Source organism: Acomys russatus, chromosome 19 (assembly GCF_903995435.1).
Source record: "Acomys russatus chromosome 19, mAcoRus1.1, whole genome shotgun sequence".
In the NCBI taxonomy this organism is placed as follows: domain Eukaryota; kingdom Metazoa; phylum Chordata; class Mammalia; order Rodentia; family Muridae; genus Acomys; species Acomys russatus.
Window position 1 is genome coordinate 36,182,624 of NC_067155.1, and position 69,730 is coordinate 36,252,353.

Below are 69,730 nucleotides of genomic sequence, written 5' to 3' on the forward strand. Positions count from 1 at the left end.
GGTGGAAGTAGAGAACGCTGAATGGCCATGTACAAAAAGAACACAAATGGGACTTTGTTAAACCATATACAGAATTAACTTGAAGGCTACTATCTGTTCTGAGCAGGAAACAAACCACTTCTTTAATAACACATGAAAAGTAGGACTTTGAGGGGCCTGGGGATATGGTTCAGTGGGTAAAGTGCTTGTCATGCAAGCATGAGGACCTGAGTTCAAATCCCAGCACCCATGTAAAAATCCAGACATGGTAATTGCTGCATTATAATCCCAGTGCTGGGGAGGAGATGACAAGATCCCGAGAGCCCACCACTGGCAAGCCTTGTCAGTGAGTACCAATCCTAGTGAGGTACTTTTTCTCAAGAAATAAGGTGGACAGCACTGACCCTGGAAGCTGACCTCTGCATTTGCACACAAAAGGCAGAGGTTTTTTCTCTTTTCTTTCGTTTTGGATTTTCAAGACAGAAATTCTCTGCATAGCCGTGCCTGTCCTACAACTCACTCTGTAGACCAGGCTGGCCTTGAACTCACAGAGATCCACCTGCCTCTCTCTCCCTCCCCAGTGCTGGGATTACAGGTGGGCACCACGGCCACCACCACCCGGCTCCTAAGTTTTTGTTTGATTTGATTTAAAACAAAACAAAACAAAACAAAAAACAGGGCTGCTATCTAGTAGACTGGCCAGGAACGCTCCACTCTCCTCCCTTGGTGTGTTGCCATACTCGGCTTACAATGTGGGAACTCGGAGCCACTCCCTGGAGGATCAATCTGGAGCAGCTGGCTTGGGCTGGGGTCTCCTGCTGCATGGGACGGATGGCAGGAAGACGGCCTCAGTAGCAGTCAATCTCTTCTAATACACCCACCGTGGCCAGCATGTCCTGCAGCAGGGACTGGGGGCTCTTCTCCACATGGTCGCTGCTCTTGGCCAGCTTGCCCTGCAGGCCTTCCAGGTCCAAGGACCGCAAGATCGCTAGCATGGCCTCAGGCTCCAGGTCCCCTAGGGGCTGGCCCTGCTCCCCTTCCTGCCATCTCTGCAGGGCAGCCTCCACTGAGACTGAGCTGGGGTTGTCCCCGGCCTCCTGGTGGCTACTGCAGGGAGCCATCTTGTCCCTCAAAAAGAGGAGCAGCTCACAGGCCTTTTGAGCCACCGGTCGGTCACAGTCAAGCAAAGCACAAAAGGCAAACTCAAAAAGTGGTAGACGGCAGAGAGTCTGCAAGAATTCCAGGTGTGGGACAGGAGAGGTGGCCCCGGGCAGGCCTACTGCATAGGGACAGTGGAGGCTGGGCTGCCCCATCGCCTGGGTGAGAAACACCCACGCCAGCTCCAAGCCCTGCACTCGCACCTCCCAGTCCAGATCCCGGCTCACTGCCTGGAGCACAGTGGCCACAAACCACTCTGTGTCTCGAACCACGTCGGCGTGGCCATCCCTCAGCCACTCAGTAAAGACCCGTAAGACAGCCCTCCGAGGGAAGCCCTCTGAGTCCGTGGACAGGATATGCATGAGCTCCATAAGTAGGCCCTGCAGGTTGGAGAGTTCCAGAGAAGTCAGCCATGTTACTGTCAACTTGACAGGACTCCAGAGTCATCTATGAGACAGACCTCTGGGAGAGACTCTGATGGGGTGTCTAGCTAAGGCTAAAGGAGGGAAGGGCCTAGGGTCCCAGACTGTGAGCTGAGGGGGGGTGGGCTGGGGGATGGGGGGAGTGGGGTGGGGCGGTGGAACCCTCCACCTCTCTGCTTCCTGACGACAGATGCAAACTAACCAGTTGCCTCAAGCTCTTACCACGATGGAACACACCCTCAACTATGAGCCCCAACACACACCCCCTCCTTTACCCTTCTTTCTTCAAGGATTCTTTGTTTTTTGAGACAGGGTTTCTCTGTGTAGCCTTGGCTGTACTGGACTCACTTGTAGACCAGGCTGGCCTCGAACTAACAGAGATCCGCCTGCCTCTGCCTCCTGTGTGTTAGGATTAAAGGCGTGCGCCACCACGCCTGGCCTATCTTCAGGTGTTTTGATACAGCCCAAGAAATGCAACTAATACAGTGGTGAGGCAGGAAGGCTAGGACCCAGGAGACGTAGGCCCATGGCCACCTGGGCTTGGGTCATGTGCTGCTCCGGCCTCTTCCCCAACACGTTCTGTACACACGGTCCTTCAGGGCTCACAGTGTCTAATATGGGGTGTCAGGAAGAGCACAGGCACCGTGCCCTGCTGTCCCCAACTCCTTAGTGGGCCCCTCTGGCCAGCACCATTCTCAGGAGCAGTTGTTACAGATCTGAACAGTTGCTTACTGGGCGGACAACAAAGGGCTCCTACCTGTTGGCCCTGCGGGTTCTCGGGGCTGGCGGAGGTGGCCTGCAGACCCCGGCTGGAGAGCTGCCCAGCAGCACTCACCGCGCTTGCTCGGACGTAACTCTCAGGGTCTTGGAGAAGCTGGCAGGCAAGTGCGGGCACTTCTGAGGAATGCAGTACCTCTCTGAAGTCAGCCTGCCCTGGGGTGGGGGTGGGGGGGAGAGCGGTCAAATGTCACAGGGCTGTGATCAAAGGCCACTTAGATAGTCTGAGAGCCCCAGAACCAGCAGGACACATAGACATAACATACACAGCCCTGTTCCCAAGGCACTCACCTCCCCAGTGTCGGATCAGGTGTGTCAGGAACTCCAAGGCCGAGTCCCTCACCTCCCAACAGGGGCTGCACAGGCGCTTCTGTAGTATGGGGAACAGCTCTGTACCAGGAAGGGGGAGTCAGTGGCCTCTGGGGTCACACTCTGCCTCAGCACCACCTTGCCCAGTCCCCAACTGCCTCCAGTCCACCCCTCCAGTTCTGCAAGGAGCTAGTGTTACCTCCGAGGAACAGCAGGGCATCGGGGCTGAGATCAGAGCAGCCGGGGGTCTTGTGTGGGTTCTGGAGCCATCTGAGTGTGGCCTGGAAGGCCTTCTTTAGGACCTGCAATGGGATAGCTAGAGGGTAGGAGTGGCAGGGACCCATGTCCCTGGTCCCTGCACCTGTGCCACCCCTGCGGGGAGTCAGAAGCGCAGGTGAGTGCAGACTAGAATCGCAGCCTGTGGGGCTGTAGAGGTGCCCTCCTCGGGAGCTTTGTGATGGGATTTCACATGGCCAGGGCAACAAAAACCTCCCAAACCTCACCAGTTTTGCTTCTTTTGTCAAGGGTCTCCGCCCCCTCACAGTCTTCCTATGTAGCACTTTGGCTGTCCTGGAACTCACTTTGTAGACCAAGATGGCCACAAACTCATAGAGATCTGCCTGCCTCTGCCCCTCAAGTGCTGGAACTGGGTGTGTGCAACCACGCCCAGCTTGTCATGTCTCTTTGTAGCCCAGATTGGCCTCGAACTCAGTACCCTCTGGTCTCTATCACATATGGGGGGATTACAGGTGCGTACCACTACACCTGGCTGAAAAGGTCACTGCAGGCAGTGGCTCTGCAGGCCCTACTAAAAACTCTTTTTTTTTTTTTGGAATTTTTGAGACAGGGTTTCTCTGTGTAGCCTCGGCTGTCCTGAACTCACTTTGTAGACCTGGCTAGCCTCGAACTCACAGAGATCCACCTGCCTCTGCCTCCCAAGTGCTGGGATTACAGGCATGTGCCACCATGCCTGGCCTGAAAACATTCTTTTTTTCTTTTTAACTTTTTATTTTATGTGTATTGGTGTCAGATCCCCTGTGAGTTGTGAGCTGCCATGTGGTTGCTGGGAATTGAACCCGGTTCCTTTGGAAGAGCAAACAGTGCTCTTAACCCCTGAGCTATCTCTCCAGCCCTGTGAAAACATTCCTAAGTGAGAAGGTCCCCAGCTGTGCAAGGATCCCAGAACCCATCTGTGGTACCGTAGGGCTGGACTCCGGGCTCTCAAGGGTCTTGAGGAGGACAGCGAATACCTCCAGCACCAACTCCAGGGGGCCTGAAACAAACATGAATGGAGACAGCACCCCAACTCCTACCCATAGCTTCCCGCCTGGCAGGGAGCATGGATTCCAAACCTTGGAAGCCGGGGTAAGATGCCTGAGGATGGGGCTACATGAGGGCCCAACAAAAACCCCCAGAAGAAAAGAGAAGAGAAAACAGCACTTACTTGTCCCCTGAGACAGTGTCCCCAAGAAGTCAAGGGCTGCTCGCTGGACACGAACACAGCTGCCCAGAGTCCCACACAGCCGGCCTCCCACACTGGAGCTTGGGTCTACCGAGCCATCACAGAGCCGCAATATGGTCACTGTAGCTTGCAGCAGGGGCACCTGTGGCCAGGGTGAGGGGCACTGGGGCTGCAGAAAGGTAAAAGGTCAGTAGAGGCCTTGGGGTCGTGTGCCTCGATGGACACAGGCAAAGGTTGCACTTACCAGCACCTGTAGCTCCTCCAGGTGAGCCAGAGTCTGGCAAAGGAGCCCCACACAGGCCGACTTAGAAGACAAGAGTGCATCCACAGTCAGTGAGCTACCCGCAGTCTCGTCTAGCCAGCCTGAGACCAAAGACAACAGCAGCCCTGTAGTGACCACCATCCAAAGCAGGAGCCAGGTCTCAAGCTCAGGGGCCAGGGCTGGTCTGGGATGCAGGGGTGGGGGATCGGGGGTGGGGTGGGTAGGTGGGGACCTGGGTAGCTCAATCTTCTTTGCCTAAGGATGGGGGTTCCACCCTCCCTGCATACCTGGAGGTCCAGGGGCCTGAGTGGTGGCTTTCAGGATACAGGCCAGGGGCTGGAGGAGAACTCCAAAGGCCTGGGTCCTCAGTTCCTGGGGACTGGGGGGACACAGCGCATGGTGAGGACAATACTCTGGCTGCAATCTAAGTGTCCCCAGTGAGTCTATGGTGACTCAGCACAAGCAAAGGGGCAGGCTCCCCTGAAACAGGTCCTCTGCAAGCTACTAGTTAGGAACCAGGATAGGAGGAGACACCTAACCAAGGCCTGTAGGCTTGGCCCTAACGTCCTCAGGAGCAGTCGCTGGGCTTCAGGGGCCTCAGAAAGGCTGGTTACTCTCCTTGATCAGAGGGACTGGGATTTCCCAGGTTCCTAGGAACCTGTGTGCACATGTCCCAAGTGTGCACATGTTGTGTTCAATAACCTGAGATGCCCTTTTGTACACTCTGTGATGGACCACCATGATCAACTGAGCCTGCTCAGACCCTCAGTGTCCTTCTTCCTGGCATCCTACATGCGGCAGCCCACACCTCTGCACCCATGGAGTATGCAGTGGGGCTTCAGGAGCCTGACTCAGTCATACTGGCGGTCAGAGGACAGCTACAGATGGCCTAGAAGTCAGCTGTAGCTCTGGGGGAACCACAAAAACTTCTGTTTGAAATAGTTCTGTATCTTGCTCACGTGATGTGGCACATGCTGTTTAGGAGGCTGAGGTGGAGGTATACAGTTGAAGGTCAGCTTGATCTATAGTGAGTTCAAAGACAGCCTGGGAAATTCAGTGACAACTGTCTCAAAATAAGAAGAAAAAGAGGGTTGGGGATGTGGCTCAGTGGTAGAGCACCTGCCTAGAATCCCCCAGTGAGGGTTGGGGATGTGGCTCAGTGGTAGAGCACCTGCCTAGAATTCCCCAGTGAGGGGCTGGGGTGTGGCTCAGTGGCAGAGCACCTGCCTAGAATCCCCCAGTGAGGGGCTGGGGCGTGGCTCAGTGGGTAGAGCACCTGCCTAGAATCCCCCAGTGAGGGGCTGGAGGTATGACTCAGTGGTAGAGCATCTGACTAGCATGTGTTGAGGAAGGGAAAGCAAGAGAAAGGTAAAGAAAAGAGAAGGGAGGAAGAGAGGGACAGAAGGAAGCAGCCAGTGTTTTAATACCTGCCCATCCTACCTGGCTTCCCAGTTCCCAAAGTTCCCCCAACCAAAGTTTAACACTCTCAGCACCCCCCAATCATACCAGTGCTGAAGTTTCAGGGTCCCCAGGGCTAGAGGCCCAGCTTGTGTGGGGCTCAGGCGGCTCAGAGTCTGGCCCAACATCTCCCACAGGCCACAGGCTGCAAAATTCACAACAGGAGACCTGAAAGAGGAAAATAAATAAATAAACCATTCTCCATCAGTGCCTAACTGGATAGCTGCAAATGTGCCCAGCCCTGCAGATGCCCTGTCCCCTGAGGGGACAATGCCAGGGTCCTCCCTGCACAACATCAGCTGCTCTGAGATGTCACCCCCAGGCCCCTGCAGCCACCTGACCTGGCTACACTGAGGAGGAGGTCCATGAGCGAGTGCACAGCTGGAATGGGGTTCCTCTCAAACAGGCAGGCGACAGGGGGACTTAGCCGTCCCCAGAGGACCCCTGTCCAGGGGCTATGGCAGCGCCCAAAGGTGCTAGTCAGGACATTCAAGGCCTGTGTGACCTGCGGGGTGGCTTTGGAATGCAAGGACTCTTCAACATGGTTCACAATCTTCTGGGCGCAGACGGGCCAGGCAACAGCTTCTGGGATGGGGGACCTTGACTCTCCGCCTTGCATGGACAGAGCCAGGATGTGTACCAGGAGCTGGCTGGCTGCAGAGGCCACAAACAGGCTGGGGTCTCCCTGCAGGGAGAAGAGAGTGTCCACAGCACCTAGAGGGGACAGCAAAAGGTCAGCCTGAACGTGGACGCACGCAGAAAACGCCTGCTATCTATATCATACCCTTCCAGGCCTCCAGGAAAGCACCTAGACTCCCCTCTGCTCTGAAGGAAACGAAGTTGGAACGCAACATGAGCTTCAAGCATGTCAGCTTTAAAAGCAATGCTTCTTTTTTTTTTTTTTTTTGGTGGCGAGGCGGCTTTCCGAGACAGGGTTTTCACTGTGTAGCCATGGCTGTCCTAGAACTCACTCTCTAGACCAGGCTGACTTTGAACTCACAGAGCCCTGCCTGCCTCTGTCTCCCTGGTGCTGGAATTAAAGGCGTGCGCTGCCACCACCTGGCGCCAATGCAGTGTCTAACCAGTTCTGATTTGTCTCAGGACAAACTCCTAAGGGCCTGACAACGCACCTAACCACAAAACCCACCCCAGACTACAGAGGAATCAAAGGCAACAATGTCCTTACAGGTACTGTGTACTTAACCTGACAACCCCGACCACCAACCACCACTTCCCCAGCTGAGAAGACGGGATTTAGAGAGGTTCCCACAGCACAGGCAGAGGCAGGAAGCCCTGTAGGTGAACTGGGGCAGGGCGTGGGCTACACTCACCACCGTCAGCCAGGAAGCGCAGAGCACTGGGGTGTTGTGCCAGGGAGCAGAGGCCCTGGATCCAGCCGCTGCGCACACTGGGCACGCTCCAGGCTGCCCAGCTAAGGGCACCTGTCTCCCCAAAAAGCCCCAGCAACAACTCCCCCTGCTAAGAAGCAGAGAAAACATCAGGGATGCAGAGGGAGAAGGGATGTTTTTGTTTGTTTTTCAGGACCGGTGGAGCCAGGCGTGGTGGTGCACGGCTTTAATCCCAGCACTCAGAGGCAGAAGCAGGTGGGTGCCTGAATTCTAGGTCAGCCTGGGATACATGGTGAGGCCTTATCTCCAAAGTGAAAACAAGGGGCTGGAGAGATGGCAACTCTGGCAGAGGAACCCAACTCAGTCCCAGCACCTACACGGTGGCCCATCAACTGTATGAATCCCAGTTCCTACAGATCTGATGCCCCCTTCTGACCTCCACAGGTACTGCATGCATGTGGTCCACAGACACACACGTAGGCAAACCGCCCACAGTTAAAAAACAAAAGCAAACACCAGGTTTGGTGGTGCATGCCTTTAATGTCAGTACCAGGGAGGGAGAGGTGAATTCAAGGCCAGCCTGGTCTACAAAGTGAGTTTCAGGACAGCCAAGGCTACACAGAGAGACAATCTCAGAGAATATAAACAAAATGTCTTTTTTCTCCTTTCTTTATAAGATTTTTTTTTTAAAGACAGGGTTTCTCTGTGTAGCCTTGGCTGTCCCGGGACTCACTCTGTAGCCCAGGCTGGCCTTGAACTCACAGAGATCTGCCTGCCTCTGCCTCCCAAATGCACCTACCACCGCTGGGCTTATTTTTAAATTCTTTAATCATGTGTCTGTGTACATAAGTGTAAGTGTCTGTGGGAGCCAGAAGATGGCTTCAGGCACCCTGGAGCTGGGTGTCCTGCGTAGGGCAGGGAGTCACTTCACGCAGCCCACTCTGTTCTTCCCCCTCCATGGGATCCTGCGTGATCCAAGACTGGAATAGAGACAAAGCATCTGGGGCGTCCGAGGGTCCTCACTGCCCCTTCAGAAACATAGGCTCAGAACGGGGAAGGGTCGCACAGCAGGTGGGAGAGGGAAGCGGCCAGCAATGTGGGGTGACCCTGGGGTTAAGAATGCTGGTGCACTGGAATGGAGAGACAGCTCAGAGGTCCTGAGTTCAATTCCCAAAAACCGCATGGTGGCTCACAACCATCTACAGTGTTATCTGGTGCCCTCTTCTGGCCTGCAGGTGTATATGCAGGCAGAGCATTGTATACATAATAATAAATTAATTTTTAAAAAAGAAAGAAGAAGAAGAAAAAAAAAAGGAATCCCAGTGCACAGGCCAGACTCAGGAACAGGGCCAGCCATTGAGACCCAGGCACTGAAATGCTCTTTAATCCTCAGGGGACATGCCCGTGGGACACAAAAGCTCACCTGGAAGTACTGGAAGCAGTCCTCCTGGGCCGCAAAGATCCCAACAAGGCGCAGAGCAAAGGAGAAGACCCTGGGGCTCACGTCCTGTGGCTTCAGCACATGGGACAGTAACTCCATTAAGCAGGGGTGGTCCTGTAGCAGCCGGAGGCTGGACTCTGTGGAGAAAGGACATCCCAAGAGAGCAGTGACCAGGGAAAGCCTCTCCAGAAGTGGCTCCCAAAGCCCCTTCATTCGGGATTGAGTAGTCCGAAGAGGGAGGGGGGACGCACAACAAATAGCTCCTAACTTGAATTCATTAAGGAGCCTCTGCAAGAGTGACTCGATTGTCGATAAAAGAGACAGGCAAGAACAATAAAAGATAAGAACCAGTAAAGAGCTGGGGCTAGCCAGAGAAGTGGTGATGCAACATCTTCAATCCCTGCGCTCCTGAGGCAGAGGCAGGCAGATCGATCGATCGATGTGCATTCAAGGCCAGCCTGGTCTACAAAGTAAGTCAAGGACAGCCAAGGTTACACAGAGAAACCCTGCCTCGAAAAACCATAATATAAATAAATAAATAATTAAATTTTTAAAAAAAGAGCTAGGGCTATAACTCCACACAAAGCCCCTGCCTAGAATCCCCCAGTGAAGGGCTAGGGTGTGGCTCAGTGGTAGAGCCCCTGCTTAGAATCCCCCAGTGAGGGGCTGGGGTGTGGCTCAGTGGTAGAGCACCTGCCTAGAATCCCCCAGTGAGGGGCTGGGGTGTGGCTCAGTGGTAGAGCCCCTGCTTAGAATCCTCCAGTGAGGGGCTGGGGTGTGGCTCAGCAGTAGAGCCCCTGCCTAGGATTCCACAGTGAGGGGCTGGGGTGTGGCTCAGTGGTAGAGCACCTGCCTAGAATGCCCCAGTGAGAGCCTGGGTGTGGCTCAGTGGTAGAGCACCTGCCTAGACTCCTCCAGTGAGGGGCTGGGGCATGGCTCAGTGGTAGAGCCCCTGCCTAGAATCCCTCAGTGAGGGGCTGGGGTGTGGCTCAGTGGTACAGCACCTGCCTAGAATCCCCCAATGAGGGGCTGGGGTGTAGCTCAGTGGTAGAGCACCTGTCTAGAATCGCCCAGTGAGGTGCAGACAGCCTGGCTCAGCAATAAAATATTTGTCTAACTCTAATACCATTGAAGGAAAGGAGGGAAGAAAGGAGAGGGAGGCAGGAAGAGAAAAGACAGACAGAAAAGAAATGAAGTAAACAAGGAGCCATTAAAGACAACAGTGCAAAAAAAAAAAAAAAAAAATCTCAGGGCAAGATTTTTACATACCTGAGAAACAATTACACGGACAGATTGCCCAAGAACACAGCACATGTGAATGGTGAAAGTCAATCTAATGAACAAGTGTGAAAACTGTTCCTTCCACCATGTGGAATGTTTTTGTTTTTTTGAGGCAGGGTCTCCTATAACCTGTTATCCTTGAATTTATGTAGCTGAGGATAGCCTTGAACTCCCAAACCTGTCTCTACCTTCTAAATGCTGGGATTATAGGCATGTTGTACCACATCTGGCTTTCTTTCTTTCTTTCTTCTTCTTTTTTTTTTTTTTAAGATTTATTTTTAAAAAGATTTATTTTTGTTTATTTATTGATACGAGTGCTCTATCTGCAGAAAAGGGCATCACATCACATTATAGATGGTTGCGATTGCTGGGAATTGAACTCAGGACCTCTGGAAGAGCAGGTGGTGCTCTTAACCACTGAGCCATCTCTCCAGCCCCATGTCTGGCTTTTTTCTTTTCCCTTTTTTTCTTTTCGTTTGTTTTTGTCTGTCAGGGTTTCTCCATGTAGCCTTGACCGTTGAGAACTCGCTCTGTACTTCAGGGTGGCCTTGAATTCACAGAGATCCACCTGACTCTGCCTCCTAAGTGCTGGGATTAAAGGTATGTAGCACTACTGTTTGGCCTTGCCTTTTTTCATTTTAAATATTTATTTCTTTATTTTATATATATAGTGTTCTGCCGGCAGGCCAGATCTCATAGATGGTTTGAGCCACCATGTGGTTGCTGGGATTTGAACTCTGGACCTTTGAAAGAGCAGCCAGTGCTCTTAATCTCTGAGCCATCTCTCCAGCCTGCCTTTTTTTTCTTTTGGTGTGGGAAGCAGGGCCTGTTGTGCTAAGGCTTCATGCATGGTAGGCAAGTACTCTCCAACTCAGACACAGCCCAGCCCTTCTTTTTGGTTGCTGTTTTTGTTTTTTGAAACAAGGTCCAGGTTAGCCTTGAATTTGTCACGTGGCCGAGGCTGACCACAAAGTCCTGATCGTCCTGCCTTTGCCTCCCAAGTGCTCTGCCACATCTGGCTGCCACCCCAATTTTCTAATAGGCTCTTACTAAGTTGCCTTGAACTCACTGTGTGGCTGGGACCATACACTCACAATCCTCCTGCCTCAGCCCTGAGTAGCTGGGCTAACAGGCTTGTACCAACAGTCACAGCTCCATTACATCATGTAGGACATTTTAAAAATGGCTTGAGGGACTAGAGAGATGGCTCAGTGGTTAAAAGCACTGACTATTTTTCCAGAGGACCCGGGGTTCAACTGCTAGCACCCACATGGCAGCTCACAACTGTCTATAACTCCAAGATCTGACATCCTCACACAGATATAGATATAAGCTAAACACCAATACACATACAATTAAAATAAATAAATAAACATTTTTTTGGTTTTTCGAGACAGAGTTTCTCTGTGTTGCCTTGGCTGTCCTGGACTCACTTTGTAAACCAGGCTGGCCTCGAACTCACAGCGATCTGCCTGCCTCTGCCTCCCAAGTGCTGAGATTAAAGGCGTGCGCCACCACACCCAGTGTTAAAATGAATAAAAATTTAAAGCTAGCTTAAAAATGGCTTGAAACTGGGAGAGAGGTAGAAGAAGTACCTACCCAAACCACCTAGCTATGGGGGGTGGGCAAAAGTTACAAGGAGAGACTGCATGCCCGCCCCCCAAATCAACTAGAACCCACTGAATTGGCACACATTCATTTATTTTATTCTATATACATTTTCAAGATAGGGTATCCTTCTGTAACCCCAGCTGGCCCTCAACTCACTATGTAGCCCAGGCTGGCCTCAAGTTTGCAGCAGCCTTCCTGCCTCGGCCTCCCAAATGCTGGAATTACAGATGTGAGTCACCATGCCCAGCTGAACTGGTAAGACTTTAAAAGGAAGGACTCTGTGGCATGTAATCATATCTCAATACAGCTGTTTTAAAATACCTGCACGTCAGGCATAGTGGCACACACATTTAAACACGGCACTTGCGAGACAGAGGCAGGCAGATCTGTTCGAGTTCAAAGCCAGCCTGGTCTGCATAAGGAGGCCAGGCCAGCCAGGGCTACAGGGACAATAATAAACCAAATTGGTGAACCAGGCTGGGGGAGATGGTTCAGTGGGTAAGGGTGCCTGTTCAGCAAGCATGAGGACCTGAGTTCAAATCCCTAGCACTCACATAAGAGACCGGGCGTGGTTGCGCAGGCCTCTAATCCGAGAGTTGGGGAGAGGTGGGGAACAGCTGACCCCAAGAGCTTTCTGGACAGCCCTTTCTCCTCTAAGGTCAGGTTCAGGAATAACAAGGAGACTGATGGAAGAAGATGGCTAATATCCTGCTCTAATCTTTATGTGTAGATGCCTGGCAGACAGACAGACAGACAGACAGACACACACACACACACACACAATGCTGTAAAGCTACTTGCAAACACTTGACTGGCTGGGGAACGGCTTGAAGGGTAAAGCTTTCTCTGCAGGACTAGAATTCAGCTCCCTAGAAGCAACATGAATGCTGGGCAGGCAGCACCCCAGAGGCACAGATGAAGGGCCCATAGCTGTCCTGTTGGATAGCCAAGTTGGCAAGCTCTGAGTTCAACTGAAAGAGAGACCCCTGCTTCAATATGTAAGGTAGAAAATGATTGAAAAGACACCCAGTGAGGCAGGTGTGGTGGTGCACATCCATAATCCCAGCACTCGGGAGGCAGAGGCGGACGGATTTCTGTGAGTTCGAGGCCAGCCTGGTCTACAAAGCCAGGGCAGCCAGGGTTCTTGTTACAGAGAAACCCTGTTGGGGGTGGGGGGAGGGGGAGGGAAGAAGAAAAGACACCCAGTGTCAACCTCTGACTTCCACACTCCTGAGCAATTTTGTGTACATACAAACATACATGTATATCAGCCATATACAAAGAACTAGGCCAGGCATACTTACGCATGACTTTTTACTCATAGCACTCAAGAGGCAGAGGCAAGATCTCTTGAGTTTGAGGTTCTGAGGCCAGTCAGGTCTACAGAGAGAGAGAGAGAGCCTGAACAGCCAGGGCTAAACAGAGAAATACTGTGTTAGAACCAAACCAAACCAAACCAAACAAAAAAACCCTAAATTACAAACGTGCCATGCGGAAAAACTCGTGGGATTCAACTAACGCGTTGCTTTCACAGCTCCATTCACCCTGAGCATCCAACAAGAACAGGGTGTGAGAGTACACACCTATGATCTCGGGGCTCAGACGTACAGACAGGAGGACCAGAGGCTCAAGGTCAGCCTTGCCTCAAAGGGAAAGAAGAACAGAGAAAAACAAGGAAGAAATGAAGGTAAGTATTTATAGCTGGTCTTTGCTACCTTGTGGGTTTTCCTACCCTTTATCTCCCTCTCCCCCATTTTCACCCTCTAACACTAGATAGAAGAGAAACAAAGAGAGGAAAGAGGAGTTAGGAAAAAAACCCTGAATCTAATTTATTTCCTTTTGCTGCTGCTGCTTTCTCCTCTTCCTCCTCTTCCTCCTCCTCCCCCTCCTCCTCCTCCTCCTCTTCCTCCTCCTTCTTCTTCTGGAGTTTTTCGAGACAGGGTTTCTCTGTGTAGCCTTGGTCATCCTGGACTCACTTGGTAGACCAGGCTGGCCTTGAACTCACAGCGGATCCACCTGCCTCTGCCTCCCGAGTGCTGGGATTAAAGGCCTGCGCCACCAGCGCCTGGCCTCTTGTTTCTTCTTTGACCATGGCTACTAACAAATCACAATCAACCTCCCTAAGTGACCAACAATGCCACACCCCGCTCAGGGTCCTCACACTTATGTATCCTCTGAAAAATTCCCAGAATGCCAAGCGTCACACAACCGCAGAAACTATCTGCAGCTGGCAAAAACCACGCTTCTGCTAGAGCACGAGGCAAATCATAGCCGGCTGCTGCCGACAGTCCGAAGCAGCCCCGTGTCCCCACACCTGGGATTAAAATGAAAGTACATTCTTATAAGACTTTTGTTTTTCCTTTGGTTTTTTGTTTGTTTGTTTTTCTGAGACAGGGTATCTCTGTGTATCCTTGGCTGTCCCGGACTTGCTTTGTTGCCCAAGTTAGCCTCAAACTCACAGCAATCCGCCTGACTCTGACTCCCGGCAATATTTCTGTTATTTAATGAAACCAAAATTCTCACAAATGTGTGTCAGATATATTGGGCCAGAAGGCTGAAGATGATGCTCCAACGTTATAGAGAGCTATGGGTGACTGTTCACGTAGCAAACTGTCTCTGTCTTTTTTTTTTTTTTCAATTTGGAAGCTGCTAACCTGCACTTCCTGTTTTTACTCAAGTAATTAATTTTATTCCTTCTCAAGTCTCTGATGGGGTTGAAGACCAAATAGGTTAGTTTCACAATTAAGCTTAAGTTGTTTAAGGGTTAAGATGTTTTTAGGTCTAAATAGATGTTTTAAATTTATAGAGATGAAATACGATAGATATTGACTTACATTCAGAATTTTAGAATGTTTTCTTCAAGGCTGCCAAATACAAAGCCAAAACACTATGAATGTAACATTAATATAATTGCTGACTGTTGCGTGGTTCTTTTTGCTCTATGTAGCTTATTATATATATAAAGAAACCAAACTCCAGATTTCTCAAAAATGTCACTACAGGTATTAATGACAAAAACAGGGTCATGAAACCTGTTAGAAGACAATGAGAGGTTGCCAGGGAATTTATACTCAAGGAATACAGCACTATTTATAGTGATCATAAATAATCCTTTAATCCCAGTACTCAGGAGGCAGAGGCAAGCAGATCTCTGAGATCAAGGCCAGATGGAGTTCCAGGGCTTCACGGAGAAACCCTGCCTCCCGGAAACAACTAGAAACACAAACAAGGCCAAGTGATTAAATGAAGGTCTCCCACACGGTAAGGGATGCCACTCAGGCTGACCTTGAACTCAATACGCGATAGTGCTTGCTGGCTGCCCAGGAAGTTAAGATCCTCTTGTCCCAGCGCCTAGATGGCATGTCCCACCGTATCCACCCAAAGATCTAACTTCAAGACCAGCCAAGTACCACGACAACAGCAAAACAGCGTAGGCATGCGCCCTGCAAACAGCGGACGGAAGTCCTCCATGTTGACTCTCCCAGATCAGCCACACAAGCCTCAAGGAGGTGGAGACACCAGATGGGTGGGCAATTCTATAAAAGCCATGACCCTCACCTGCCTCTGTCACTGTTTTAAACCAGTCCAGCAGTTTCTCCAAGCAGGTGTCATCTGCCACCAGCTGTCTGGGATCTGCCAGGACAGCACAGAGAGCCGGGAGGAGCCTGGAGCACTCTGGGTCCATGATCAGGCCAGCAGTTCCTACGGAGGAAGCAAGAGGTCGGACCTTAGTGCCTGCTAGGGTGGAGGAAGGGCCCGGGAAACTTCATGTGGACCAGAACTCTGAGCCCACAAAGATGCTAACTAAGCTCAGTCCAGGGGAACCTGGGCGATCGAGGGTCGAATCCTGGTAGCTGTACTGTGAGTGCGGCCAGGTTACAGAACCACAAGGCCTTTGGTGTCAAAAGTCTATCAGTTTGGGTGTTTGGTGGAGTGGAGTGGAGGGTGCAGCTGCCTACTGACCTAGCTGCGGAGAACACAGAGTCAAGGGATCAGACGGGAGTGCAGGCCCACCTGTCCATCCAGGCACCGGCTCCCAAAGTCTGTTCCCAATGGCCAAGAGAAACTTACATGAGACAATCCTCAGCCCACCCAGGAGTGCAGAGGAAGGTGTGTGTCACAGGCCAGGTCGGTAAAGGCTTGCAAGCGACAAACCACCCCGCGGCCTGCACGGCTAAGTGTTTCCCCATCAGGACGGAAATGTGCATCTTGGAGGGCAATGATGCCGGCCCTGCAAGACTCTGTCTGAATACTGACATCCATAGCCCTTACCTCCCGAATCCGGGTAAGAGGTGCGCTCTCCGCGATTGCGAGTTAGCCTGGGGTTCTAATCCTGCTCAGCGTCTCTCCGCTACGGGAATTAGGCCCGGGTGGTGCAGAATGCACCACCAGGCCCTAAGTGCCGGGCCGGAGCTCAAACTCCGACTTCCCGGGATATAGACTACCGTCAGCGTGCGTCTCTCCCGCGGCGGTTCCGGTGTCTGAGGCAAGCCCCGCCCGCGCCTCCGCAAATTCCTCCTCAAGGCGGCCCAGCCCCAACTTCAGAGTTCCCTCTACGCAACCGCAAGCCCCGCCTATACATCACAAGCCCCGCCCCTCATCGGGACTTGGCTCCGCCCTGCCTTCGTCAAGCCCCATCAGAGTTCGCATCTGGCAGCCGAGGCCCCGCCCCCTGTGTCCCGATCCTCAACGCAAGTTCCTTTCCACTAGGGTTCTACGACTTCACCAGGGCCCCGCCCTAAGTCAGTACCACGTGACGGACACGGGGGAGAAAGAGTGGGGTCGACACGCTTGGAGAGCGGTGATGAGCCTGACTGCCGCTCCTCGGATCACTTCTAAGGCTCAAAATGCTGTAAATGCACTCCATCTGGGTGCATCTTGGGACTTTTCACACTATACCAAAGCTCTCTGAACTATCAATCCCCCACAGGGCGCTCGATGGTACATGCCCACGCAAGCAGTGGGCGGAGCGTAGTCGTGGTTATTCACTGGAAGGCGGGTCCTCGCTCACTTCAGGCCACCTGTCTAGGCTTTTACCATCCTAGGCTTCCAGCTTCTGGGAAAGGTGTAGGGAGCCGTGTAGGGAGCAGTTGGCCGTTCTGAATACGATCTCCCGTGCTGAAAGCCTCCGCTCCTACAGCGGGTAGCGCTAAATTCCGGAGTCTAGAATGTCAGGACACCCCGGTCACCAAAGCTTGCATTTCATTTAAAACTTAAACTTTATTATAATTTGCTCAGATTACATCCCCATCTTTATCCCCTCGCTTGTATCTCAGAGCTTGCGTTTCTATGGCTCTTCACTGCTTCAGCCCACTCTGCTGATGATAAAGATAGGCAAGCGGGGCGGGGGTGGTGGGGTTTAAAGAGATGGTTCAATGGTGAGGAGTAACTCTTACTCTTGCGTGCCTGTCTCTGAAGAAAAAAATTAATTTTCAAGTAGGTAAGGAAAAAAAAGTTGGACATAGCGGAGCACGCTTTTAATCCCAGAGGCAGAGGCAGGCAGATCTCTGTGAGTTCGAGGCCAGCCTGCTCTACAAAGCGAGTCCTGGACAGCCAAGGCTACACAGAAGAAACCCTGTCTTGAAAACCCGAAAGAAAAAAGACCACTCTAGTGAAGCCATGTAGTGAGCTGAATGTCTGCAGAGGGCTGTTTACTTAAAAACTGATCGCGGGCTGGGAACAGTTACTAAGCTACTTAAGCGCTTTCTTTGCAAACGTTAGGACCTCAATTCGGTCGCCAGAATCTATGCAGAAGATGGGGCGGAGCAGAAAAATGAAAAAAGAACTAACTGGGGCCGCTGGTATACTCTTGTAATCCCAGCACTAAGGAGACAGAAACCGGATGGATGATCCTGAGGTAGAGGAGACACTGTATATGCACCTATTGCCTGCTGAGGCACAAGTGTTCCCCATCTGGTCCAGGCGGGGGAAGCCACACTGGTCCTGGAGAGTTCATGGAGGCTTGTGATAGCAAACAGTCAGCTGAGGGCATATAGCAGTTGGTGCTGCTCCATGGACGGTCCCGTCGTGGACTGTCTTTTCCTCAGGGCGCCAGACCCCAGGTCTAACAAATAGGAACTCACCTTGGCCCCCAACATCTCATCATATTTAGAGGAAAATTAAACATTTAAATGGGTGCCTATCGTGAACGACGGTGCCTTACGCTCTGTCCCCTGTGTCCACTCAGCATAGCGACCCTCGGCATCACGAGAAACCAACCCCCCCCACCCCCACCCTAGGAGATCAGGTGCTGTTGCGCAGTGCAATCCCGGGAGAGTGCATTGGTTGGCCCCCATGCCCGCGCTCACACCGTGCGCGTGCACAGGATTCGTTGGGCTCCGGAGGCAGGACCACATCCGGGGCCTTGTGGCCGCGGCACGGTTGCCATGGTAGCACAGCGGTTGGCGGACCTCCCACGCTGAAGGCCAAACTCGCAGCGCCGGGGAGGCCGCGCAACTCGGCCACTATGAGCCAGAGCACAGTGGATGCGGTCTCGGAAACGGTAAGGAGGCTTGGGGCAGAGGGCGGACGAACGCATGGAGGCAGCCAGGCCGATTGTTACCGCACAAGAGCCAACCCCGGGCGTCGGCCCGCCACCGTGCCCGCGCCCAGCAGCCTGTAGCTCCCGCCAGCGCTCCCGAGGTCACTGCTTCCAGGAAGCCTCCGGGACTGTGCCCACCCGCACACGGTGCTGCGGGTCTGAGGCCGTGGCCGGCTGCTAACGAGTTCACCTTGTAAGTGCTGCTACAGATTGCCCTCCGGTGACGTTCCGGAGGGATCCCGAGCAAGGAAGAAGGCCTCCCTTCTTCCTTGGCCACCCCCAATCCCACCCTCACGGCTAGCCTTGCACGGGTCCCTGAGGCATCTCTGGAAGAGGCGCCCCCGTTCTAGTTCTCTGGGTACGGGGTAGACCCTGTGGCCCTCAGTATGTGCCGGTACCCAGTCAGCTTTGTGCATTCTAGTGGGGGCAGTAGGACAGGGCGATAGGCTGATGTCCCCAATCTCAAAGACGAGTAGGGTCAGCGGGAACAGCAAATGCAAAGGTCTCCAGGTGGGAAAGTAGCGTCCCAGGGACCAAAAGCAAGCCCTCTGGGATCAGATTGAGAAGGGGACTGATGGGACATAGTCAGGGACCTGGCCAGGGTGGAAATGACTATCAAGGATCCAAGGGACACCAGTGGGAGGTTCCACGTAGACTGAGGGACCGTGGTTTTGGTCAACTGAGAGCAACTGGGATTGCATACTTGTCCATGCAGTGGAGGTAGGCCGAGACCTGACTCGTTTCTCAACACTGCCTTTAGTAGTAACTGTCCCATCATCTCCTCCCTTGGTTTTGGGTGTGTTACTGGGTAGTGAAACTCTCATGCCAGGTCAGAGCGCTACAGATCAGCGTCCCTGACTCGGGTCACTGGGGGATTCCAGGCAAGCCCTTCACTGCTGAGTCAGATCCCTAGCCTGGCCAAGTGCTCTACCACTGAGCCATGCCCACAGCCCCTCACTGGGCCCTCCCACCGAACTCTTTTAATGCCAACATTTGGAGGCAGAGCAGGTGCATCTCTGTGAGTTTGAGGCCAGTCTGCTCTGCAAAGTGAGTTCCAGGACAGCCAGAACACAGAGAAACCCTGTCTCAAAAAAAAAAAAAAAAAAGTTAAAGCCTTCTTGTATTGTGATTACAAAGACAACCCATTACTTTCTCAGTACATTTGGCTAATTATTCATATCCTGGCCATCTACAGGAACCCAGTTAATGTTTCTCATATGCATCCTTTCCGCATGCGTTTTAAAAACAGATCATTGCTTTTACTGTTTAGTAACTTTTACCATGAACTTTGTTGCTAGCACTTTCTGTAGCTTTAAAGAATGGTCTGGTTTTGTATGTAGGCCAGGCTGGCCTCAAATTCAGCATCCTTCTGCCTCAGCTTGCCAGGTCCTAGGATTACAGGCCTACCCTACCAGGAGGTTTATGGTTTTCAAAATGTAACCAAGGACTGGGGAGAAGGCTCAGTGGGTGAACCGTTTGCCTACACTAGGATTAGGAGTTAGGACCTGGGGAACCCACCTAAAAGCCACGTGGGTATTGACCACAGAGGCTCCCCCTGGGCAAGCTGGCTAGCTAGACTAGCCACAGTTGACGAGCTCTGGGGTCAGCAAGAGAGCGTGTGTCAAAGTGAAAAGGGGGTGTCTGTGTCAGTCCTCCACAAGCATGCATACACAAACACATGAACAGCCATGCACAAGTGAACATGCCAGATGTGTATACACATAAATAAAAATAAAGCATTTGGGGGGGTGGGGGCTGGAGAGATAACTTAGTGGCTAAGCGCAGTTGTTACTCTTACAGAGTACTAGAGTTTAGTTCCCAGCACCCGGGTCAGGCAGTTCACAATTGCCTGTCACCTCCAGGGGATCTGGCACCCTCTTCTGCCATCCACAGCACCTACATGTATGTATGCATGCATACACACAAATAAGTTCAAATATCTTTTTTTGGGGGGGGGTTGGTTTTTCAAGACAGGGTCTCTCTGTGTAGCCTTGGCTATCCAGGACTTGCTTTGTAGATCAGGCTGGCCTCGAAGTTCAAATATCTTTAAACAATGAAAAATGAACTTAAAATGTATGTTTGCAAAACTGCTCTGCTCTGCCAGGAGATGAGCAGAGAAAGTCATCCTCTTTGGGTGAAGGTAAGTCAGAATGCTGAAACAGTGAACAGTGCAATGCTTCTCTTGAGTTGAGAACTGTGTCAGAGGTGCACACTAAACCTGATGACCCACCATACCTCTGTGCATATGGAGTCACTTGGCCAGGCAAAACCTTTCATTCACGCCCCCACCCCACCACTCTCCCCTCTTCCTGCATGTCCTTAGGAATGGAGGCAGAGGAATGTCACAGGCATCATCCACACACACCCCTTTTTTTGAGGGAGGGGCTCACACCGGCCTAGAATGCATTAGGTAGACTAGGCTGGTTGGCTAGTGACCCCAGAGATTTACCTGTCCCTAACCGCCCCCCAGCACTTGACACTTCATCAGCAAGCATTTTTCCAACTGAGGCAATCCCTTGCTCCCACACCACCTTCCTGACTGTCAGAGTACACTGCCTGCTGCAGGATGGAGCTGTCTTGGGCGCCCTGTGCTATCCCGTGGGATGTGCTGGCTTCTGCTGCAGCAGCTTGGACAAGCAGTGTGCAAACGGGACTGGTGATCCTGAGCAGATGCCTTCCAGTGACCTTGTGTGCATTTCTTCCAGGGAGATGATAGTCTGTCTGCAATTACCTTTGATTCTGACATTGAGACGGTAAGCACAAATAGGGGTCGCAGTCCCCAGGTCAGTGTTCCTGGGATGTGCGTGTCAAACAGTTGTCCCCGGGTGTGGGTAGATCCAGAGCACAGGTGTCCACAGGTGCTTTTGGTGTGGAAGTTTCAGTCTTGCTGGTTAAGTTTAAGTAACTGAGATTATCATTTTTAAACATGTATTTATTTATTTACTAGAAATCAACTTCAAGGACTGGGGATGTGGCTCAGTTGGTAGAGTGCTCACCTAGCAGGTGTGAGATCCTGGGTTCCACCTCTTAACACTGCATAATCCCAGCATTATGGTACATACCTGTGATCCTAGCATTTATAAGGGAAGGCAGGGGGATCATTTTAATCTCAGCACTCGGGAGGCAGAGGCAGGCAGATCGTCGTGAGTTCGAGGCCAGCCTTGCCTACAGAGAAAGTCTAGGACAGCCAAGGCTACACAGAGAGACCCTGTCTCAAAAAAACAACAAAACAAAAAGATCATCCTCTGCAACCATGTGTGCCAGGGCCAGCCTGGCCTACATACGACATTGTCTCAAACAACAACAGCTGCAACAACAACAAAAAACCAACTGAGATGATCATTTTAAAGCTCATTTTACAAGCTGGGCAGTGGTGGCACACATCTTAATCGCTGAGGGAGACAGAGGCAGGAGGATCTCTGAGTCTGAGGCCAGCCCAGTCGACAGAGCAAATTCCAGGATAGCCAGGGATGTTGGACAGAAAAACCCTGTCTCAAAAAAAAACCAGAACTAGTTTTAGAGATTAATTGTGAAGATCTAGAGAGATGGCTCAGTGATTAAAGGCATTCACTGCTCTTGTAGAGTACACGGGTGCAACTTCCTGTGCCCACATAGCAGCTCACGGTGGACCCCCAGAGTGCTGGCAACTAGTCAGGAAAACTGGCACTTGTGTACTGTTGAGCCATGCCCTGTCCCCTCACTGGGGGATTCTAGGTAGACACTCTCCATTAGAACTACACTCCCCAGGCCCCCTGGGGATTAGCTCAGCCTCTTGGGTCCTTTGCATAGCAATGGAAGCATGCTAAGTGCTCTTTTAGCAGATAAGCCAAAGAATTAACCTAAGTGTAGACTGGATTCCATCTACACACAAGCTCTGAAGGGACCCAACAGGAGAAGCCTCAGCCGCACTTAGGGAACCTCACCTGCCTGTGGTCCCTCCTTCCACTGTGTTATTGTGGGACGAGACTTTTCCTGGGGAGACGTGACACACGCCTACTCATCCCAGACAGGGATCCCATGACAGATCAAAGCACAGATACCACCAAAGTCCAGCTTCTCCGGGAAAGCAAAAAAGGCAGCTGCATTTACCAAGGCCTACCCCAGCATGAGTGACAGCTCACAAAGCTGGGAACCAGGGCCACACTGCACACAGCCCGCTGGAAGCTCAACAGCCTGAAGAGTGTCCTTTCCAAGTGACTAGTCTAGGCTTTTCCCCAGGGCAGATGATCTGGTCCCAGAATCTCTGCTTTGTTTACTTAGGCAGGGAGGAGCCTAGTGAATCTGGTCAGTTTCAGGAACTTCCTGGAGCTATTTGAGTTGTTTACTTTAATGGTTAAGGAGCCTCAGTCCCTGCAGGCTTTGCATCTGAAAGGAAAGCGATAAACATGTGTCCGCAACCAGGAGAATCCCATCCATACCATAGAGACGCGAGCTCAAGATCCCACAGAGAGCCAGGTGGTGGTGGCGCACGCCTTTAGTTCCAGAACTCAAGAGGCAGAGGCAGGCGGATCTCTGTAAGTTCTAGGCCAGCCTGGTCTACAAAGCGAGTCCAAGAGGACAGCCAAGACAGATAAGCCAAAGAATTAACCTAAGTGTAGACTGGATTCCATCTACACACAAGCTCTGAAGGGACCCAACAGGAGAAGCCTCAGCCGCACTTAGGGAGCCTCACCTGCCTGTGGTCCCTAAGGAGGGACCACTGTGTTATTCTCTCTGTGCAGAGAGAAACCCTGTCTCGAAGGAAAAAACAAACAAAAAGATCCCACAGAAGTGATCCTAATGCCACTGGCTGTGGGAGGAGCCACCCAACAAGTTCCAATAGAGTCCAGTCTCTCTGAGGCATAGAAAATAGCGTTTCCACCAGAGGAGTAGCAAGGACTCCACATGCTGCAGCCCTCACACCCGGCCTGAAGCTGCCAGAACACTGCTTGGAAGGGCAGGTCACTCTCCACAGCCCAGCCTGAAGCTGCAGAACTTTGTTCTCACCGAACTGCAAACGCATTTGGTTGCCATGGAGACTGTTTTCCACACAGGATCCTTTTCCATCCTCGGTTCCTTCTCTTCCTTAATGGGGGACCTGCTGTGGACTAACTTACAAGGGATTCAACTTACCACATCTGCTATGGGCACGCAGGTAACTCACTGGCGTGAACAGACATGGAAAAAATATGGGAGACAGGCATTCTCCCTTTTTTAATTTTTGTTTGTTTGCTTGCTTTTTTTTCTTCCTTTCTTAAAACGATTTCTTTATTCTGCCTGCATTTACACCTGCACACCAGAAGAGAGCACCAGATCTCATTATAGATGGGAATCAAACTCAGGCCTTCTGGAAGAGCAGCCAGTGCTCTTAACCTCTGAGCCACCTCTCCAGCCCTGTTTTTTCTTCTTTTAATTGGTTTAATTAATTTATTTGTGGGGTTGGGAATTTAGCTCAATGGTAGAGCACTTGCTTAGCAAGCGCAAGGCCCTGGGTTCGGTCCTCAGCTCTGGGAAAAAAAAAGTAATTTATTTGTATTTTATGTACATTGATGCCATGCCTGCATGTGTGTGTGAGGATGTCCGATCGTCTAGAAGAGGAGTTATAGACAGTTGTGAGCTGGCATGTGGGTGTTGAGACTTGAACCTGGGTCCTTTGGAAGAGCAGCCAGTGCTCTTAACTGCTGAGCCATCTCTCTAGCTCCATGTTTGTTTGTTTGTTTGTTTGTTTAAAGACAAGGTTTCCTTATGTAGCCCTGGCTGTTTCTGAAACTCACTCTGTAGACCAGAGTGGCCTTGAACTCAGAGATCTGCCTGCCTCTGCCTCCTGAGTGCTGCGGTTCTGCCTCCTGGACCAGTCCTGGATCTCCCATATATAGGACCTACACTCTGGAGGGCCTCAGACCTCCGAGAGGTCTGCCCCGGCCAGAGTCTCTGTCAGGGCCTGTCGTCTCTCTCTGCCCTCATGACTATGATGAGCTTTTCCAACAAGGTCACTGAAGTCTCTTGGGAATCCTAGCACCCTTCACATTGCTTCTTCTTTCTTTCAGAAAACAAAAAGAAAAGGTTCCTACAAACCTCCCTCCACTTCTCCAAGTAAGTATGACCAGACAGACCCTCTGTCCCCTCATCTTAACATGACTGTGCAGTATGACAGGGATGTATCCCAGCGAGAGTGAAGGATGTTGCTTTTCTGCTGCGGTTGGGGGAGGGGGACTAAGTAGTGTCAAGATTGCCTGCCCTTGGTTTGGGACCTCTGTCCCAGGCTGCTGAGCTGCCCCAGAACACAATGCAGGTGTCCGGCCCACTGAGCTTCCTGTTTGCACCCATATTCACATGTGCACGCAGAAGGCCCTACGCCATGTCGTCGTTCCTTGTGTACAGTCCATCTTATTTTCTGACACAAGTCCAGAGCTCGCTGGGCATGGTGGCACACGCCTGTATTCCCAGCACTCAGGGAGGCAGAGGCAGGCGATCACTGTGAGTTCGAGGCCAGCTTGGTCTACAAAGTAAGTCTAGGACAGCCAAGGCTACACAGAGATACCCTGTCTCAAAACAAAAACAAAAACAAAAAACAAAAAAACAAAAAAAAACCTAACAATAATAATGATGATGTCTGGAGCTCACCATTTAGGTTAGGCTGGCTGTCCAATGAGTCCCCAACACCGGATTACAGGGGTGTATCACCACGCCTAGCTTCCGTGTGGGCTCCAGGGATCCAGCTCAGGGCCTTGTGCTTGTGAGGCAAGCACTACTTTACTGACTGAGCCATCTCCCCAGCCCTGTAGAAGGATGCTTCTGACCTAGGATTGCTCTCCCAGCGGCACCTGCCCATGGTGGGAAGGGATGTGTATGCTCCAGGTGGGAGGGATAGATAGGTGCCTTTCATCCCTGTAGATTTCTGGGTTTGTTCTGCTAAGGAGCCTTTCTCTTCCTCATCCCCAGAAGGACAAGGACAGCTTTGTCCCTGCCCCTAGCAGTGGCTCAAGGAGGCAGCATTGATTTATCAGGACAACAATGCATGAATAAGGTTGGTCCCAGTGCCAGTAGCGCCTCCTAGTGGTGTCTGTCAGTGTCACAGCGCTCTAGGGCCCAGTGGCTCCTATGTCAGTGTGTGCAGCAATCTCTGAACATACATGAAGCCCTACATTTGTTGCCCACACCCATAGGGACTTGACCTGTTCCCGGCGTGCCTGCATGCACACATGTCTGCATGTGGACGTGTGTGTGTGTTTTCTCTGTTTTTGTTGAGGCAGTCTCGTAGCTCAGGCTGGCCTCAAAATCACTTGTAGCTGAGGATGACAGAACTCCCAATCTCTCTGCCTCAGCCTTCTGAGAGCTGGGCTACCAGGCCCAGGCCCAGCTCATTGCTCCTTTAAACATATAAAAATGTTACATGAACACTTTTTTTTTCATGAATTCGTGTTTTCTTACATAATTAAAGATGTGAGATTCTCAAAAAAAATAATTTTAGGGGATGGAGAAAGGGTTCAGTCGTTAGAGCCACTTCCTGGCTGCTCTTTCAGGGGACCCGGGTTCAGTTCCCAGCACCCAGATGGCAGCTTGCAACTGTCTGTAACTTCAGCACCAAGGGATCTGTCACCTTCACACATGCAGACAGAACACCAGTGCACATAAAATAAAATAGTGAATTATATAAAAATGTGAAAAATAATTTTGGAACATTTCTCTCATTATGACAAATGTCCTGGGAAATTTTTTTCTTGTTTTTTCTCTATAGAGATTAAAATACTGAGCTGGAGACATGTCTCAGCCATTAAAAGCTAGACTTATGACCAAAAATATAATATTAAAATATTTTTATTTGCATATTGCAGTGGCGCACGTCTTTAATAGCAGCACTTGGTACACAGAGGCAGATGGATCTCTGGAGTTCAAGGCCAACTTGTTCTACAAAGCGAGTTCAGGACAGCCAGGGTGGTTAGGAAACCCTGTCTCAAAAAAGCCAAAAGAAAAACTAATAATAAAATAAAATAATACTCTTTCTTTGACCATCCTGTGGCAACATGAGGAAGTCAGTGCATAAGGAGTAAAACCATATGTCTGCTGTGGTCCTGGCTATGCAAACATGTACATGTATTGAAATTGAACTGGACAGTACATGTCGTAGCGTGTCAAAATTATATCTTCAGTAGAAATTTTCATATTTTCAAATTCCCCTTCTAACAAAACAGCAGCGCTTTACACATAACCATTTGTGTCTGTGTGTGTGAGCAACCCATGTGCCATGGCATACATGTAGGGGTCAGAGAATAACTCGTACACATGCCTGTGCACACACGAGAAAGCTCAAAGAGGGCATTGGCTCCGAGCTGGAGTTGTTGCTTGTTGTTTAGGTTGTTACATGGGTGCTGAGATCTGAACTCTGGTCCTCATGACTGCGCTGCAGGCGTGCTTAACTACTGCGCCACCCCTCCAGCCCCTGCACGTTCTTTATGGTAAGAATTAAAAGAGGAGAGTTGGAGGCAAGGCTCGGAGGTTAAGAGCACTGGCTGTTCTTCCAGAGGTCCTGAGTTCAGTTCCCAGCAACTACATGGCGGCTTATAACCATCTACAATGAAATCTGGTGTCCTCTTCTAGCCTACAGGCATACATGCAGGCAGAGCGCTGCATACATAATAAATAAATATATCTCTTTTAAAAAATTAAGAGGAGTGAGATTGCATGTGTATATTGTGTGTATATATGTATATTTGTGAACAGATTAATTTTTTGTGTCAATGTATATTATGTGTACATATGTACATATAATGTAAAACAAGGTATGATGACTTGCATCTATAGTTTTGGCTAAATACAATAGGCCAGACTGCAGATATCGCTCAATTAGAGCACCTGCCTAGAATTCCCCAGTGAGGGTCTGGGGTGTGGCTCAGTGGTAGAGCCCCTGCCTAGAATCCCCCAGTGAGGAGCTGGAGTGTGGCTCAGTGGTAGAGCCCCTGCCTAGAATCCCCCAGTGAGGGGCTGGGGTGTGGCTCAGTGGTAGAGCCCCTGCCTAGAATCCCCCAGTGAGGAGCTGGAGTGTGGCTCAGTGGTAGAGCCCCTGCCTAGAATCCCCCAGTGAGGGGCTGGGGTGTGGCTCAGTGGTAGAGCACCTGTCTAGAATCCCCCAGTGAGGGGCTGGGGTGTGACTCAGTGGTAGAGCCCCTGCCTAGAATCCCCCAGTTAGGGGCTGGGGTGTGGCTCAGTGGTAGAGCCCCTGCCTAGAATCCCCCAGTTAGGGGCTGGGGTGTGGCTCAGTGGTAGAGCCCCTGCCTAGAATCCCCCAGTGAGGAGCTGGAGTGTGGCTCAGTGGTAGAGCACCTGCCTAGAATCCCCCAGTGAGGGGTTGGGGTGTGGCTCAGTGGTAGAGCACCTGCCTAGAGTCCCCCAGTGAGGGGCTGGAGTGTGGCTCAGTGGTAGAGCCCCTGCCTAGACTCCCCCAGTGAGGGGCTGGGGTGTGACTCAGTGGTAGAGCACCTGCCTAGAGTCCCCAAGTGAGGGGCTGGAGTGTGGCTCAGTGGTAGAGCACCTGCCTAGAATCCCCCAGTTAGGGGCTGGGGTGTGGTTCATTACCTAACATGTATAAGGCCCTGGGTTCCATCCCCAAGTTAAAATAAAATAAAATAGTCTTGCTTAGACAAGACTATCTCTTGAGGGCCTGGATCAATGACTCCATGGTAAAATGCATTTTCTGCTCTTCCAGAGAACCTGGATTTCATTCTCAGCATCCACTTACTACCATTTTTAACTCCCAACTGCAGAGGATCTGACGCTTCTGCCACTGTGCTCAGCATGCGCGCATGCGCGCACTCACACACACACACACATACTTTAAAATAACAAAACAAAATCTTAACAAAAAAAGAGGGTTGCTTGAACCCCAGGTTTCTAGCCTGGCCTGGCAATATAGTAAGATCTCATTTCAAAGTCAGTAAGGACTTCTGCACGTTTGCCAGAGTGTGTTCGTCCTTGGGTCAGCACACCCTTTGAACATTGCATTTAACTCTTTTTTACCTTTGTGAAGTGAAGGTGTTGAGGCACATTGATTGCACAGCTCTCAACCTCACATTGCCTTCCTAGAGTCACCGTACTACTCCAAGCCCAGAAAAGGGGCATCCTGGCGATCTCTGAAGACAGTGGGGAGCATGCCTCTGAGTAGCCGAATGTCTTTGACCCCACAGAAGCTGTGGCTAGGCGCCTCAAAACAGGGTACGTGGCTCTCTTGTGGACGGTGCTCTGGCTTGAGACAGAGTTTGGGAAATTGCAAATGGTTTGAGATCGAGTGTGTGACGCAGCTAGTTGCCTTTGATCTTCTCAAACACATCCATCATGTCACTGGTGGTCTTGGCTTTCCCGGTGCCACCCGAGAACACTCTAGTGCCTTTTGATTGAGGTTACCTCAGCACTGCCCTGCAGCACACGTGTGATGGAGCCAGTTCCTACAGCTTGCAGGAGACAGCCGTTAATGCTCCTGTGAGTCGGTGTTAGTCACACCGGAAACCTGAGGTGGGAATGCTTACACCAGGGGAATGGCACAAGTGACAGGTCAGGGCTCCCTGGGTTGATCTCTGTAAGCTTCTTGTTAGGCATTTAGCAGTGCACACGCATGCACACACGCGCGCACCTATCTGCTGGCATCCTTAAACCCCGGCAGCTTGATGAGAAGCAGAGCTTCCAAGATTGTGTACTTGTACCTGTCCTATTAAACCATGCACATTCAAACCAGGAAGTGTGACCCAACCCCTGAGCTCCACACTCACCTCGGAGCACGCGTGGACCCACCCCCTCAGCTGCACTCCTGACTACCTGACAGAAGCCGTAAGAGCGAAGAGGGCAGACCTCAGGCGTGCTGGCAGCCATGGTGAGCATGCTCCCGGGGACAAAACCAGGAGAGCAGAAAGGAAAGCCTCTAGCAATTGAGGGGTGAGATGTGTGTGTGTGTGTTTTAGTTTGGCTTTACGCACAAGCTCTTATCAGTAGGACATTCTAGAATGCCCTGAGGGAGAATGACTCATGAAGAGCGTCTCAAAGCCAAGCCATTGTGTCACCCTCCTTATAGTTACATTTAAATTCTTTACTTGTGGGTGGGCTGCACACGTGCTGTAGCACGCAGGTGGAGGACAGAGGACAACCGGTAAAGTCACTTCCCTCATACTCACCGTTTGGGTCCTTGGGATTGAAGTCAGGTCATCAGGCCTCCTGACAGGAGCTTTTACCGGCCAAGCCCCCTTGCTCATTCCTTGTTTGTTCCTTATTTCTTCCTTCCTAGTCTCTGTCCATTGGGGCCTTTTGGCCTCTCTGAGGCTTAACAAGGTGGCGTGGTGACAGAACCAAATTTACTGCTTAGGGTTCCGGTTTAGGTTTACTTGGACATTTCAGATTTATAACCTGTTAAATGTCTTTAAAACCTCCTTATGTAGCCAGACATGGTGGCGCATGCTGTAATCCCAGCAAAGGCAGACAGATCTATGTGAGTTTGAGGATAGCACGGTCTACAAAGCAAATCCAGGACAGCCCAGGCTACACAGAGAAAACCCTGCCTTGAAAAACCAAAATCAAAACCAGACCAAACCAAACAAGCAAAAAACACCTCTATAAGTGGAGAGATGGCTCGGTGGGTAAGAGCCAGGTGTGACCCCCTGCACTGTGGTAGGCAGACTGGAAGATCATGATGGCTTGCTGGTTCCCAGCCTAGCTTTAGGTTCAGTGAGAGACTCTGTCTCAAAGGAATAAAGCTGAGAGAGTGATAAAGGAAGACTCCTGATGTCCTCTTCTGGCCTCTACGTGAAATCAGGCTCACACCATGCATGCGCACGCGCGCGCGCGCACACACACACACACACACACACACACACATGCTTACCCTCAGTAAACCAAGCTGGAGGGCGCAGTCTCGTCTCCCCAGCACTCATTAACTTTCAGGGTTCCCCTCAGGTATAATCAGGGGTCCTTTCTACTGTCCCACCATGTCCTAAGAGGTGTGTGCCTTCCTCCAGGTCACATCTCTGGGACTTCCATCTACAGAGAGAAGGAGGACATGTATGATGAGATCATCGGGCTGAAGAAGGTAGGGTCCGTTCTGCTCCTTTCTCATTGGCAGTGCTTTGTCTCTCTCTGATCGGCAACGTGGCATTGACCTTCTTCTAACTTGGCTGCAAGTCAGTGTCATGCTGGGCATCGTCAGTCACGTGGAGTCCACGCCCTGGCACCCTACCATATGAGCTGTCCACCACTGCAGAAGAGGCAATGGGCTTGCCGGGCATGGTAGTGCATGCCTGTCCTCCCAGCACTGGGGAGGTAAAGGCAGGAGAGGAAAGAGTTCAAGGCCAGGGCTCCATGGGATCCTGTCTCCAAAATGCAAACGAGCCAGCTTGTGCAGCATCAGAAGGGCGCCATACAGGACTGCAGCCCGTCTGTGGACAGGCCAGGTGTGCTAGGCTGCCCTTGGAAGCAGTGCAGAGGGGTTCCCACTCTGCCTGGATGCAGAGAGCCCTTAATGAGGGACCTGAAGCGCTGGTACAGTGGTACCCGGGAGCCATGTTTCTGAACTAGAAATAAGCCTCTAAGAAAACGACCCTGACTATTCACACTTATCGTTGTAAGTTTTTGGAGATCTGCCTGAAGGGAGTTAGAGACACAGTAGTAGAGTACTTCCTAGAATGTGTGTGGCCCAGTGTTCTGTAATAGAACAGCAGAGTGCTATGTAGAATCAGTCCCCCATGAGGGCCTGGGGTGTGGCTCAGTGGTAGAGCCCCTGCCTAGAATCCCCCATGAGGGCCTGGGGTGTGGCTCAGTGGTAGAGCCCCTGCCTAGAATCCCCCAGTGAGGGGCTGGGGTGTGGCTCAGTGGTAGAGCACCTGCCTAGGATCCCCCAGTGAGGGGCTGGGGTGTGGCTCAGTGGTAGAGCCCCTGCCTAGAATCCCCCATGAGGGCCTGGGGTGTGGCTCAGTGGTAGAGCACCTGCCTAGAATCCCCCAGTGAGGGGCTGGGGTGTGGCTCAGTGGTAGAGCACCTGCCTAGAATCCCCCAGTGAGGGGCTGGGGCGTGGCTCAGTGGTAGAGCACCTGCCTAGAATCCCCCGTGAGGGCCTTAACCTCCCCATGACACCCAGGGCTTTAAAAACAAAAACAAAAACAAAACAAAACAAAAAAACTTTTAAAATCAAGTGTGTATTCCCACCAGTTGAGAAGTGAGGCAGGGGAATTGCTGCAAAATCTAGGCTATCCCGGGTTACAGAGTGAACTCTAGAGACAGGAAAAGTGAGTGGAGAGGGGGTACCTCCCCAATTCGGGGAGGCACTATACATGCAGACCTTGTATGAGTGCTCTTTGTTTTCAGTTGGTTAGTTGGTTGGTTGGGTTGGGTTGCGTTTTGTCTTGTTTTTTTTGTTGTTGTTGTTGTTTTGCTTTGTTTTGTTTATACACATTTATTTTGTGAGTGCATAAAGGTCAGAGAACAGTGGTTCTCCTCTTCCACCACGTGTGTGTGTGTGTGTGTGTGTGTGTGTGTGTGTGTGTGTGTGTGTGTGTGTGTGTGTGTCCCCGTCCTGGGGATTGAACTCAGATCATCACGCTTGGTGGCAAGCTCCTTTACATGCTGAGCCATCTTGCCAGCCTCCTTTTCTTCTCCAGTCCTTACACATGCAGAAAAGCGATGTGGATCTGATGCGGACAAAGCTTCGGCGCTTGGAAGAGGAGAACAGCAGGAAGGATCGGCAGATAGAGCAGCTTTTGGATCGAGGTCGAGTAAGTCCCGCGCCCACAGAGGTCCTCCTGCCAAGCAGCGACTCCCTGCAAAGCAGGAAGGAGGGAGAGCCACTGGGGGCTTAGTGTCTCCATCTGCTTCCCACAGGGCCCAGACTTTGTGCGAACGCTGGCAGAGAAGAGGCCTGATACTGGCTGGGTGAGTGGAGCCTCCTGCTCCAAGGAGAGCCTCCCACTGAGATCATAGAACTGTGTGGGAAGGGGCATGGGTGTAGAACTTTCTAGCACTGTTGCTTGTAGAGCCATAGGGATCACATAGTGGTATGTCAGGGGCCAGCAGGTTTAGCAGAGGCTAAACCAAAGGTAGACCAAAGGTCAGGCAGTCACAGTGAGGCCGAGCAGGGAGAGTGTGTGGAACCCTTCACTTCAAGCTCCAGAGCAGGGCCAGGGCAGGAGCACAAGTTTAATAATTAAAGAAAAAAAAATGTAGAAGTTGTCACTTGAGAGTTCAAGACCAGCCTCTGCTACATAGAGTTAGAGGCTAGCCTAGACTACATGAGACCCTGTCTTGGTATATAAAAAGAAACAAACAAAACAACAACACAGAAAAACCAGACTCTCGGTGTACAATTGGGGGACTACATCCAAACCACAGTTTCTGCTTTAAAACGGGAGTGGGGTAGGCGTATGGAATGTGTCACTGTCACCCCTTGAGTCACAGAAGTGCAAGGAATAAGATAAGAAAGGGTTAATGGGCTTGGTGGCCTAAAGAAATGTACAGTTAAAAAAAAAAGAAAGAAAGAAAGAAATGTACAGTAAAGCTCAAGACTAAAAGGAGAACTGAAAGAATACCACAAAAGGGGAGGACTGTGCCGAGTATGGCCTGGCTCACTACAGATGCCCTAGACCAGCGAGGACTGGGGTAAAGGCACAAGAAAATACTGTTTCCTTAGACAGAGTCTTGCTTGGTCCCAGGCAATCCCCAGCCTCAGCCTCCCAAGTACTGGGACGCAGGCACATGGTGCTGCTGGCTCAGGAAAATGCCACGTGTTTTGTCTTGTTTTGTTTTCGTGACAGGGTTTTTCTCTGTGTAGCCTTGGCTGTCCTGGATTCACTCTGTAGACCAGGCTGGCCTCGAACTCACAGAGATCCGCCTGCCTCTGCCTCCTGAGTGCTGGGATTAAAGGCGTATGCCACCATGTCCAGATAAAGTGTCCTTTAGAAAAAAAATCCCAAAGTCATGCACATGCATGTGACTTCATCTCATGTTTTACAAGAGGGCCCTCTCTCTAGTGCGAGTGCATGCCTGCTATGACTGCTCTGCCTCCACCTCCCCGGTGCTGAGGCATACAGTGACACGGCTGGCTCCTTCTGCGGGTGCAGGGGACCCAAATTCAGGTTCTTACGCTTGTATAAGGAGCACTCGAGCTACTGAGCCATCTCCCCAGCCCCCAGCTTTACAAGCAGTGGAGTGAGGTTTACCTCATTCTGCCCCCTCCCTGCTGCTTCCAGGCCCAGGGAAGGAAAGGATAGTGGTTGTAGTAGACTTGGCTTCTCTTCTCACCAGCACTGCATACCGGGAGGAAAAGAAATTATTTTAAGTTCCTCTGAGTAAAGCCTTACCCCATAAAGCAACAAGATTAGCAAGTCTGGTGCAAACCAGATTTGGCAAGGCCTAGCTAAAAACAGGAGTACTCAGAGCAGCATGTTGACGCTGGCAGGCCCTGATCTGTGCAGGGGCACCTGCTCTGTACTTCTCTTGATTTCTTGATTGCCCCGCTCTCTGATTTCTTGATTGCCCCGCTCTCCTGACCACCTGCCCAGGGACGATTAGAGAGCTACCCAGGCCAGCAATTTGTAAAGCCATGCAGTATGATTCATAGCAGCCTCAAAAATATTTGTGTTCGTTGAGAAGTATCTTTATATTTACCTAGTTACTGGGGGGTGGGGGGGTACTCACATACCAGGGCGCACATGCAGAGTCAGAAGACAGTTTGTAGGAGTCCGTTCTGTCCTTCCTCCATGTGGGTTCCAGGGACCTCCGCCCTCTGGCCCTGCATGTAGCTGGCCCCCTTACTCAGTACTACTCGGTGAGGGAGCAAGTTCGGGGCGCTTAGTCATCACCGGGGTTGCACTAAGGAAGAAAGGAGAGGATGCTTGTGTTAGAATCCTGGTAGGAAAAAAAAGCTCAGTGTGTGTAGGGTGGCCTAGGACAAGCTGGCGACTATGCTGAGGTGATGGCCCTCTGCTGGCAGGTCATCACCGGGCTCAAACAAAGGATCTTCAGGCTGGAGCAGCAATGCAGAGACAAGGACAACACTATCAAGTACGACCTAAGGGGGGCTGGTGGTGGGAGGTCCCCGGTATCTGTTGGGGCCTGCGCTGGGCCAGCGAAGAATGACCTTCTCCGTTCACTTTTTCCATGTTTGGTTTGCTTTGCCTTCTTGCTACATTTCTGTTCGACTTAAAACTATGAGAAATGTTAGTTTCTCTTTCCCCTGTGTGTCATAGAAGATGCGGGGTGGGGAGTTTAGGGGGGCAGTGGCAAGCACTCTACCACTAGGCAGGTGCTCTACCACTGAGCCACACCCCAGCCCCTCACTGGGGGATTCTAGGCAGGTGCTCTACCACTGAGCCACACCCCAGCCCCTCACTGGGGGATTCTAGGCAGGTGCTCTACCACTGAGCCACACCCCAGCCCTTCACTGGGGGATCCTAGGCAGGTGCTCTACCACTGAGCCACACCCCAGCCCCTCACTGGGGGATTCTAGGCAGGGGCTCTACCACTGAGCCACACCCCAGCCCCTCACTGGGGGGTTCTAGGCAGGTGCTCTACCACTGGGCCACACCCCCAGCCCCTAACTGGGGGATTCTAGGCAGGTGCTCTACCACTGGGCCACACCCCAGACCCTCACTGGGGGATTCTAGGCAGGTGCTCTACCACTGAGCCACACCCCAGCCCCTCACTGGGGGATTCTAGGCAGGTGCTCTACCACTGAGTCACACCCCTGCCCCTCACTGGGGGATTCTAGGCAGGTGCTCTACCACTGAGCCACACCCCAGCCCCTCACTGGCAGATTCTAGGCAGGTGCTCTACCACTGAGTCACACCCCCGCCCCTCACTGGGGGATTCTAGGCGGGTACTCTACCACTGTGCCACACCCCAGTCCTGTTTTCACTTTTAATTTTGAGACAAGATCTTGAATTGACCAGGCAGACAGGCCTTGAACTTTCCTGTCTCAGATCCGGAGGATCCTGTATGACAGGACTGCATGTTTAGGCTCAGCTTTCTGTTTGATTCGAATTCCCTCCAAACTTTGTTAGGAAGCAGCATTTCTCATTAATTTTTACTCCCGTCCCCACCCCTATCAGTTTGCAGGTCACCTCTAATCTCCAGTGTGAACATTCTGGGTCTGGATTCCAAAGCCTCTCAGTAGGCAGTGTGCACATGCACACACATTCATGAGTGCTCACATACTCGCACGGCCCTCACTGCTTGCGCACACACACATATACACATGGCCCTTGCTGCTTACACACACACACACACACACACACACACACACACACACTGCCCTCACTGCTTACATACACAGACATACACACACACACACACACACTGCCCTCACTGCTTACACACACACACACACACACACACACACACACACACACGGTCCTTGCTCCTCCTCCTCTCTGGTCTCTCTAGGGTAAGGGGTAATCTTAGATGTGGTTAAGTCGATTTCAGGAAAACTGAGGCAACCTGTCTGTGCCCACATCCCAACTCCTGTGGCATTTCTGCCCCTCACTTGTTTCTTGATGAAATTAGGTAGCACAGCCTGGGTGCATGCCAATCTCCTCTTGTGTGCCCTCAGCTCTGCTTCCTCCTGTGCCTTCTTTCTGAAGCTTGTGACACGTTAAGGGCAAGGTGACGGCGCTGATAGTGGCAGAGGAGCAAAGGGCTTGCTTTTATTTTTTTTCCCATCTTGTGTTAAGACAGTGTCACGCTATATAGCCCAGGCTGAGCTGGAGTTAACAGTCCTTATGCACCGGCCTTCTGAGTGCTAGGATGACGTGAGCATGGCAGCACACCTGCCGCTCCAGTTCTTGCTATAAAGCTGGCTGTTCTGCTCGGAGGGAGGGTAGGCCAGAGTCCTCTGGACTGGCCCAGTACTTCAGGGCAACCTTGTTTAGAGAAAAGCCATAAGTCAATGGTCTGTGGGCTCAACTAAGGGGAGGGTGGCTGATGCCACCCAGAACACTGTCTGGCGTGATCGTTGCAGAAGTCTGGCCTCAATGTGGTCGAAACCAATGCTAGACTTCTCTCTCCTATTGCTGCTCCCTCTCTTTCTTCCTCTGCCCGTCCCCTGGGGGCTGGTCCCACCACCATGCTCACTCTGAACTTGGGTTTCCAGCAAACTGCAGACAGACATGAAGACCACCAACCTGGAGGAGATGCGCATTGCCGTGGAGACATACTATGAAGAGGTGTGTGTGCCCCCTGAAATGCCAGTGGGAAGGAGCCTCATGCTGCTGTTCTGAAACGTGCAACTGCGCCTGCATTCAGGTTCAGAGGGCGTGCAGAGGTTGCCTGGCCCAGCCATGGTGTAGTGTTCGATCCCTGTGCAAAGCCAGAATTGGGAAGCTGACTGTAGATGCCGGGAAAGCGGTCCGTCCCTTCTCCTGTGTTTCTGACGCCTTCTCTTTGGACCCTCACAGATCCATCGTCTGCAGACCCTCTTGGCAAGTTCTGAAGCCATGGGAAAGAAGTACGATGTCACGCGGGGCCTGTGTCACGCTTCCTTGTGCTGTCAAGGCTGCTCTGAAGGCTGAGTGGTCTTTACCTGCCGCTGCCTTGCTCTGCCTTTCCTTGGCAGCTGTGCAATGCTTACTGTGGGGGTGGGGCATGGTTACATTCATGTGTATATGAACATGTGTGTATGTATGGAGACCACCAGTCAACCTCAAGGGTCTTCCCCTATTGATGTCTCTCCACCCTATTTTCTGAAGCAGTCTCTCACTGAGCCTGGAGCCCCTGGTACCCTCCTGTCTGTGTCTCCCCAGTGCTGGGATTACAGGCCTGCACTGCCAGCGCCTGACTTGTGAGCTCGGGTGCTGCAGCCCTCATGGTTATATGAGAGCTTTCTCGTTAATCCTTCCACCAAACCCTTCCCACATGCTCCTGACGGCCACATCGATGCATAGCCATTGGCTTTGTTACAGCATCATTCATTCTGCCTGCTGACAGCCACACGCATCCATGCTCCAAGAAAGGGGGGGGGGAGGAATGGGGGGGCCATAGCCGCTTCCAGTTTAGAACTGGAGAGTGCCAGTTTTCAGAGCAGCTCCACTTTACTTGTTTGAAACAAGCTTTTTTTTTTTTTTTTTTTTTTGATGCTTGCTTAAGTTTTTTCAAATTAAAGTCTCTTAACTGTGTAGGTTTGCATCTTATCTTTTCCAAACAATACAATGCCAAAGCGTGGTGGCGCACGCCTTTAATCCTAGTGCTTGGGAGGCAGAGGCAGGTGGATCACTGTGACAGGCCAGCTTGGTCTACAAAGCGAGTCCAGGACAGCCAAGGCTACACAGAGAAGCCATGTCTCGAAAAACCAAAAGAGTAAAATAAAACGTATTATATATTTTTTTATAAAGAAATATGTATATACATATAAGTGTATGCACACACACACGACAGAGCTGCCCATACGCAGGCCTCTGCAGGTATGGCTGTGCTTTTTCTCTTTGCCCACAGTCACTCCAAACAGCAGTTGGAAAGCATTCTCTTAAAAAGCCAGATAGAGCTGAAGAGGTGGCTCCATGGTAAAACATTAGTCTGACGTGCAAAAGCAAATCGAGACGCGGCCGCACATGCACCTGTAATCCTAGCGCTGTTGGGGTAGGTGATGGGTGAGTCCAGGGGGCCAGAGGATGACACAGTAGAGAGATCCACGAGACTTGCTGGCTGCCAGCCTAGCTCTAGGTTCCGTGATGGACCCTATCTCCAGGGTGGAGAGTGGTAGAACAGGCCACCTTCCTCTAGTGCCGTACCCCGTGCACACATGCACGTACACCATACACACCCATGCACACAAACACCAGAAAAGTGGAATTGTTTCTGTTCTTTACAGAAAGTAAATATCCTGTGACATCCTAGGGGCACAGAATTAGTAAATACTGAACCACTGCTCCTGGGCCAGTGGATTCAGGCTTGGGTCCTTAGATTAACTGGTCACATGGCCAACAAAGACGAGATGGAGACTGGTTTTGAGTGTGTTCCTCTTCAAAAGACTTTGAACCAGAGGCCAACAGAGCTGCACTGTAGCCTTGGGCCCACTAGGGGGCGCTTGGCACCATGCTGTAGAACCACTTTTATTTTAGTGTCTTATTTATTTACTCACGTGCTGGGTAAGAATTTTAACAACAGAGTTATGTCCCAAACTCATTCCAGGGCCACTTTATACACCAGCACAAAATGAAAAAAATAAAATAGATGTGGGCCAAGTAACACACCCGTCTCAATCCAGTATGCAGGAAATGGGGGCAGAAGGACCCGAGTTCCAGGAGAGCCTGGGGTATATATGGAGACCCAGTCTCAAAGGTGGGGAGCACTGAGGACAGTTGGTAAAGTGCTTGCCTGGCATTCAGGCAACGCTGGGTTCTGTCCCAACGCTGCATAAACTGGTCATGGTGGTACGCACCTGCCCTCGGGGAGGTAGAGGAGAAAGGTCAGAAGTTTAAGGTCATTCTGTGCTCTATAGTTCAAGGCTAACCTCAGATGGGTAAAACCCTGTGTCAAAAAGGATAAAATAGAATAAGCCAGGCGCGGTGGTGCGCACCTTTAGTCTCCGCACTCTACAAAAGTGAGGCCAGGATAGCCAGGACTCATACACAAAGAAACCCTGTCTTGAAAAACAAAAATTACATGAAAAGAGTGGAATTGATCCTGTTGTTGGAGCTAGCACGTCACTGATGTGGGGCTACAGTTAGTTTTCTGTCTGATAAGATTCATGTGCATGGGCCAGTCTGACCTCAGAACCTGGTAAGAAGCTATCTTCCTGTTTGGGATGTTGCTGAGTCAGTTTAAAAGTATGACCCTCAGCCTGTCTCTCACTTACCCCTGTGACCCTCAGCCTATCTCTAACTTATCTCTGTGACCCTCAGCCTGTCTCTTGCTTACCCCAATGACCCTCAGCCTGTCTCTCACTTACCCCAGTGACCCTCAGCCTATCTCTAACTTATCTCTGTGACCCTCAGCCTCTCTCTTGCTTACCCCTGTGACCCTCACCTGTCTCTCACTTACCCCAGTGACCCTCACCTGTCTCTCACTTACCCCTGTGACCCTCACCTGTCTCTCACTTAGCCCAGTGACCCTCAGCCTGTCTCTCACTTAGCCCAGTGACCCTCACCTGTCTCTCACTTACCCCAGTGACCCTCACCTGTCTCTCACTTACCCCTGTGACCCTCACCTGTCTCTCACTTAGCCCAGTGACCCTCACCTGTCTCTCACTTACCCCAGTGACCCTCAGCCTGTCTCTCACTTACCCCAGTGACCCTCACCTGTCTCTCGCTTACCCCCAGGCCCATGATGGAGAAGAAGATGGGTGTAAAGAGGCAGAGGAAGATGAGCAGTGCCCTGCTGAACTTGACCCGGAGTGTGCAGGAGCTGACAGAGGAGAACCAGAGCCTCAAGGAGGACCTGGATCGCATGCTGAGCAATTCTCCCACAGTCTCCAAAATGAAGGGTATCTTTCCACAGGCCATTCACACAGGGAGACACAAGGAGAAGCCAAGTCATGGCTTGTTCTGTGGTAAAAGATAGGAAGGGGACCCCATTCAAAGATGGAGACCTAGGTCACAGGCCTCATAGCAGACATATGCCCTTACCTGTGCAAAAGGGATTGTCAGTCGAACTGCACAGTGGTCCAGGGAGAGTCCAAGTGGCCTGGAAGCACGCCTAGGAGAGCTGTAAGTTCTGGGGCGCTTGCTTTGTGCAGCAGGACTGGGGATGGAACCCTACTGTGGACTAGGGGGGTACTCTACTCCTGATGCACCCCAGACCCTAGGACCGGGGCTTTTTGTGTGTGCTATGGAGGGGACAGAGTTGACGTTTTGGGGAGGAGGAGGAATGATTGCGGTCTGAGGCAGGTACCAGCCATGCTGGAGAAGTGGATATGCTGGTCCTGGGCAGAAAGACAGAAGCAAGTGAAGGTGCCCTGCAAGGTGGGCACTGGGGAAGGGCAGTGGAGTCTTCAGCCTGCGGGCATTTAGAAGATTGGCCAGTGAGGGCCAGCTAGTAGCGCATGCTCAGCAGCGGCCAGTGAGGCAGTTTCAAAGCCTCCAGTCTCAGGTCTGAAGAGGGAGGTTAGAGTTTGGAGTCTAGCAAACCAGAAATCAGTTAGGCTGGGCGTGTAGCTCAGCTGGGAGAGTGCTTGCCCAGCATGCGTGGAGCCCTGAGTTTGATTCCCCGTCACTGCGTAAACCAGGCGTGATAGTGCTTGTATCTCGGCACACAGGAGATGGAGGCAGAAGGATTAGAAGTTCAAGGTCCTGCTCAGTTATATAGTAAGTTCGAAGCCAGCCTGGCCTACATGAGCTAAGGAACCCTCAGGTGACAAGCCCCTGCCCCACTGGGGTCTGTGGCTTGCCTGTCAGCCTGGGGAGGCTGAGTCCATGCCCAAGACAAGTGATCCTACTACAAGGCCTGTGGGCACTGTCTTGTAAACCCCGTTGCTCTCCATAGGTTACGTAGACTGGAGCAAGCCCCGGCTGCTGAGACGCATTGCAGAGCTAGAAAAGGTAAGTGCAGGCAAGTCTAATGTCCCCTTACTCAGGGTCCACCCAGGCCAACGAACCGGTACTGTCTGGTTTAGTGGGGGATACATTGTTGCGGGATGAGCTAAGTCACTGGACACAGGGTGCTCCCCCCCAGGGAAGACCATGCACCTTGCATGTCTGGGCAAGACATGAAATTGTGTCATTTACAGGCCTCGATTCATAGAGGGCCAAGCCCGAGAACCCATAGCTATGACCATGAAACACATGCGGTCTAGCCTGGTGCATGCATACGTCTTCTAAACTTTTATACAATATTCAGATTCTTAGGAGTCTCTTCATCTACACTGCTGACCAGCAGACACTGGAGGCTAGCTAGCAGTTCCTCATCCCCCACCCCCACACCAGTCCCACGGAGGCAGCTGATTCTAGGGAACCTGTCTGTCCTGTAAGGGTCTTGAGATAGTATGCCAGGGATGTAACTTAGTGACATAGCGCCTACCTGGAATCTAGGTAAGGAGAAGGGACCTGGCTCAGTAATAGAGCACCTGCTAAGAGACCACAGTAAGAGAGAGACTGGGCTGCAGCTCAGTGGCAGAGTATGTGCTTGGAATGCTTCCTCGAGGGCCTAGATTGCTCCAGTGAGGGCCTGGGGGTGTGGCTAAGCCTAGATTGCTCCAGTGAGGGCCTGGGGGTGTGGCTAAGCCTAGATTGCTCCAGTGAGGGCCTGGGGGTGTGGCTCAGCACTAGAGCGCCTGCTGTTGGAAGAGCAGGTGTGTGACTTAGTACAGGGCTTGCCCAGCATGGGTTGCATCTCCAATATTGAAAGAACATAAGTTGTGAACTAGAGTCCCCTGGGTGTGCAGAGCCTAAGGGAGAATGTCTTAAATACAGTCACGCCGCACACGGTGGCACACACCTGTAATCCCAGCATTCAGGAGGCAGAGGCAGATCTCTTGTGAGTTAGAGGCCAGCCTGATATACAAAGTGAGTCCAGGACAGCCAAGGCTACACAGAGAAACCCTGTCTCAAAAACAAAAAACAAAACAAAACAAAACAAAAAAAACAAGAACAAAATACATTAACAGAGAGAAAGCAAAAGAAGTTTCTGTTATGGGGAAATATTTTATAAGGAAAGCATGCTGGGAAATAAAGGAAACCCAGATACATATGGAGGCCCAATAGGAAAGGTCTAAGGAGACAGGAGTTGTTTTCAAACAGTTGAAGGTCAAACACAAGGGTTGGAAATAGTCCTCCTCACCTTCCTACCACCTCCCTGATAGTGCTGCCATGTCCCGCCTCTGGGCCTGGCCCACACTCTCCCACTTTGGGTTTTGGCTGCTGGAAAGGGTATCTTTCCAGTATAGTGGTCCTGCTGACTCTGCACCCACTGTGAAGCTTTTCCCATACACCCAGGCTGCCTCTGGGTCTCAAACAGGGGTAATGTTTTGTTTTTTTTTTAAATGCCTTTGTTGCCCACAGAAAGTGAATTCCTCAGAAAGCCCAAAACCGTCTACTTCAGAGCTGGTCAAGTCGAGTCCCCTGCCCCGCTCCTCATCCAGCAGCTCAGTGCAAAAGCAGCCAAAAGGGGACCAGCCCAAAGGGGATCCGCCGGAGGACCAAGAGCATCTCCGAACCGTGATGAGCCTGAAAGCGGAGCGGAGCGCACTGCAGTCACAGCTGCTGGAGAAGGAGTAAGTGTCTGCAGACTTGGGACTTGTGTGAAGTGCTCAGCCTGTGCACCCCACATTCCATGCCACTAAACACCTGTGTGACAGGTAGGGCAGCACTTGCCTGCCATCTCAGCACTCAAAGGGGTGTAGGCAAGATAGATGACAAGTTCAAGGTCGGCCTCTGTGACTTAGTTACTTTTAAATTGCTGTGATAAAGCCATGACTGAGGCCACCAGCCCTGGCTACCCAGAAACTTGTTGGAAATGATGAGCCCAGGCCCCACCCACATGAAAGGTGCTGTGGGAAGCAGAGCCTATGGCCCCTGCCTGGGAACTCCCAGGGCCCCCCATGCACGCTCCACTCACCTGGATGCTACTTGGGATTACAGGCCTAACCCCCCCCCCCAACCCACCCTTCTCCCTCACACTCCGCCCTGCCCTGCCTGACCTGTGGCTGGTTGAGAGGTTAGCATTTGGGGCCCTGCCCACCTCTGGTTGTGTCCACTTGAGAGCTGGTTGGGAGATGCACGGCTTTGGGCTCTGTCCCCCCACCCCCCAAGCTAGTTAGGGTTGCAGTGTTTGGAGCCCTGCTCAGCTGGAGAGCTTAGGAACGAAGGCCCCGGCCACTGGAAAGCAAGGCAGAGAAGCAGATCCTCCCCAGCTGTGGCATACAGCTGGAATCCCAGCACATGAGAGGCTGAGGCAGGAGAATATCTAGTTTGAGGTAAGACAGGCTACATAGCGAAACTCAAAACCCCAAGATCTGAGGATGTAATCCAGTGGTCCAGTAATCACCTGGCATGTGGGCGGTAATCCAGTGGTCCAGTAGTCACCTGGCAGGTGGGCGGTAATCCAGTGGCACAGTAGTCGCCTGGCAGGTGGGCGGTAATCCAGTGGCGCAGTAGTTGCTGGGCAGGTGGGCTATAATCCAGTGGTCCAGTAGTCACCTGGCAGGTGAGCTGTAATCCAGTAGTCCAATAGTCGCCCAGCATGTGGGCATGTAGGCCACCTTAAATTTCAAGCCCTAGAACCAGGGGATTGGGAGAAGGCAAAATAAAAGTTCAGACCTGCACACTGTGACCATGTATCAAAAAAAAGCAATCCATGGGAAGGTTTTTAAATCATGCTGATGGACCTGAGAAATGGGTCAGCAGTTAAAGGCGCTTGCCCCCGAGTCTGCTGGCGTGCGTTAGATCCTGGGAGCCACATGACAAGAGGACAGAACCAGCTTCCACAGGTTTTCCTCTAACCACCATATGTGCACATGGTGGTCAGTGTACATAAAAACATACATTATATATATTTGATACATTTGTTTTTGTTTTTGTTTTTGTTTTTCAAGATGGAGGTTTCTCCGTGTAACCTTGGCTGTCCTGGACTCACTTTGTAGATCAGGCTGGCCTTGAATTCACAGAGATCTGCCTACCTCTGCTCCCTGAGTGCTGGGATTAAAGGCATGCGCCACCATACCTGGCCATGTTTTTAAAATATATAAAATAATTATATATAAATAGTATATATAAAAATAATTTAAATAACATTGATTGTTTTAAAGTGACTTCTGCGTATCTGTTAAACTGTTATCAATGTTAAATAAGCCAGAAACCCCACAGCTGTCTCCTCACAGTGATCTGCCTGCCCCTGCCTCCCAAGTGCAGGGATTAAAGGTGTGCACCACCATGCCTGGCTTTTTAAAGTTTTTTTTTAATGTTTTGGGTTTGAGTTTTTTGTTTTGTTTTGTTTTTGTTTTTTGAGACAGGGTTTCTCTGTGTAGCCCTGGCTGTCCTGGACTCACTTTGTAGACCAGGCTGGCCTCGAACTCACAGAGATCTGCCTGCCTCTGCCTCCCGAGTGCTGGGATTAAAGGCGTGTGCCCTTGCTATGTGACAGTCACCTTGCTACACACTCAAGGAGGTGCTCATTTAACATGGAGATTACAGGAGCTGGAGAGGCGGGGTTACCAGCAGTAAGTGGCAGGTCTGAGTTTCAAACAGTCTCATCCAAGGCCCGTAGACGTGGTGCCACCCATAAGCAGTGTCCCAGTCTCAGCCAAAGCAAAGCAAGTCCTTCCTGCACTCAGATACTGCACTGAGGAAGGTGCTGTGTCACTTATGTGTCCTTTAGGTCTCCGTCTCAGGGGAGGATCTTACCTGCTTTTGTTTCTGTTGACCCCACCCGGTGACAGTCCCTTCACAGGCGTCTGCAGCGCTGCAGCACAGTCAGCGCACTCAGAGATGCCCTGGCACTGTCATTAGAACCACAGGCCCATCAATGTCCACTGTGAAGGAAGGATGCAGGGTCACGTGGTCCAGGAAGCATCCCTCAGCTTGCAGTAGCCTTGGGTCTTGTGGCCAAGGAAACGTCTCCACTTGTGTCTCTCAGCCTAGAGATGAAGCAGCTGCTACAGGCCAAGATCGGCTTGCAGAAGGAGCTGGAGATGGCCAGGGAAAGCGAGGAGGAGAGACGGGAGCGGGAGCAGGCTTTGAGGTAAGTACTCTCAAGTGTTAAGTAGCATTTTGACCTTTTGGTTTTGTCTCGGTTTGTTTGACCCAGGATTGCCCTGTGTTGTGCAAACTGGCCCCAGTTTGCACTTTCCCAGCTTCACCTTCTCAGTTGTCAGAACCACATTTGCAGGGTCGCGTGGTCCAGAAAGCATCCCTCAGCTTGCCTTAGCCCTGGGTCTTGAGGCCAAGGAAACTTCTCTGCTTGTGTCTCTCAGCCTAGAGATAAAGCAGCTGCTACAGGCCAAGATCGGCTTGCAGAAGGAGCTGGAGCTGGCCAGGGAAAGGGACGAGGAGAGACAGGCTTTGAGGTAAGTACTCTGGGTGGTAAGTAGCATTTTGACGGTTTGGTTTTGTCTCGGTTTGTTTGACCCCGGATCGCCCTGTGTTGTGCAAACTAGCCTCAGTTTGCACTTTGCCAGCTTCACCTTATCACCTTGTCAGAACCACATTTGCTGAGATCACAAGTGCGTGCCTGTGCCCCGGGATACCCTGGGTTTGTTTGTGACAGGGTTCCATGTACCCGACTCTGGTTCTGAACTTGTTATGTCACCAAGAGGGACCTTGAACTTCTTAAAGCCTTCTGCCTCCAACCGGCAAGGGCTAGGCTTATCAGTGTGTGCTACCACACTGTTTTCTGGGCTACTGGAGATAGACCAGGCAGGCACTCTACCACAGACCAGCATCTCAGCCCCCTTCTCCAACTCTGATGGCATTTCAGGAATGGTGCTGAGCCCAGCTGCCTCAGCCTGCCCTTGCAGGCTCTCAGGACACAGGTGACAGCTTAGAAAGGCCCGGCAGGGGTGGTCCTGGTGGCTATCAGAACTGGAGCCTGTAGTTCTCATAGTCTGTCCCCATGTGGCACTGCCCATACCACTGCGTGACCCAGTGACAACTAAGGTGTCACCTTTTCCCTTTGCACTTTAGAGAGAAAATTGAAGCACTCACCAACAAGTGTCAAGAGCTGGAAGAAGCTAAGAGACAAGAGAGAGACTCTTTGGAGGCAGTGACTCCTGAGGTACCACGAGGCTGTGTTTCCTCGACTTTGGGCACGACAGGGCTTGTCGCCATTGTCTTCACAGGCAACTCCTCCATGGTCCTCCATCTGTCACCTGCCCTAATGGTCTCTGTAACCCAGTGATCTGTGTAGAAGCCTCAGGCTGCCCTTGGGTCTTAGGCAGTTTGGATGTGGTAGATGCAGCTCTGAGGAGGGGAGAGAAACAGCCCAGTTCTAACCTGCATAGATGTGAGTTCCAGAACATGCTGCCTAGCCAGGAATCCTGCTGCACCCTCACTGTCCCTCCCCAAACCCCATATTTGTTTTATTGATTTTGTAGGGCTAGATAGAACCTGGCAGCTCTACCACTGAGTCACACCCCAGCCCTTCCCTGGGGGATTCTAGGCAGGGGCTCTACCACTGAGCCACACCCCAGCCCTTCCCTGGGGGATTCTAGGCAGGGGCTCTACCACTGAGCCACACCCCAGCCCTTCCCTGGGGGATTCTAGGCAGGGGCTCTACCACTGAGCCACACCCCAGCCCCTCACTGGGGGATTCTAGGCAGGGGCTCTACCACTGAGCCATACCCCAGCCCCTCCCTGGGGGATTCTAGGCAGGTGCTCTACCACCAAACTGTACTCCTAGCCTTCTTACTAAGTTTTATTTTCAGACAGGGTCTCACCTAGTCACCTAGGCTGACCTTGAATTTAGGATTCTTCGGCCTCAGCTTCTTAAATGCTGAGATTATATAGGCCTGTGCCATCAGGCTTCCCCTCTTTTTCTTTCTCAGGACTTGCTGTCAAGTAAGGCTTTATGGTTGTAAAGGTCCCCTTGGTATGGTCTACCTCCAAAGGTCTGTGAGAGGCCCTCTGGTCCCTGTTCTCCAGGCTGTCACCACCTGCATATCCAGGAGCTAGACTGCACCCCTTGTGAGGGCACCTGACACAAGCACAGGTGGAAAGTAGTACCTTGGGGCCTAAACTCCTGTGTCCACTCCGTGCCCCAGGAGGGCCTGGTATGTGAATGCCTAATAAGTAAACCTTTGGGTGCCATATGCATGGTGGTGTAGGCAGAGGCAGGAGGATGGAGAGTTCAAGGCCAGCCTGGGGGCCCGAGGAGACGATTCCCTCTTAGTACGGACACATCATGGCAAATTGGTAACAGAAACCAGGGCTTGCCGGCTACAGCCTACATGCAGACCCAGTGAGGGTTTTTTTTTTTTTTTTCCTTGCGAGACTAAAGCAGAGAACGATAGAACAGCGCACCTGACGCCCTCCTCTGGCCTCTGTGAACAAACAGCTCCACAAGCTTACACACACAGCAAATAGACAGAGTGAACGGGGTGCGTGAGTTTGGGCAGGAAGCTGTCACCAGAGAGCCGAGGCCTTCACTGTGAGCAGGGCAGGACATGAGGAGCACGTGGCTCAGCATGAAATCAGCTGGTTTGAACAGTCATGGTGACCTCTGACCTCCGAGCCTTGGGGCATCCTAGTTGCTGGATACCTGGTCCTGGGTGACTGAGAAGAAAATACACCACCTTGGTGCCTGAAAGGGTAGAGTGTGGCTGGGCCTGTGAGTTGCCTACACTGCCTCCCTCACGGGAGCACCCTTCTTGTCCTAAGGTCTGTCCTACCTGCCCAGGGCCAGCCAGGCCACCCATGTCAAAACACCTTAAAGTAGAGCAGATGAAGATGTTGGTTTGGATGCTGACTTGCACAGTTGATGTGTGCGTGTCATGTGGCTGGGAACGCTGTGCGGCAGCATGCTTCTCCACTGACTATGCCTTCAATTTATGTGGTGGGGTACACATGGACAAGCAGGCAGGGCTGGCTGGCCAGGGAGCCCCAGGGATCTGCCCCTCTCTGCCTCTCCAGTGCTGAGATTACAAGCATATGCTGCCACACCTGGCTTTTTACACAGATGCTAAGCGTCAAACACAGGTCCTCATGCTTGTGCGGCTAGCCATATTACCGACTGAGCCAGCTCCCCAGCCTTGAACCTGCCTTTGGATGTGAGAAAAAAATATCCCAATAATTTTAATTTTATTGAGAGGAGCCCTGGTGGGTGGCAGATTTCAAGGGCTCTACCTAGAAATCAGCGGTGTTTCAATGGTACAGTTCCTGCCTTTTCCTACCAAAAACCACACAGGAAGTATTCCAAATCCCATTTTTATCATACCGCATTAATCTTTAAAAAGAGACCCCCAAAAATGACTGCGACCGCTCCAGGCTCAGACTTTGTTTCATTAAGTCTGCTGTCTGATGAGTGAGGCCTGGGAGGTAATATCCTGGTTAATATCCTGTCCGCTGGCGGCTGCTGACATCTCTGTAGAAGCCTGCCCCCTTTCATTTCCTGCAGGCCCACCCAGAGCTCCACGCATCCTCACCCTGCAGCAGGCACTCCGAGCCAGACTCCAACAATGAGCCCGACTCCCACAACAGTGCCAATGAGAGGGACGGCTCTCAGACCCCCACCCCGTGCTCCGAAGAGAGGAGAGAGGCTGCCATCAGGACCCTGCAGGCCCAGTGGAAAGCCCACAGGCACAAGGTGAGCTTCCTGGTCCATCCAGCTGCAGAAAACATCTGGTGTTCATGTGCTTCATTCCCGGTGTGTTTTGCACAGCCACCCTACCACCAGTGGTGCTCAAGCAGGATGGCTCTTGGAAGGTGAGGCTGCTAGCCTGGCCTTGAGGAAGGAGAGAGGATGCATGCCTGTAAACCCAGTACCGAAGAAGACCAGGAGTTGAAGGTCACCCTAACTGCATGAGACCATCTCCTAAAACAAACTAGTGCCAGTCCAGTGGACTGGCCTTGGCCATCTTGAGTGGCCACAGGACTGTGTTTCTAGTTGCAGTTTCGCTGGTGTAAGTGGCATTTGCTCAGCATTGGCCATGGGTCGAGGTGCCCCTGAGGAGACAGGGCAAGCCTTATTTTTAGGTAGATAGCAGTTTCAGAGCAAGGATTTGTTGGATGCCCCTCCCTCCTGCCTACTGTCCTTCACTACGGGCTCAGATTCTCTTATTTATTGAATCTCGTAAAAAGTTAGCTGCAGTCATTCAGTATTCAAATTGTCCCAGGGCTGGTCACAAGAGCCCCTCTGCTCTGGCCTTTGTAGCTGTTGTCTTACGGAGCCCGTCATTGATCTCTGGCGAAAGAAGGCTCCCAGGCTACTCTGTGCCGTACATACCTGGACCTTGTCATTAGCATCGTAGAAGCCACTTGTCGACTCGTGCCACTCGTCAGCCCTGCTAGCCATTGTAGAAACTGGGGCAATGCAGGAGCGGGTGAGAGTGGGCTGGATGCCATCGAAGTGCAGCCTAAGCGCGAAGCATCACTCTGGCGAGTGCGCACCCTCAGCTGGGTCGGATCTATTAACCAGAAGTAGCTCTAAGGACAGAAAGGCTGGTCATGACAGCGGGAGCATGAGGCAGCTGGTCACACTGTGTCCCCAGCCAGGCAGCAGGGAGACTTGGTTCCAGCGCCCAGTCCATGGCGTGGTGCCACCTTAGGCTGGGTCTTCCCAAACAATTAACTTAGTCTAAAGAGCCTCTCCCAGACACACCCTAAGGTATGTTTCCATGGTGGTCTAAACCCAGTTACATTATGACAATTAACTGTCACATACTCTAGTGAGAAGGTTTTTTAGTTGTTGTTGTTTTTTGTTGTTAATTTTTTGGTTTTTCAAGACATGGCTTCTCTGTGTAGCCTTGGCAATCTTTGTAGACAATCTTTGTAGACCAGGCTGGCTTCGAACTCACAGAGATCTGCCTGCATCCGCCTCCCGAGTGCTGGGATTAAAGGCGTGCGCCACTGCACCGGGCTGTGAGATTCTTTGAGGGAACGGGAACCGCCATTGAGACTTCACTCTGCTCACATTAATTCATTTCTCAACTTCCTTATTTCAGAAAAGGAAAGCAGCTCTGGATGAGGTAAGCCTTTTTTAACTGTGGTATAAAGTAACCTAGAAGCAGTGGGGACGTGTGGAGGTGTGAGAGCGTGGTGTACACACCCCTGTGTAGGGGATGCCCCCACCCATGTGGTGGAGGTCTGAGGAAGAAGGTGGAGCCTGCTCTGTCACTTTCAGGATACTCCCCTGAGACAGGGCCCACCACTGAGCCTGAAACGAGGCTGGCCGTAGCACTAGAGCAGCCATCCAGCAGCCCAGGTGGGCTACCACTGAGCCGTGTTCCCAGATGCAGATATGACACCGTGAAGTTTCCAGCCCGTGCCTACTCTAATCTCTTGGGGCTTGTGCTTTGAAGGCAAATGGACAGCCATGTACACAATGACCAATGAGCCAAAGTGAAGGGCAGTAACTGAGGCCAGAGACATCCAGCCCTAGCTGGAGACTGAGCTCTGGCCCTGGCTGTATGTAAGAACACATGGTGTCCAGGCTGAAGCCTAGCCCCAGGTGAGCTAATCTAAGTGGCAGGCCGAAGAGCAAAAATGAACGTCTGGGCAGGAGAAGCCTCACAGAGGAGGACTTAACAGTACACGGCTGCTATCAGCTACTTCAGACTGAAGCTGGAGAGAGGAGACTTACAAACATGTTCAGGGCTAGCCTGGACAATGTGGCAAAAACCTGGTCTCAAAATGAAAATACAGAAAAGGCTGCAAGCATGGCTTAGCAGTAGAGCACCTCCCTAGAATCCCCCAGTGAGGGGCTGGGGTGTGGCTCAGTGGTAGAGCCCCTGCCTAGAATCCCCCAGTGAGGGGCTGGGGTGTGGCTCAGTGGTAGAGCACCTGCCTAGAATCCCCCAGTGAGGGGCTGGGGTGTGGCTCAGTGGTAGAGTCCCTGCCTAGGATCTCCCAGTGAGGGGCTGGGGTGTGGCTCAGTGGTAGAGCCCCTGCCTAGAATCCCCCAGTGAGGGGCTGGGGTGTGGCTCAGTGGTAGAGCACCTGCCTAGAATCCCCCAGTGAGGGGCTGGGGTGTGGCTCAGTGGTAGAGTCCCTGCCTAGGATCTCCCAGTGAGGGGCTGGGGTGTGGCTCAGTGGTAGAGCCCCTGCCTAGAATCCCCCAGTGAGGGGCTGGGGTGTGGCTCAGTGGTAGAATGCTTACCCAGCATGCACAAGGCCCTGGGTTCAGATTCAATACTTAAACACAGAAGAATATCTTGCTGTAGCTTTTATGACTGAAGTGTGCATGCATGCGTGTGTGTGCGCGTGCGTGCATGCGTGCGTGCAGGAAGTAGGGAAAGCATATGAAAGCATCTGTGGAAGCCATACCAGCATGTGAAGTCTAGAGGGCAGACACTGTGGCACACATCTGTAATTCCAGGACTTGGGGCAGAAACAGGAGGTTTAACCCACCAGAGCTACATAGCAAGACCCTGACTCAAAACACCCGAACAATGGGTAAAGGCTGACCTGACATTAGCAGCAACTGTAACTGAGCTCAGTCAGTGGTTCAGCCTTGTTCAGGGTTGGTTTACTCAGGCGACCAGCATGCACCTTCCGCTGCCTCCGAGACAGGCAGGTGCACAAGCACGCAGGTTTAGGAGGAGCAGGGAGGTGGGGGGAGCCACTGTGATATGCCCCTGAGGTTATGGGCCAGGAAGAATTTTCTCCATTCCTCTGAATCTCCACCCAGTACTGTCTTCTAGAAACTGAGTCCTTCCCTCTTTTCCTGCCAGGCAGCAACTGTGCTCCAGGCAGCCTTCAGGGGACACCTAGCTCGCTCAAAGCTGGTACATAGCAAAGCCCCAGACTCCAGATCTCCAAGCCTGCCGGGCCTTCCCAGCAGTCCCCACCAGGTAACTGGATAGATGGACACTAGCTGCTCAGCCCCTCACACTGCTTCAACAGTGGAATCTCAAGCCCTTTATAGTCCCCTAGCCTTCCTGGCTGGACAGATATGCCTATTACCCCACCCATCCATCGACGGGGACAGCCCAGCACTGACCCCTCTGATATATCCTGGGTGGAGTTAGCCTTGAAATCCCAAGCTAGCATGCCTCACAGTGACTGCAGTGGCTGATGGGGAACACTATTGGGGGTGCAGCTGGGAGGCCACCTCCCCTCCTGGCTTGGACATTGCATGCTGCATTTGGAGACATCAGGGTGGACCCACACAGGTCTCTCTTCTGTTCTCATTAGCTGCAGAGCTCTCCCACACCCCGTGTCCCAAGCCCCGTCTCCCTGCCTGAAGACAGCCCAGCACTAGAGGAGGCCATCGCTGTCATCCAGTCCGTCCTCCGGGGATACCTGGCTCAGGCCAGGTTCATGTGAGTGGGGCCACAGGCACCTTTGTACTGTTATGGCAGGGGCAGGGGGTGGGAACACCCATTTTGGAGCCCACCAGGACTCCAGCTGGACTCATTACGATGTGTTGTCATGGCATTTGCTGTGTGACCATGGCCTGGCAGTTCACCTTAGCAACTGTTAGGCCTTTGGGGACATTTTTGCCTCACTTCAGGTATTGTTTGGGCCAGAGGCTCTCACCCTCTGGAGAAGACCTTTCTAGAATGCGTCTTCACGATGTGGGGGAAGCAAGTATGTGTGTGGACACCCTATGGAACAGGGCCCATAAGCGGGTGGGCGCTGAAGGCTTGAGCTCACATACTGACCCTTTTAAAAGACAAATATAGCTTGGCACAGTGGCACACGCCTCTCATCCCAGCACTCCAGAGGCTGGAAAGCAGAAATATGAGTTCGAGATCAGCCTGGGCTATATAAAAAGTTGTGATCAAACCTGAGCTGTATGGTGGGTTCCAAGCTAGTCTGGGCTACAGAGTGAGTTTGCAGCCAGCCTAGGTTATTTAGCAAGACAGTTTAGACTGAGCACCCTGAGCTCAGAGGGGCCTTGAGGGCCTGAACCAAGGACACAAGACTCTCAGGGCCAGCAGTGTCAGGGCCCAAGGCATACTTGTGCAGTGTCTCACCTGTAGAAGTGGCTGCCGCCCTGTGTGTCAGAGTGCTGCAGCAGGCAGGCCAGGCCAGGGTGGCCCGAGTTCTCCAGCCCCTGCCTCAGCCAGAGCTTCCTGTCTTCCAGTGCCAGCAGCTGCAGAGGGATCACCGACTCAGCTCAGAAGGAAGCTGTTTTAGCCAGGCCCTGGACGCCCACCTCCCCACCCTGCCTTGCAGCTTCTCGCGGTAATTTCATTCAGTTGGGTCTGCCACAAGGGGGAGGTAGCCCTCTAAGGGTTAAGCCAAAAGAAGGCTAGGTAAGAATGCAATGGGAGGGCTGGAGAGATGGCTCAGAGGTTAAGAGCACTGGCTGCTCTTCCAGAGGTCCTGAGTTCAATTCCCAGCAACCACATGGTGGCTCACAACCATCTAAAATGAGATCTGTGCTCTCTTCTGGTGTGCAGGTGTGCTTGCAGGTAGAATATTATACATAATAAATAAATAAATCTTTAAAAAAAAAAAAAAAAAAGAATGCAATGGGCTTTGTCCCCAGTGTTAGGTGCCTCAACCAACCTAAGTTCATGTATACCAGAAGACCCACTTGTCTCCGTTGCAGTAGACTCCATTGGTGATGGCAGTAGCATGCGCCCCTTGTCCCTGGTACCCACAAGCTGTGTAGTCACAGCCTTTGTGGCTTTTGTTTCTTCAGGCCTGGAGTCAGAGTTTCTCCTGATTGCTTATTTAGGGACCATTGCTTACATTGCCTTTTCAGCTCCATTAAAGTCCCAAAGCTGGTTGAGGATGTAACTTAGTGGTTTAGTGGCTTACATATGAATGTATACAAACACACACACACACACACACACACACACACACACACACACACACACACACACAGATTATAGAACCAAAAAGAAGCCAGGCAGTGGTGGCAACACATGCCTGTAATCCCAGAACTCGGAGGCAGACGAAAGCAGATCTCTGGGAGTTCGAGGGCAGCCTGGTCCACAAAGTGAGTCCAGGACAGCCAAGGCTACACATAGGAACCCTGTCTTGAAAAACCAAGAGAGAGAAAAAAAGACAAAACAAACAGCACCTGAGAAATGATACCTAAGGTTAACTCTGGCTTCTACCCACACATAAACACGTGCACACATACACAAGCATGCACACAGAAAGCTCTGTCACTGGCTAAGAATTCTGGCCTGTACTGAGGTGCAGGCCCTGTAGGCTCCCGCTTTGGGGCATCCCTCCTTACAAGTGAAGACCTGGGCTAGATAACCCAGCAGTCCACTGGCACATGCGTCCTGCTGGTCTGTGGATGTGCCTGCGACTCCTGCCTTGATGCATTGATGAGGATGAGCAAGAGGCTGCTAGGCACTTGGGTCATGTTAGATGTAGAAGTTCACCTAAGGGTCCACGCATGCACGTGACACCCCAGGGAGCTGAATCCACTGGTACTTCGCAGAAACAGCTGTGTACTGAGCCCCTGGGTGTCGGGTAGAACTGAAAAGGGCTGGCAGGGTCTGACAGGTGCTGGTTGCTGGGAACAGGAGGGGTGGGTGGTACTGCCTAGGACTGGCGTGCCTTATACAGAATGGGGTCCTTCAGGCGTGGACAGCCAGGAGAGCAGTGGGGAGACTGCCAAGGATGAAGATGAGGCAGAGGAGCCGGCAGCCTTGCAGCCCTGCTCAGGTAAATGTGTGGCAGTGGTGGTCAGGGTGGCACCTTCCCAAGCAAGCCCCAACTCTGATGGCAGGACAGGTAAACAGTGAAGGCAAGGCTGTGACTGTGACTCCAACCTCACCCAGACACTGTGGCTGACTGACCCACAGCCTGACTAGTAGCTTTCTCTATTGTTTTTGTTTTCTTTTGGGGGTACTTGAGATGGAACCCAGGGCCTTAATCATGCTAGAGAAGTGATCTGTTGGGCCACACCCCATCCCCTCACTAGGACATTCTGGGTAGGTGCTCTACCCCCAAGCCACACCCCAGCCCCTCACTGGGGGATTCTAGGCAGGGGCTCTACCCCTGAGCCACACCCCAGCCCCTCATTGGGGGATTCTAGGCAGGTGCTCTACCCCTGAGCCACACCCCAGCCCCTCACTGGGGGATTCTAGGCAGGGGCTCTACCACTGACCCACACCCCCAGCCCCTCACTGAGGGATTCTAGGCAGGGGCTCTACCCCTTTCCACACCCCAGCCCCTCACTGGGGGATTCTAGGCAGGTGCTCTACCCCTGAGCCACACCCCAGCCCCTCACTGGGGGATTCTAGGCAGGGGCTCTACCACTGACCCACACCCCCAGCCCCTCACTGAGGGATTCTAGGCAGGTGCTCTACCCCTTTCCACACCCCAGCCCCTCACTGGGGGATTCTGGGCACGTGCTCTACCCCTGAGCCACACCCCAGCCCCTCACTGGGGGATTCTAGGTAGGTGCTCTACCCTGAGCCACACCCCAGCCCCTCACTGGGGGATTCTAGGCAGGTGCTCTACCACTGAGCCACACCCCAGCCCCTCACTGGGAGATTCTAGGCAGGGGCTCTACCACTGACCCACACCCCAGCCCCTCACTGGGGGATTTTAGGCAGGTGCTCCACCCCTGAGCCACACTTCAGCCCCTCACTAGGGGATTCTAGGCAGGGGCTCTACCACTGAGCCACACCCCAGCCCCTCACTGGGGGATTCTAGGCAGGGGCTCTACCACTGAGCCACACTTCAGCCCCCACAATAAGGGATGCTCTGCCATTGGCGCATTCTCAGCTTTTCCATCGGGTGCAGTTGGGGCATTGTAGACATATACTGTACAGCTGAGCCATATTTCCAACCCTTAGCTGGTTCTGACTGGATCAATCACTCCCCTTCAGGTCCCAGGGGCCCCACAGAGCCTATTTAGGGGAACCTCCTGCCACACCAGGCTTAACCTGTTGTCACATTTGACTCACATTCACTTGAGCTGTCACTTTCCAAGCTGTGCCAGAGTTCTAAAACTGTGAGCTTTGCTGTTGTCTCCAAATCCTTGTCTGCACAGTACAGTGAAGCCAAGACAGAAGCCTTCAGATTTCAGAGAAGGCAGGCACACAGACAACAGAACCCCAAAGCCACTACCAGCCCGCAGTCCTCTAGGCAGGCCCCCAAAGGCCCTAGACTGTTCTTCCACGAAGCCATCTGTGCTGAGCTCACCAGGTCCACTGTCTGCTGACCTTTAAATTATTTGGTCAGGCTTTCTGTTTATGCTGCCCTTTCCTTCTCTTGTCAAGTGGAATTTTAAAGTGGCAGATCCATCACCTGTGTAGACTGGCCCAGACGTAGCCACTGCCCAGCAGGCACTGACCCCGGGGTGTGCATTCGTGTGAGAAGCTCAAGTGATGCCCTAGGTCTGAGCTGACAGTGTTGGGATGTTGGTTTGTTGTTGTGACAGGATCTCACTCCCTGGCCCAGGGCAGCCCTTAGCTGACAGTCTTCCTTGTCCGTCCCTCCCAAGGCGTAACAGGCGTTACAGGCATAAGAGCCGCATGCAGCCCCTGCTTGTGATTTTAAAGAAAACTGAATGCAGCCTGGGCACAGTGGCACACACCTTTAATCCCAGCACTCGGGAGGCAGAGGCAGGCGGATCGCTGTGAGTTCAAGGCCAGCCTGGTCTACAAAGTGAGTCCAGGACAGCCAAGGCTACACAGAGAAACCCTGTCTTAAAAAGAAAGAAGAAAAAGAAAGAAAACTGAATGCAGCAGTGCCTGCCTTCAATCCTAGCAAAGGCAAGAAGGTGCGGTGGTCCAGACTGGACCAGCCACACAGTGACTTTGAGGCTAGCCTGAGTTACAGGACTCTGGCTTATAAAAGAAAGGCAGGGAGGGGCTGGAGAAGTGGCTCAGTGGTTAAGAGCACTGTCTGCTCTTCCAAAGAACCTGGGTTCAATCCCCAGCACCCTCATGCCAGCTCACAGCTACCTGTAACTCCAGTTCCAAGGGATCTGACTCCTACATACCAATGCACATAAAATAAAACTAAATAAAATATAATTACCAAGCCGGGCGTGGTGGCACACGCCTTTAATCCCAGCACTCGGAAGCAGAGGCAGGCGGATCGCTGTGAGTTCGAGGCCAGCCTGGTCCACAAAGTGAGTCCTGGACGGCCAAGGCTAACACAGAGAGACCCTGTCTCGAAAAAAACAAAAAAATACCAAGAAGAGACTTGATACCCTATGAGCATATACAGGGGGAGGAAGTCCCCCTCAGGCACAGTCATAGGGGAGGGGAGTAAGGGGAAAATGGGAGGGAGGGAGGGAAGAATGGGGGGATACAAGGGATGGGATAACCATTGAGATGTAACAAGAATAAAATTTTTTTTAAATGTGAAAAAAATAATAATTAAAGGGGCACTTGGAAAGATGTTTCATTAATTAAGAACACTGGCTGCTCTTGCTGTGAGCTTGGGTTCAGTTCCTAGCATGCACATGGTGGCTCACAATTCTCAGTAACCACAATTCCAAGGGACCTACAGGCTCTGCACACATGTGCTGGTGCAGACATACATGCAGGCAAAACACACATAAAATAACACACACACCTTTGGTTTTTGTTTGTTTTGATTTTTCAAGACAAGGTTTATCTGTTATAGCGTTGGCTGTCGGAGAACTCACTCGGTAAGCCACAGAGGCCTCAAACTAAGAGTTCCACCTGCCTCTAACCCCGCCTCCTGTACTAGAGTTAAAGGTGTGCACCACTACCTCCTGGAAAAACTTTTTAAAAAACATTTATTTATTAATTTATCATTATGCATACATGAACACCTGCAGGCCAGAAAAGGCAGGAAAGGCAGATCACATTATAGATGTTTGTGAGCCACCATGTGGTTGCTGAGAATTGAACTCGGGACCTCTGGAGGAGCAGTCAGTTCCCTTAACCTCTGAGCCATCTTTCCAGCCCCCATGGAAAAACTTTTTTTTTAAAGATTTATTTATTTATTATGTATACAGCATTCTGCCTGCAGGCCAGAAGAGATGATTGTGAGCCACCATGTGGTTGCTGGAAATTGAACTCATGACCTTTGGAAGAACAGTCAGTGCTCTTAACCTCTGAGCCATCTCTCCAGCCCTGAAAAACTTTTTTAAAAAGCTTTTTGTTGTTGTTTTATTTTTTGAGACAGAGTCTCTGTTACCCTTGGTTGTCCTGGACTCACTTTGTAGACCAGGCTGGCCTGGAACTCACAGTAATACGCCTGCCTCTGCCTCTCGAGTGCTGGAATTAATGGCGTGCACCACCACGCCCATCAGTTTTCTTTTTTTTTTTTTTTAAAGAATAGTGGAGGGGAGGGAAGAAGAGGACATGAGAAAGAGGAAAGGGGAGAGAGAGCAGAAGAAGGAAGGAGGAAGAAAAGGAAAATAAAAAATAAAGCCTAGTGCCACAAGCTAAAATTTCAGGATTCCAGAAGCTGAGGCAGAAAATCGTAACTTAAGGCTCACCAGGGCTACATAGCAAGACCCTATCTCAAAACCAAACCAAAACACAAATGGTCATGGAGAAGAAATTCAGGGCAAGTGTCAGTGGGTGAGGCACTTGCTGCACATGAGGACCTGTCCATAGCACTGTGTAAAGCAAGGCACATTGGGGCGTAAACCCAGACCTCCTGTGAGGACATGGAGGAGGGAAGATGCAGCATCGAGCCACAGAAACCCTGCTGCAGACATTGTGGAAGGTGAGGACCCCCACCCGAGGTGTTCCTTGCACCTCTGCATCAGCACCATGGTACACAGATAGATGCCTACACACAGAGAGATCGTGAAATAGAATAAAAGGAAATAAGGTTAGTGGCAGACATTGCTTCCTGAGGTTGCAGTGTATCTAAACTGTGGAGGGAGCTGTGAAGGTGAGGTGGGGGGCAGCCATATCATCTGTTTCATGGTTGGGTTGGAATCTTCTTTTTAAATCTCATCAGTAACTTACCATTTCCCCCTCATCTTTAGGAGCAACAACAGTGGGGCTCCCTGCCAAGGAGGAGCTGAGGGAGCCCTCTGAAGTTGAACCTGCCCCCTCCTCACTACCACCCTCAGTCCCCCAAGAGACCTCCTCGGCCTCTGCCCAAGGTGGCCATTGGGACTGCCCATCCCCATCCAGTCTGGAGGCGGTGTCTCTGTCCAGTGTGAAGGATGTGACGTGTTCAGGTGTGTGCGAGGAAAGGAGCAGCAGCACCGGAAGTGCAAGACTGTCCCTAGGTATGTCCCTTCTGCCTCATCTCAGCTTCCCACCAGACAGAGCAGGTACCAAGGGTATGGGGGAGGGGTTCATCCAAGGACCTGCTTACACTCCGTGGCTGTGATGCCTTCTGCATGTTTTTGTTTCCTGAGCTAAGCTTGCTCTGTAGTCCAGGCTGGCCTTAAACTCAACGTATGGCCCGGCAAGCCTCGAATTTATCATCCTTGTCCCTTCTTCTTTGGCCTCCCAAGTGCTGGCGTTACAGGGGTGCACCACCATGCCCAGCTTGCCACGTGTTTGAATGTCAGCAGCTGCCAGACTGTCACAAGAGAAGGGACTAACCAGAGGCCACGCAGTGGTGTGCTGGTGGGCCCTTGGCTGTGTGGGTGAGGCTTCAGGAACTGATCATGGCCCTATGTGCAGCTCACAGTCTGTCTACACCCTGTCACTGAAAAACTCTGTCTTGGGGGGGAAAAAAAAGCCCTGTCACTGTCTCCAGGTGGCTGACCACCCTCTCTGATTCATTTCAACAGAGCCCTCTCCCCAAGGACTGGAGCCCGAGTCACCACCACCTGAAGAGGACAACTGCTCCGATGACTCCGATGACTCTGATGACTCTGATGACATTATCTTTTCGCCATTTCTGCCCAGGAAGAAAAGCCCCTCCCCATTCTAGGTCCCTAGTCATTGCCTCCAGGTGAGGTGGCTGTAGGCCAAGTTAGAGGACTCGCTGACTGACTTTGAGACAATGACCTATCTTGCTAGGGAAAGAGTCCTGCCTAGGGAACACCTCAGCCATCAGTTTTCTTAACGTGTTGTGCCTGTGCCTTTGAGGGATCCTGGTGGCTCTATGCCACTCTCTGGGGAGGGTGGGTGACCACCTCCCTCTTCCATCTCTGGCTGCAGCCTGTATGCTTCCAGTGCCCGTAGATATGTCCACCCCAAAACAGGCAGCAGGCAGGAGTCCTGCAAAGATGAGAACTCTTGGAAACTACAACCTGCTCTTGATCTTGGGGGGCCCAGCCTTCCTCATCCTGTGCTGCTCAGTGCCTTAACAGGTGACACAGCTAAGTCTCCTGTTCCCACAGCCAAATGTAGTCATACCAGAGCCAGCAAGAAGCTATGGTCATCAGGGTCCACAACTGAGCCCCTGTCCCATGGACTCCTTATCCCCCTCCGCCCCGCCCTGCGCCCCCCCCCCCCCGCTCTTATACCGCACCACCTCCGTCCCCCTGGGAGAGTACCAGGCAATCTCACACAGAGTGGTACAGCTGCCACCGAGGGGCAGCCAGGGGACAGATTCCACAGGTCACCCTGTGTAACAGCAGAGAGTAGGGCCAGGAGACAGCCCATCATCCCAGAGGAGATAAGTCTTGGGGAAGGACAATTTCCAATATGGCCCTGCCACTGGGTGTGCAGAGGCACCTGCAGACCACCAGTGTCACCTGGCCCTCTCATCATCCAGAAGCTTGGAGTGTTGGTCTCCTGTCTGTGGGTGAGAATGAGGGACTTTGGGTCTATTTCCCAAGTGTCCTCTCCAGAGTGCCTGTGGGACTGGGTGCTGGTGATCTCACTACTTTCTGGCCCCATAGGCACTTGTCTCAGGAAAAAAAGCAAAAACTAATGTTAGAAGGTTCTTTCTTGGTCTAGACCAGTGGGGAGATCCAAGAGGTTTGCTTTTAGGGACCATTTTAACTCATGACACCCACCTCCGCAGAACACTTGCTTGATGCTGCATATAGCATGCTGGGCACAGGAAGCTCAGCAAGTAGTTAGGCTTGGCTGGTCAGGCCAGGAAGAGGAAGCCCAGCTTTGGCTTCCTGCCCCAAGAAGGACTAAATGACCCTAATACTGTGATGGGACCAAGTACAGCTGCCCTACCCCTTTTCTCCACCAGGGGGCAAAACCCAACTCTGCCAGGACCCTGGCCGTCTTACTTGGCCTGTAGGCTGCCTGACAAGTTAGTTTTCTTGCCTGGGCACTGGTGGTAATTTTACCAACACGGCAGCTAAATAGAGCCCGCTGTAGATCTGCCTCCCTGTCACAACCTGGGTGTGTTCCTTGTGATTGGCCCCACCCACTAAGGCACAAGATGGCAGCTACAGGTGGCCCTTGTGTGCCTGTACCTACCTGGGGGGCCAGGGCACGACATGTAGCTCCTCTGTCCCCTGTTATCTAACAGGAGCCGTTTGTGCTTTGAGTGTTCTGAGAAGGAGCAGTCACGAGTTTGGGTGATGAAGGGGCTTCTCCATCTTGGGCTGCCCTGCCTCAGAAAAGGGGGCTATGCAAGATGGCACCCCAGCTGCAGGGCAGGGTCTGCATATCTCCAGGCCAACCTGTGCACCCAGCCTGGCCAGAGCAGTGAGGTCAAGATCTGCCCCCTGCCCTTAAGCTGTCTAAGAACATGAGCGCCCCCCACCCCCACCGAAAATGGGAAAGCTATAAAACTTCTGTCCTTTGGTGCAGCCACTAATCCTGTCTCAAAGCTGCCTTAGTAAATGACAGTGCCTAAAGCCTCTGCCTTTGCCTGTGTCCTGTGCTCCCCACCCCACACCATGTTGCTAGCGCAGACTGCCCCCCAGCTGATAGGAAGCATTTCTCTGCATCTGAGTAGGGGGAGGAAGCCATCTAGGGTCTAGATGGAAAGCCCCCCGGGTTTTCCAGGAGTGGATGTGGGAACTGGGAGTTCCGCCAGCCAGTTCATCTTTGAACTTCGATTGATGCGTAAGACAGATTTTTTGTGCTTGGCTTGGTTTTATAGGTGCAAGCCTTCCCCCGCCCCCACTCCCCAACACCTGGCTGGCCAGCTAGGGCCATTGGCAACATCAAACTACAAGGACTGTGGGAGGGGTGAGGTGTAGGCCAGTCACCAGGGGCTGTGGGCTGAGCCAAGCCTTCTGGGAGTGTGATAGGTCTGGAACCCCACTAGCTGTGGTCTCTGGAGCTGTGGTCTGTGGAGCTGTAGGAAGCAGCAAAATTCATCCCTGGGAGAGAGTAGGAGTAGAGACCTTTCCAGAAGGAAGGGACCTCAGACCTCAGGACCAAAATGAGCCCAGGTATGTGCACTTGAGATCGGTAAGTGCTGTCACTCTGCCTTGATTTTCACAGCAACACCTCCACACCACCGTGAGCTTAAAAAGCAGCTGCGAGATTCCAATGTAGGTTGGTAGGTGGCTCATCTTTAAAAGAATCTATGCTTTCTTTGTGCAAGCACTAACACGAAAAGGTAGACTGTGACTCCACCCCCTGGACAGTAGACAGCCGGCTGACCACACACACACACACACACACACACACACACACGCCACTACTGCAGTTGACCTGTGGAGAGATGAAACCGAAGGAAGTACTTGTGGGAGACCTTGCACATCTCTGCAGAGTGCACCAGAAGCCACCTGGCCTTGAGACACCATGTCACAGGGACCCTATGGGATGGATGCTGCTGTTCCTTTTCCCTCAAAAGGCTGAAGATGCCATCCTGGTGAAAAAGCAAAATCCAGGAAACCCCACAGCCCTTGGTGCCCTTGATTCACCTCCACCTAGCAGATGCAGCCGAGCAGTGCAGAGAGGGGGCTGGTAGAAGCCAGGCTTCCCCCAAACCAGCAGAACAGGCAGCAATGAGCTGCGTGTGGGTGGGGGGCGGACTCAGACTCCAGAGCGGGCTCCTGTATGGCACTGGGTCCTTGTGTATGCTAGACAAGGGGGCTACCACCGAGCCACACCTCCAGCCCCTACAGGGCATTCTTAATGCATACAGCATTGGGAGGAGCCTTAGAAGCCACCAGGACCGCAGTCCCTACAGGCTTCCTGATGGGTCACCAGAACTAAACGGCCAGGACTGTGTGCCTTGTGTTTGTATAAAGCCCCACAGTACGTTGGGAGGCTTTTGTAGGTCCATTCATTTGGGCACCAAGGAAGGACAGGCTGAATGACCCAGCCCGCAGGTTCTGGCTGTTTTCTGTCTGATAAATGTCTATTTTTGTCTCCTGATGAGGGGGGTGAGGCCTGTGCCTTCAGTCTCACAGACTCAGAGCCCCCTTTGTGAAGAGACCGAACATTAGAAAAGAACGAAGATAACAGCAGAACAGATGTCTTTCACGCTATAAATACCTTCCCAGGAAAGCTCTCTTAACCTTTGAGATCTAAATAAAAATTCCATTATATCCTGGTCAAACTAATTGCAAATTCCTCCTTGGAGGGGGAAGCAGTGTACGTTCCCACGTGGCTCGGAGACTTGGCAGACACGGCTGAGATGGACCCAGGCTGACCCTTGAGGTTCCCACCTCCCTAGAGTCACAGGGTGGGGGCCAAGGGCTGCGTACAGCAGCTATGCTGTAACTGACTAGCCTGTCTAGTGCAGGCCTGGCATCTGTTAATGTGAGGGACAAAACTGTCACTGTCACTCCCCAATTCTTTTTTTTTTTTTTTTTTCTTTGCTTTTCAGACAGAGTCTCTCTGTGTAGCCTTGGCTGTCCTGAACTTGCTTTGTAGACCAGGCTGGCCTTGAACTCAGAGATCTGCCTGCCTCTGCCTCCCTGAGTGCTGGAATTAACAGGTGTGCACCACTGTACCCAGCAGCTTCTCAGTTTTTTTGGGTTTTGGTTGGTTTTTTTTTTTTTTTTTTTTTTTTTTGGTGTTTTGTTTTTTCAAGCCAGGGTTTCTCTGTGTTAGGCTTGGCTGTCCTGGACTCACTTTGTAGACCAGGCTGGCCTTGAACTCACAGCGATCCACCTGCCTCTGCCTCCCGTGCGCTGGGATTAAAGATGTGCACCACCGCGCCCGCCGCTGCCCAGTTTTTTAATGGGGAAAAAAAAAGACAACGTGAAAAGTCATCCAGTCTGGTCTTGACCTCAGCCTGTAGCTTAGACATACCTTGAATGTGAGATCCTCTTCCCTCAACATCCCAAGGAGCTAGGAGTAGAAGCCTGCACCACCAGGCCTGACTCACACATGCCTTCTTAAAGCCTGGGGAGACAGACTCCATGTCTGGCCGGGACATTTCCCCAAGTCCTCAGAGAATGAGGGAAAAAAAAAATTTTTTTTTAATGCCTCATTCCTTTTGGTAGCACTGTCAGGTTCCGAATATGAATGATGAAGGTGAGGGCAGGCTGGCCTGTCTGCACAGGCACCCACAAATGGCCTGCAGCTAGGGTGCCTTCCAATGGCTTCCTTCAAGCTGGACCCAGTTACAGCTGAAGGGACAGCCCCATTAGGACGGTGCCTGCCTGCGGAGCCTGGAAGAGGTTTCCATGGTGCTGAGGCTCTGTGAATAAGGAGAATGGGTTGCCCCTGAGCTCCTCGTTAATTAAGCCCAGAACAGCCAGGATTCAAAGAACAGTCCAGTGTGTGTGCCAGGGCTCCTGGGGGGCCATTCACGGGACCAAGCCTGGGGCTTTCTTCCTCTAGGGCCCCTCTCTTCCCAGGCCCGGCTTCTAAGAGATGAAAGCAGAGAGGCTGCAGCGTGGGCGGGGAGGGGGGGCACCGCTGACATAATACGTGAGAAAGGCTGTTCGCTGCCAGTGCCCCATCCGCCCACTCCCTGGGCATAGCTGCTGCTTCCCTTAGACCAGGCCAGCTGAGGAGCCAGAGCTGCTGACCCACCTGAATCTGCCTCATCACTCCCCTCCCACATTTTCCTCTAGCCCTCCACGCAATTCCTTCCTCTGTTAAGTGAGGTGCTCGCAGGCTCCGCCCCTTGGATACCTGGGGGGCCTCAGCACATACAGTACTCCAATCCAGCTCGGCCTAGGCCCCAACCCTGCTCCGGATCCTATGAATGACATCGAACGCCACATGGTGGTCCCCACCAGAACCTAAGGTCACCTGTTTTCCCCTCCCTCCAAAACACTCCCACACCTGTCAGGTCCTGTGAGGAACTGTACAACCACACAAGCACCTCGAGAGGAGACCCAAACAACTCTCCCCACAGGCTCCAGGGCAAAACTCCGTTCCTGAAGAGGCTGTCCTGCCATGGGCACACACACAAGATACTTGCAACACCCAGGAATGTACAGATGTATAAACCTCCATGTGAATACATGCATGCGCATGGTGTGTGCAACATGCATGTGTGTGCACAAATGGGCACATGGTCATAAAACCACAGCATACTCACAAGCATACACATGCACAGATACATGCACAAACATGTATGCAAAAACATGCACGCTGAGGAGATGCCTCAGTAGGTGGTTGGCGAAGCAAGCAGGAGGACCTGAGTTCAATTCCTAGAATGTACATTAGAAAACAAAAAAAAAAAACAAAAAACAAAATTGGGGCTGGAGAGATGGCTGGCTGCTCAGTGGTTAAGAGCACTAACTGTTCTTCCAGAGGACTGAAGTTCAAATGCCAGCACCCACACGGCAGCTACAATTGTAACTCCAGAATCTGACACCCTCACACAGACATACTTGGAGGCAAACCACCAATGAACACTAAAAAATAAACAATCACAAAACAATTAACCAGGAATGGTGGACCATCCCTTTAATTCCAGTACTTGAAAGGTGGAGGGTTTGGATCTCTGTCCTTTTGAGACCAGCCTGCCTGATGAGGGCTACATAGTAAGACCCTGTCTCCAAAAACAAAACAATGAAGAAAGCTGAGTGGTGCCCACTGGCAACCCCAGTGCCAGGGAGGCAGAGACAGGCTGATCCCTGAGGCTTACTGACCAACCAGCCTCACCCACTTGGCCAGCTCCAGGCTAGTGAGAGACCCTGTCTCAAAAAAGCAAGGTGAATGGTGAAGTTGACCTCGGGCTTCCACGTGCACATGCCTGCACACACACACGTACACAAATGCCCAGGTGCAAATATAGCTCAGGTTCCTTTGTTTTGTTTTGTTGTTGTTGTTGTTGTTTAAAAACAAGCTCCAGGCAGTGGTGGCACACACCTTTAATCCCAGCACCCAGGATGTAGAGGTAGACTCAGATCTCTGAGTCCGAGGCCTGCCTCTCTACAGAGGGAGTTCCAGAACAGCCAGGGTTATATAGGGAAACCTTTTGTGTCAAAAACAAAAACAAAAAACCACAACAAAACCTCACACAAACACAGAAAGCTAGATATGGTGGCCTACAGTGCCAGCACCTGGGAAGCAGAAGCAGAAGGAACAAGAATTACAGCCTGGCCGGGCGGTGGTGGCACACGCCTTTAATCCCAGCACTCGGGATGATGATGATGATGATTATTATTATTATTATTTATTATTATTATTAATTACAGCCTGGCTGCTTGAGGAGAGTTTTCTTCAGGAACATGCCACCTCCCCCCACCTTCCCAATCCCCGCTCCCACCCAGTGGGTGGCTTCACACTCAAGCACACAAGGGCAGCCGTAACTGGACTCAGTGGGTTAGAACGAAAAGGAAGAGCACATGAAACTGGGAGGGCAACCTGGTGAGGGGATCTGGGAGCAGGAAGGAGAGAATGGAGGGCAGGTCTAGTCAGTACATGACATACATTCTCATTAAAGTCCAACCTGGCCTACATAATAAGAACCCTGTCTCTCCCACTCCACCCCACCCCCAAAAAGCAAACACCTCTATTCGGGATATGGTGTCCTCAGGACCTCCCGTCTCGGGACCGCCCACAGAGGTGGCTGTGGCTTCTGTTCACAACCCACCACATTACCCATGGCTGCAAGTTCTGAGTGGCTTTTAAAGCCTGGTGCACAATGATAGCCAGTCTGGCAGGTGACAGGCTCTCTCCCGAACCGCGATGAAGGCTGAGTTCTGGTCCACATTCACCTGCTGTTGCTTGGCTCTGCAGACATGTCTGCCATCTCTGCTGCCAGGCTCTGCTCCGCTGCCTTCCCAAGATGCCAAGATGCTGAGAGATAGAGAGCAGCTAGCCAACCACTGTATGCTGTGGGACACCTTGGAAGGCCTCAAGTAAGGCACCTCCTCTCCCCGGGGAATCGGAGAGATGGCTCAATGGCTAAGCACCAGCTGCTCTTCCAGAGGACCTGGGTTCCATTCCTAGCACCCCACATGGTTGCTCACAACAGTCTGTAACTCTAGTTGCTGCCCCCCCTGCAGGCACCGGGCATGCATGTAGTGCACAGACACACATGCAGATGAGACTCATATAAAAATAAAATATTTTTCAATTGAAATACTGTTGGTATTTCCTGAATATAATTACAGACACCGTCTTCCTTTATGTATGGGTGCGTGCAAGAGGGATGGATGGAGCATCTGTGACCAGAGATGGATAACTATGGATGATGGATGGATGGGTGGATGGCATTGGCTAATGACAGGATAGATGATGGATGGTGATGGGTGGGTGAATAGGCGGATGACAATACATTCGATTAATGACTGGATGGAAAAGAATGGAGAATACGGGGCTGGAGAGATGGGTCAGTGGTTAAGAGCACTGCCTGCTCTTCCAAAGGACCTGGGTTCAATTCCCAGCAACCACATGGCGGCCCACAACTGTCTGTAACTCCAAGATCTGACACCCCCTACACCAATGCACATAAATTAAAATTAAATAAAATATTTTTAAAAAAAGAATAGAGACTAGGCAGATGGACACTGCACAAAAATCATTTCACTGGAGTACGAATTGCCACTTGCACCATTTGAGTTTCCTTCCATCAAACTAAGGAAAAGATTGCTGGAGGGGACTGTCTGCCTTCTGCTCGCACCAGTTGTCATTCTCGCAGTGTGCTGTGCCTCTGTATCCATGTTTAAGGTCCCTTAGTGCACAGCTTGTGCCCAGATTTCGCCTGTCCTTTGGACAATGCTTTCTCTGTGTGTTATCTGCCTAACATTGGTAAGCAATGTATGTCAGGTATTCTGTCTGGTGTGTTATGTTTTCATATTTGTGTTGTTTATGGCTGTCTCTGTCTGTGTGTGTGTGTCTGTCTGTCTTTGTCTCTCTGTCTCTCTGAGCTATTCTAACACCCAGTGAGTTCTACTCACTTCTCTGAGCCATATGACCCACTACAGTCAACCTCTCGTGTAGGAACCAGGCCCAACTGGGCTGCCTGCCTGTCTTGCTGTTTCATGTCTTTAAACTGGAGGGCTTCATGCTGTCTCTGCATTTGCCCTGGGTTAGTTGGGTAAGGCACTTCAACTACTGGAAAGACTACTTTCCAAGAGGGAGCAGAAGGCTCTGCCAAAGATAACTGACTTTGATAATCTGGGTTATATGCCAGGGGCCGCTCTCCTCTAGTTTCTTTCCTTCAATCTTACACTCCCTCAACAACTTCTTTAGGGCCTGTATCTCAGAGGTTAAAGTTGCCTCTTCCTCCTCAGAATTAGAAGAAGATATATCAGAGGCAATCTCAGATGGGGCCAAAGATTTTACAGATTGCTCCTCCTGCACTTCATTCAGGGCAAGTTCCAAACTTCCTAACTGCTCTCTTATTTTCTCATCCTCGCTCCCAAGCGCATCTCTAACAAGACGCCATAACGAAAAGGGAGCGATAGGAACACTGTTGGACCCTTCATTTCGTAAAGTCCTCTGGAGATCAGACTTCACCTGATCCCAATCTTGGATATTTAGCTCTCCCGATACCATAAACCAAGGACTACTCAATTCTATTGTTTTTATAAAACCTTTAACACTCTCATGCTTAATCCCGGTGCCTTAATCATTAGTCCACCAGAAGAACCGTGGACGAACCTGCGGCACCTATTTCCCCAGTGCCTTAATCACTAGCCCACCAAAACCATGGACAGACTTGTGGCACCTATTTCCAATACACACATTTCCTACCTCCCTGAGGCGCTGGCCAGCTTCCTTGGGCGATCCGTCAGCTTCCTCCCTTCTTTCCTGATCTCGGTGGAACCTCCACTTGTGGTGCCTGCGCCACCGTGGTACCGAGTTGAGGGCGAGGGACTGCGGATTTAACTCATGCACACACACATACACACACACACACAGCGGGTCCTTCGTGCTAAGAAAGCAGCAGCCACAGCAGCAGCCGCGGCAATGGTTTATTATTCTCCCCCAGAGTTCCAAAGAGCCTTCTTATAGGCAGCAAAACAGGAATCCTCCTCCCAGGTGAAATCCCTCAAGAGGTGATTGCACACAGGAGGACAAGTCTCAAGGAAGGGAGGGGTGCGTTCTCAGAGCAGTAAACATGACTAGCTAACCAAGAGAAACACAGACATGGAAGCTGCTAGGAACAGGACATGAAACAGCAAGACAGGCAGGCAGCCCAGTCGGGCCTGGTTCCTTCACTCTCGGTACTTTCATTCTCCAAGGAATAGGGGTGAAGGAGGAACATAGAAAAGAATAGAGCCGGGCCTGGTGGAGCACCCTTGTAATCCCAGCAGCTAGGAGGCAGAGGCAGGCAGATTGCTGTGAGTTCAAGGCCAGCCTGGTCTACTAAGCAAGTCCAGAACAGCCAAGGCTACACAGAGAAACCCTGTCTTGAAAAAAAGAAAGAAAAAGAAAGAAAGAAAGAAAGAAAGAAAGAAAGAGAGCTGGGCATGGTGGCACATGCCTTTAATCCCAGCATCTGGGAGGCAGAGGCAGGAGAATCGATGTGAGTTCAAGGCCAGCCTGGTCTACAAAGTGAGTCCAGGACAGACACAGCTACCCAGAGAAACCCCATCTTGAAAAACTACAAAAAAAAAAAAAAAAAAAAAAAAATGGAGGAGACATATAGATTGCGGATGGACATAACGGGTATAGTGTGGGCCCTAGGCCTCAGGAAGGAAGCCAGGGCCATTGTGAGGAGTCCTTGTGTTCTGCTGGGTAGCTTGGATCAGACCCTGAGGATGTGGGAACAGAGAGTGCTGGCGGGGGAGTGTGAGTGCTGACCGTCCCGCAGTGCCGGCCACCGCCAGAGGACCGAGCAGAGAACTAACTGGTGAGGTGGAGCATGTTCAAACCCTGGAGCTCTCCAACTTGAGATTTCAAATCTCATCCTGATACAGGACGGGCAGGAGTGGGACAGCTCCCTCCCTCTTTCAGTGCCTGCCTAGGAGCACATAGGCTGGTGAGACACACAGACACAGACACACGCACACACACACACATGCCATTTCACCGAAGATTATCTGAG

At 51.7% G+C, this 69,730-nt stretch overlaps 2 protein-coding genes across 3 annotated transcripts; one reads left to right on the top strand and one right to left on the bottom strand.

Moving 5' to 3' along the window:
• Window positions 1-818: 818 nt before the first annotated feature.
• Window positions 819-15,830, bottom strand: Brat1 (BRCA1 associated ATM activator 1). Of its 2 annotated transcripts, XM_051161122.1 has the most exons (14): window positions 15,782-15,830; window positions 15,068-15,211; window positions 8,600-8,754; window positions 7,159-7,306; window positions 6,169-6,541; window positions 5,876-5,995; window positions 4,657-4,748; window positions 4,352-4,470; window positions 4,090-4,276; window positions 3,845-3,918; window positions 2,845-2,947; window positions 2,628-2,726; window positions 2,317-2,492; window positions 819-1,517 (listed from the first exon to the last, which is right to left on the bottom strand). In XM_051161122.1, exons 2-14 carry the CDS (start codon window positions 15,192-15,194, stop codon window positions 828-830), a joined length of 2,463 nt encoding a protein of 820 aa, XP_051017079.1. In that variant the 5' UTR covers window positions 15,195-15,211; window positions 15,782-15,830; the 3' UTR covers window positions 819-827. The 2 variants fall into 2 exon arrangements, with proteins under 2 accessions (XP_051017079.1, XP_051017080.1); XM_051161123.1 differs by lacking the exons at window positions 7,159-7,306; window positions 15,068-15,211; window positions 15,782-15,830 and having other exon boundaries at window positions 8,600-8,718.
• Window positions 15,831-17,856: 2,026 nt separating this feature from the next.
• Iqce (IQ motif containing E) lies at window positions 17,857-59,627 on the top strand. The gene is made up of 24 exons (XM_051161163.1): window positions 17,857-18,011; window positions 20,756-20,803; window positions 24,077-24,122; window positions 28,110-28,238; window positions 30,026-30,096; window positions 31,661-31,774; window positions 31,881-31,931; window positions 33,988-34,058; window positions 36,145-36,217; window positions 36,449-36,498; window positions 39,308-39,471; window positions 40,470-40,525; window positions 41,984-42,195; window positions 44,556-44,660; window positions 44,893-44,985; window positions 45,602-45,692; window positions 48,030-48,218; window positions 49,576-49,599; window positions 51,304-51,423; window positions 51,767-51,894; window positions 52,662-52,762; window positions 54,128-54,211; window positions 58,479-58,727; window positions 59,241-59,627. Exons 1-24 carry the CDS (start codon window positions 17,976-17,978, stop codon window positions 59,381-59,383), a joined length of 2,448 nt encoding a protein of 815 aa, XP_051017120.1. The 5' UTR covers window positions 17,857-17,975; the 3' UTR covers window positions 59,384-59,627.
• The last annotated feature ends 10,103 nt before the right edge of the window (window positions 59,628-69,730 follow it).

What these genes read in the sequence shown, in the direction of transcription:
- Brat1 (XM_051161122.1), bottom strand. Translation starts at nt 15,194, where the DNA reads ATGGACCCAGAGTGCTCCAGGCTCCTCCCGGCTCTCTGTGCTGTCCTG. An exon ending in GCGCTTCCTGGCTGACGGTG is followed by an intron (nt 6,542 to 7,158) that starts GTGAGTGTAGCC and finishes TGTCCCCTCTAG; the next exon opens with GTGCTGTGGACACTCTCTTC. An exon ending in GACACTGTCTCAGGGGACAA is followed by an intron (nt 3,919 to 4,089) that starts GTAAGTGCTGTT and finishes TGTTTGTTTCAG; the next exon opens with GCCCCCTGGAGTTGGTGCTG.
- Iqce (XM_051161163.1), top strand. Translation starts at nt 17,976, where the DNA reads ATGAGCCAGAGCACAGTGGATGCGGTCTCGGAAACG. An exon ending in TGGATGCGGTCTCGGAAACG is followed by an intron (nt 18,012 to 20,755) that starts GTAAGGAGGCTT and finishes CATTTCTTCCAG; the next exon opens with GGAGATGATAGTCTGTCTGC. An exon ending in CTGGCTCAGGCCAGGTTCAT is followed by an intron (nt 51,895 to 52,661) that starts GTGAGTGGGGCC and finishes CCTGTCTTCCAG; the next exon opens with TGCCAGCAGCTGCAGAGGGA.